General features: G+C 40.5%; 3 protein-coding genes and 1 non-coding gene across 4 annotated transcripts; 3 read left to right on the plus strand and 1 right to left on the minus strand.

The window, feature by feature from the left end:
• The first annotated feature begins 6509 nt into the window (after nucleotides 1-6509).
• Nucleotides 6510-15820, plus strand: LOC108922606 (guanylate-binding protein 1-like). The gene is made up of 10 exons (XM_029252833.1): nucleotides 6510-6699; nucleotides 6887-7014; nucleotides 7109-7218; nucleotides 7626-7819; nucleotides 10516-10755; nucleotides 10938-11218; nucleotides 11771-11971; nucleotides 14404-14506; nucleotides 15022-15215; nucleotides 15638-15820. Exons 1-10 carry the CDS (start codon nucleotides 6525-6527, stop codon nucleotides 15818-15820), a joined length of 1809 nt encoding a protein of 602 aa, XP_029108666.1. The 5' UTR covers nucleotides 6510-6524.
• Nucleotides 15821-23464: 7644 nt separating this feature from the next.
• On the plus strand, nucleotides 23465-23569 carry LOC114910782 (U6 spliceosomal RNA). The gene has a single exon (XR_003797787.1). It is a non-coding gene; the product is annotated as a U6 spliceosomal RNA (small nuclear RNA).
• A 7887-nt stretch (nucleotides 23570-31456) lies between these two features.
• LOC108922605 (guanylate-binding protein 1-like) lies at nucleotides 31457-42994 on the plus strand. Its single transcript, XM_029252834.1, has 11 exons — nucleotides 31457-31631; nucleotides 31757-31884; nucleotides 32053-32162; nucleotides 37589-37832; nucleotides 38737-38956; nucleotides 39160-39440; nucleotides 39648-39848; nucleotides 41662-41764; nucleotides 41897-42090; nucleotides 42466-42546; nucleotides 42965-42994. The coding sequence occupies exons 1-11, from the start codon at nucleotides 31457-31459 to the stop codon at nucleotides 42992-42994; spliced, it is 1767 nt and encodes a 588-aa protein (XP_029108667.1).
• A 2085-nt stretch (nucleotides 42995-45079) lies between these two features.
• On the minus strand, nucleotides 45080-49115 carry LOC114910743 (CD209 antigen-like). Its single transcript, XM_029253065.1, has 5 exons — nucleotides 49056-49115; nucleotides 47961-48953; nucleotides 47108-47250; nucleotides 45562-45662; nucleotides 45080-45257 (listed from the first exon to the last, which is right to left on the minus strand). The coding sequence occupies exons 1-5, from the start codon at nucleotides 49099-49101 to the stop codon at nucleotides 45116-45118; spliced, it is 1425 nt and encodes a 474-aa protein (XP_029108898.1). The 5' UTR covers nucleotides 49102-49115; the 3' UTR covers nucleotides 45080-45115.
• Between the last annotated feature and the right edge of the window lie 22974 nt (nucleotides 49116-72089).

Consider the following 72089-nt stretch of genomic DNA (forward strand, 5'->3'; position numbering starts at 1 on the left):
TGTGTTGCTGGGTTAGGCTCTGGTTCACCACAACCCTACTTGGGACAAGCAGTTTCAGACAGTGTGCGTATGTGTGTTCATTGCTGATTGCTCCAAGATTAGCAGGGAAGAAGTCTGGGTGTGAATGCAAAAAATGAATCTTAGGCAAAATGTTGCATTTGCTTTTATTCATTTCACTTAACTTACAATGTTAAGCTGCTTACAATTATTTACCCATTTATACAACCAAGTAATTTTTACTGGACCAGCTGGAGGTGAGAGTTAAACTTGTGACCTTTGGGTCTAAAAGCAGCAACTCTAGCCACTATGCTACCAGTTGCCCCCTTCATGGTTTTGTATGCTTGTAGCATGTTGTGACCCAGCTGGATGTAGCCTGGTGCTCTGTAGCACCAGACTCTTAATGCTGTCCAACTATTGTTGGACACTGAAATAAAAAACATCACACGTTTAGTACAAATGAAAATCAGGAGCAAAACATTTTATCTCAGCTTTATTAACGTGGTCTGTCAGCATCATTAAATGATTAAACATGCTAAATTCAATAATAATTGATTTCATGTTTCTCAAAATTCTGATGTGATACAGTCAAACTGAAGCTATAGTTGTGTTCAGCTAGAAGCTCTCTATCATAATCAACAACATTTTCCAGGAAGCAAAATGTTTGAAAAAAATAGTTGTCTAGTGTAATTAGTGACCAGATCTTTGTATTACTAAGACAACAAGACAAGCGTGGTGTAATAAGCACATGTGATGGCTGAAGGACAGGTAGAGCTCCACATCAATGTATGATGGGAAATTAATATTATTTCTTGGAAAAATACCCCCTAATGGTAGCAAAGATAGATATGAAATTTTAGTCAAGACTAAGTTTACATTTACATTTATTTAATTAGCAGATGCTTTTCTCCAAAGCGACTTCCAATGAACTCTATGTAGTGTTATCAGCCCACACACCTTTATTCACGTAGGTGACTTACACTGCTAGTGCTGTACACTGTTTACAATGGGTCATTCATCTATACATCGTTAATAGTCAATACGACCAAATAAGATCCAAACGACCTGAGGACAATACTGCAGTAGCCAAGCACATTTCCAACCTTGTAACAAGAATGCTACATTTGATGGTGTCAAAAGCTACAGTAGGATCCAGGAGGATGCAAAACACTGTACCGCCTACACCAGCTAAAAGGAGGATATCATTATTGACACTGATCAGAGCAGTTTCAAAATCCAGACTGAATTTTCTGCTAAAGATCATTTGTGGTTTAATACAAGAGCAGTGTTTATGAAACAATCCTTTCCTGGATTGGAGAAATAAATAGGAGTTTGTAACTGGATTGTAATTGCTTAGAACAGCGACATCCAGATGGGGCTTCTTAAGACATAGCTTCATAATTGAATTTTTAAATGAGTCTGGAACCATCCCAAAATGTCACGCTCACACCCGCACAACAAATGACTGCACCTGCGCCGAATTGGAGCAGCCTGGTATAAAAGAAGCTGGGCCTGCATACCTGGTTGTGGAACCTCATTGAGAAAATTGCTTCCTTTGCGACTGAGAAAAAGAACCTCACCTACCGTCTCATCTGTCCTAGACCCTCCTTGTCCTTTGCCCCTTGTTCCCTGATCTCCGCATCCACGGCTCTAGATCTCCTGCTTTGCTTAACCGACCTTAATTCTGACACATTTCAATTCTAGTCTCATCCCTAGGACAGCATCTGTGCCTCGATCGACCCATGCCTGTCCCTGACTACGACTTGCTTGTTCCCGTGTTTTGTTCACAGCACACAAACCTGCATTTGGGTCCTCACTCAATCCTCAGTCTCTGCCTCCATTCATGACACAAATGATAAAGAATTACTAATTATGCTGATTTGATACATCTCCTTTATACATCACTTGTAGAGGACCAGATCTTGGTTTTGGCTTTATTACACAGAAACATTGGAGTCTGAATCCCTCTCCAGGTGTACAGAGTTTGCAGGGGCTTCCTCCGTGTTAACAGTCCACAGATATGTGTCAGATCACCTAGTGGCTCTAAATTGCCTGCAATGTGTGCATTTGTGACAATAAACCTACTGTTTCATTTTTAGAGTTGCAGATTTCACTGGACAAGTTGAACCATAACATCATAGCATTTGTGAAAAAGTCATGGAGCAGTCAAAGACCTCCGAATGTCTCAACCAGGATGAGGTACTGAGAGCAATTTTATTGTCACAAATGTTATGTCTATGTGTTTTTTTTTATTTAATATTTGTGTAAAAGCACATGTTCAGATAAAAGTATATGTTTATGTTTTCAAATGTTTACTTAATAAAGGACTTTAACATAAAGGTCTATTGAATACAGTTTAGGCTGATTAAAATACTTAAGTTGACCTTCTTGTGGTGATATTTCATAAAAGAACTGTATAAGTATGAAATTGTAAGATATTTATAACAGAGAATATGGAACAAAATTAAATAATCGTATCATTTAAAGAAAGTCATTTTATCAGTAAATTCAGCATTGCCAAGTGTAAGAAGCTATGGAAAAATATTTGTGCATAAGTACTGTAACACACACAAATTTTCAGTTTGACACTTTGAAAAGGTGTTTTGTTAAAAGTATGCAATTGAAAAACCATTTCCTTTTAACTTTTTCTCTTTTGCATGTTTTCATAATGAACATACTTTCTAAATTGATGAATTCAATAATTGGTCATATTACATTATTTTATGGGGGTGTGGTGGCACAGTGGGTTGGACTGGGTCCTGCTCTCTGGTGGGTCTGGGGTTCAAGTCCCACTGGGGGTGCCTTGTGATGGACTGGCGTCCTATCATGGGTGTGTCCCCTCCCCCTCTAGTCTTACGCCATGTGTTGCTGGGTTAGGCTCTGGCTCCCTCCGATCCCGTATGAGACAAGCAGTTCAGACAATGTGACATTATTTTAGAATTACAGTTATGAATAGATTTTCAGATATTTTTATTGTATTTTCTTCATTAACCTATTTTGTGAAATTTCTATGCCAAGGAGCAAATGTGACCTGTGTTTCTGTGCCCACCAGCCAAAAAAATCAAAACAAAATATAAATGAGCAAAAGTCTAATTCAACTCACTCTCAGTGTTTACAGCTCATTCCTGGGATTCCAGAAAGTAGATGATCAATAACAAGATGATAAAAATTTCAGATTTTATACAAAGTGTTGAACAGTAGTTGGGACTGAAAAAGAATTCATGGAGACAATGTATTTTTATTTTCAACCATTTAAAATTAGTTTTAATTTTCACATATCTTTAAGTTAATAAAAATACTGCTTGTTGTGCATATAATAATGGAAGCTGAAATAGTCCTAAAGCTGAATAATGCTTCACATTGTTATTTGACAAATGAGCCTTCCTGGTTTAATAGGAAGTTGTGATGGTGATGTTTATTTTCAGGAATTTTAAGTAAGTTTTAGTATTATTAAAAGTTCATTAAAAACAATAAAGGTTATACAGGATACTTTTTTGCTTATTACAGCCTTTTCTGGAGTTTTCGTAGAAGCTAACCTGTTCATAAATCAAGGAACATCTGTATTATGTCACTTCAGTTGATTGTAACTTAGTGGTTAAAGTGAATTTGAATTTATGAGTACACACACACACACACACACACTTTCAGAACTGTTCGTCCCATACGGGGTCACGGGGAACCAGAGCCTCCCCGGTAACAGAGGGCGTAGGGCCGGAGACACACCCAGGATGGGACACCAGTCTGTCACAAGGCACCCCAACTGGGACTTGAACCCCAGACCCACCAGAGAGCAGGACTGCAGTCTAACCCACTGCACCACCGCCCCCCCTTGAATTTATGAGTAAAGTTACAAAAAACTTTCAGTTACAACTGTTTGTCAAATTACTGTTTGTATGTTTTGACTGACAGATGAGGAAGAGATTCTGTTTTATGGTCACAGTAGTGATTTAGTAGTGCAGATCCATGAGTTTTGCAGGCTTTTTAGTGCTTTTACTTGAAGTTCTCAGCATGAATCTTGTGTTCCAGGGAGGTGTAGTGAAGACACCCCACCCAGTTTGTCTAATTGAAAACACAAATGAGAATGGACTGAATCTCAACCGGCAGGCTATGGACATTCTGAGCTCTATCACAAAGCCTGTGGTGGTGGCAGAAGTTGTGGGAAAGTTTCCAACTGGGGATTCCTACCTGGCAAACAGACTGTTTGGGCAGTGCACTGGTATGCCTGTGGGTGAAATGGATGTTGACTTGAAGTAGGACATAGAAAAAAAAACAACATACAGTAGACTGGAAAGTGTTTTTTGTGTCAGAGATGTAACAACTTGTGAGATATTGGATGTTGCTTGGTACTTGATGGAGTTACATGCAGGCTTACTTTGGTTCTGGGGCCTACACCCCCTTGTTACACCTATGTTAAATGAGCATACACATACAGTGTGAATACTGTATAACATGCAACTGATCATTTCAAGTAACATAACTGTTAAATTCATGAGGTATGACTCTCACTCACTGCAGCTGACAGACACAACATAAATTAATGTTTGTCATGATCCTTTTCTTAGGCTGCCACAACCATTCTGAATCAAGTGACATCTGGATGTGGTGTGTTCCTTATCCCCATATTAAAGACTCCACTCTTGTCCTATTGGATAAAGGCAAGGTGAGATACTGCAGTTTAACTGCAATATAACCATCCTGAATGCAGAAAATTGACACTTTGCAGAATTCACAGCTATTGCATTATGCTCCGGACATTGCTTTCATTTTTTAATACACAGTATGTGCAAGGGGTAAATCTATGAAGTTTCCTTGAGTATGTGATATTGTATATTGTAACATTGTATAGAATAATAAAAAATCATTGAGTTGTTGCTAAGAGAAATATGAATATGCACAACCTGAGTTTTGTAAGCCCTTTCTAGAACTGTTTGAACAAGCTGACTGGAGATAATTATATTTGTGAAGAAACCATGGAGCAATCAGAGCGGTCTCAGAGTCATAACGAAACTGAGGTACTCAAAGCATTTTTTAAAATTATATTATGCTTTCAAGAATGTTTAAATGAATATGTAATAATTGAATGTTTTCTATAATATGAGTAAGTGTATTGATACGTGAAGTGTGAAAGTGTCTGAGTGAAACAATGAATAAATATTACATATATTTATTATATATACTTCAAAAAAATCTACAGGTAGATGAACTACAAGGTAATTATACCGATACCCCAGCAAAGTCTATAAAGAAAACACCCACAGCTTGCAGTGGTGTTCAGAAAGAAGAGGATGACAAAGAAGAAGATGAAGATGGTGACAAATGTATTATGTCCAAGGCCTTAGATTCGGAAATAGAATTTCAACATACTGATGACACAACTGAAACAATTAAAGGCAAGTTCGCTGAACCAGAGAAAACAAGACAGCATGAAATGGGACCCAGTAATCAAACTGAAGATAACAGACACAGAGAAAAAGTGATTGAGCAGAGCCTCACACAACAGGAGCAGCTCATTGAAGAACTTGAAGAGGAAGAAGACGTTAACAACCTGAAAACACCCCAGTCTGCCCAGGTATTGTGCAGACATAAAGATGCTCTGTTTGTCTTTGTGCTGCTAAACATTAGGTAGGGTGGATACAACTCATGTAATGGTTAGGGAGAGCTGGGAGTGTAGTGGTTTGAAGTGCTGCTTTTGGACCTGATAGTTGTAGGTTCAATTCCCATGTCTGGCTGTAATACTCTCAAACAAGGTATTTACCCTAAATTGCTCCAGTGAAAATGGTCTAGGTGGGGGAATAACTGTAAATTGCTTTGGCAAAAAGCATCAGTCAAATAAAGATATGGGCTTCTAATTCAAAGGAAAGGGGTTCTGTTCTTTACTATTGCTGTATTCTTGAACAAGTATTTGCATTTATGTAGAGGCAGCAGAGTGTTTACAGCTGCTGAATTTGGAAGTCACATCTTCAAATCCCTCAGATATACACAGTATATATTGACATCCGACACTGATAGTTAATTTGGACTGAAGTGTCAGTTAAGAAATAAAGTAATTTGGTGATTCATAGCAGTTCATTAATAAGTTACAACTCATCACTGAAGATAATTGTGAATGCTATCAGAACATCTTATACTGCACAGGTATCTCTTTCTTAAGAAATTCATTGCAGGCAAAGTTATACAAAAATAAAAAACTCTAGGAGCACAGCAAAGTTTTGACTGACATCTGAGTTAAATCTTTAAATGCATCTGTGTTATGGTCAAATTTGTACAATAAAACAAAGCAAATATTGTTTTTGTTTTTATTAGATTGTAAATATGTATACAAAGCAAATTTAATTTAGAAAGGTTTCTTGCAAAAATATATACATCTTTACAGACAGCGCTTCAAGTTCAGATGATTATTTTTGTGGAAATGCTTTAGAATAGAAGCTAGGTGCAACTGGTACTCATTGTGTAAGTTTTTGGAGTGCTTGTTTCATACCTTCTTCACTTCTAGCATGACTGCTGTGTTACAGGGAGATCCTGTGGTGATGGCCCACCCAGTCTGTCTGATTGAGAACATAGAGGAGAATAAAGTGAAAATCAACCAGGAAGCTCTGGCCATTTTGAGCTCCATTTCTCAGCCTGTGGTGGTAGTGTCCATTGTGGGCAAGTACCGCACTGGGAAGTCCTACCTGATGAACAGACTTGCTGGGAAGCGTACAGGTATGCTTATCAAGCTTCTGTAGATGACATATACAAATACGGATAAGTGTATGAGTATACACATCTCAGCAAATTTGTCCTTTAGATAAGTCATTTAATTTAGATTGGTAAGGTACATATTCAGTCATTTGTTGCAAATGCTTGAAAAATAGACCAGGTTTTTACAGTATGCTATCATTTGTTTCAGGATTCTCTCTGGGGTCCACTGTCCAGTCCAACACAAAAGGCATTTGGATGTGGTGTGTTCCTCACCCAAGAAGAGAAGGCCAAACTCTGGTCCTGCTGGATACTGAAGGTCTGGGGGATGTAGAGAAGGTGGGGAGTTCATGCTTAATCACAAGAAAATTTTAGGTGTAAAGCATATGATTAATGTTTACGCCAAAATTAAACTCCAGGACTTTTTTTGCAGGATGACCTGAGATATGACAGCTACGTATTTACTCTTGCCATCCTGTTGAGCAGTACCTTGGTCTACAATACCAAGGGCACTATCGACAATGAAGAACTTTTGAGACTGCAGTATCCTCTCATAACAGATTAAATATAACAGTACGGTAGAAGGTTACTTAATTTTTTTCAAAAGATAATGAAACTTGGTTATGAAATTTAGCTCCAAAATGTATTTATTTAAATTTAAAATTTACATGTATTTGTTTAAACAGGGAACAAACACTTATTTGTGTAGCTTTATTAGTCATTGGTTTTTCACTTTTTTCCCTTTTACACCTTTAGATAGTTGGATGTATTTTATGGAGCACATTTAGAATACGTTCTTGCTCAAGGGTGTTCTTAACTCCAAAGCTGGTACCCTCTGTGACATAATCCACTGGACTCTTCATAGTTGCAAACCCTCATATTGATGATTTCAGCCTGAAAATGCAGTCAAGTAGTATCAGTGTCTCTTCCTAAATTGTACTGTGTACCAGGTATATGACAGAACTTACAAAACTCATTCATGTGAGATCCACTACAGAAGACAAAAATAAGGCCTCCTCTGAATTTATCCGCTTCTTCCCCTCATTTGTGTGGGTTGTGAGAGACTTCACTCTGGAACTGGAGATAGATGGGAAGGAAGTCACAACTGACAGGTATCTGGAGAATGCTCTCAAACTAAAGCAGGGTAAGTAAGAAAAAAAATATCTTAATGAACCATTCCCATAACTTTTCAAACCACAGTTTGTTTAAGTTTACAAGCTTATTTTGATTAATTGTGCTACTGGAGGTAACTGGAGCACTTGGAGGTAACCCACACAGACACAGGGGGAACATACAAACTCCACACAGACTGAGGGAGGGATTGAACCCACATCCTGAATGTGTTGAACCCACATGCTTGAATGTGTTGTTACCATCAAAATATTATTATAAAAAAATATTGTGGTGTACAGCAACATGGGTTTGGACAGGGCAATGAAGGACATAAAGGAAGCATTCAACTTGAATGTTTAATTAAACACCAGCACCAAAGAAATAATGCTCTTGGTCCAACAACCTGTTTCCTCCAAGACCTACACTTCTAGTCAGCCTCCCCCCACTTACTTAGTGTCCCCAAGCTCTCCCCAACCACACTGGCAAACACAGTCACCCCATCATTTCCTCCAGAAGTGCCCTCACTGCTTGTACACCTACATTCCACATTTTTCCCATAATGCAACTATTTACAAACACATCTTCCCGCCTAAAGACAGTAACGTAGGTCGCTACAATATATTTTTTTTTAAATTGGCTCTATAAACAGCACAGGTTCACAATGGCATACAGATAGATAGTACATTTAGGGGCAGCACGGTGGTGCTGCTGTCTCACAGTGCCTGGGTGGGGTGAGAGGATGTGGGTTCAATCCCCCCTCAGTCTGTGTGGAGTTTTCATGTTCTCCCTGTGTCTGCGTGGGTTACCTCCAGGTGCTCCAGTTTCGTCCTGCAGTCCAAAGATATGCTGTTCAGGTTCCCCCATAGTGTGTGAGTGACAGAGAGAGTGTGTTCCACTAATGTATGTGTGAGTGACTAATTGTAAGTAGTGTAAGTCACTGTGGTGAATAATGTGTGTGGGCTGATAACACTACATAGTATCTGTTGGAAGTCGCTTTGGAGGAAAGTGTCTCTTAAATAAATAAATGTAAATAACTAGAAAATGCAAATATGTCCATACATAGAGCAAGGCCTTAGGGTCAAAAGTTTACAATATATCACAGATATGATCATGTAGCATTATCTAATGACTTGCAGAAAGGTATTCAGACATTGCAGAATTCATTAGTTGTCATGTAAATCAAATGTTACTTTATAAGTGGGAGAAATTTAAACAGTAGAGTCATCTACACATTTCGAGAAGGTACTTGCCATCAAATAATAATTACGTTTCTGTGATGCACACCATTACAGCCATGTAAAGTAACTTTGTGGCCCCCTTAGTACTCATTATCATAATTATATTTACTGAACTGGTCCAGATGTGTTTCAGCCTGCTTCTGTTTCTACAGACACAAACCGCAAATCATATATGGGAACCATTTGGTCACAATGCTTTAATGCAACCTTGTGAACATTTCAGTGTGGTTAGACATTCACAGCAGCACAATAGCACAATTTGACCATGAAGTACAAATTAATTTTAAGATTTATGTCTAATTTTTTAAATAAAAAGAAAGGTAATGTTACACCTGCAACAGAATTCTTTAGGAGCAATAGTCACATAACATATTTTCAAAAGTTAACATAAATTTACAGAAACACACACACGCATTATCTGAACTGCTTGTCCCATAGGGGGTTGCGGGGAACGGGAGCCTACCCGGCAACACAGGGCGTAAGGCTGGAGGGGGAGGGGACACACCCAGGACAGGATGCCAGTCCACTGCAAGGCACCCCAAGCGGGACTCAAACCCCAGCCCCACTGGAGAGCAGGACCCAGTCCAACCCACTGCGCCACTGCACCACCATGCCCCTGCTTTTACAGAAACATTCACATATAAATATACCTACAAACAAACATGTCCATGAAAGCTCTTGTTTGTGTTTCTAATAAAAGCTAACCCTTCTAGCTTTTGGTAAGTCCACTTTGTACCAGCTCATGACTGGTCACTCCCTGAGCCCTGCATGCCCTGTGCGCTATAAAATTTTAAAAGAATGTGTAATAACTTCTTACTATTGTCAATAAAGTACAACATATACAATAATCATGTTTCCTGATCAGGAGCCTATCCCAGAAACATTGCATTTATTCATTTAGCAGGCACTTTTCTCCAAAGCAACTTCCAATGTGAAGGTTACAGTTATTTACCCATTTAGACAGAGAGGTAATTTTACTGGAGCAATTTAGGGCAAGTGCCTTGGTCAAAGGTACTACAGGCAGAGATGGGATCAAACTTCTAATCTTCAGATCTAAAGGCAGTAGTTCGAACCACTACACTACAAGGTGTCCCAACATACAGAGGCTGATAGGGTTACACCCTGGATAGGATGCTGGTTTATGGCAGAGTAGCCACATACACTGTAACTAACCCATTCACTCTCTAAGGGCAAGTGTGTCACCAGTTCACACACTGCCAAGCGATGTGAGACAACTCACTATGCTCCTGTGCCTGCTATCTGGCCATTTAAATTACCCTTGCCTTTAAAATATTTTTCTCTGCATCTTTGTTACATGGAGTTCTGAAACTGAACTACTCTTACCTTTCCTGTTTTAAGTGATAAGGGATTACATGCCCATCTCATAAGATTAAAATAATGTTCAATATTGTGAATTGTAATGCTATGGAGTTTAACTTTTTTAATGCCAAGCATGTTTTTACTCTGAATGTTAATTTTTGCTTTGAAGGAAACTCTGAAGAGATTCGCCAGAGCAATATTCTACGCGAATGTATCAGGAATTACTTCCCCAGTCGGAAGTGCTTTGTGTTTTACCAGCCTACCAACAGAAACCATCATAATTTAGAGAAACTGAATGACACTGATTTGGATCCTGACTTTGTCAAGCAGACTAATGAATTCTGCAGTTACATTTTCGACAGTTCAAAGGAGAAAACAATACCAGGTGGAGTCAGAGTCAACGGAAGCAGTTAAGTTTGAAGATAACTGACAATTAAGTATTTTGTTAGTGCAATACAACATTAATGTAAATAAATGGGCTGTATAAATCACTGTTTGGTTCTTGATGTGTATGGCTTGTGACATATATAAAAAATTATCTTTTTTATTTCTGTCTCTATTGTTCCCTCCATTGTGTTTGTTTGGCTTCAGTGCTGGGACAACTGGCAGTGATGTATGTCGAGGCCATTCACAGTGGACAGGTCCCCTGTCTTGAGAATGCAGTGGATGTCCTGGCTCAGAGAGAAAACGCCTCTCTAGCTGACAAGTCATATGACCTTTATCAAAATCTTCTGGGAGAGCAAGTAGTTCTGCCCACTGAGACACAGCAGGAATTCTCGAGTGTTCATGAAGAGTGTATGAAGAAGGCCCTGAAGCTCTTTATGGAACACTCATTCAAGGATGAAGACCAGCGCTACCAAAATTTCCTCATGGTACTTAGACTAAGCAATTCAACATATTCATCTTAAAATTGGGGTGGCACAGTGTTTCCTCACAGCACCTGGGTGGTGTGAGATAACGTGGGTTTAATCTGTCTGAGTAGATTTTCCATGTTCTCCTCGTGTCTGCATGGATTTCCACCCAAAGACATGTAGATCAAGTGAGCTAGTGACTCTGAATTGCTCTTAGTGTGTGAATGGGTGAGTGACTATGTGTGTGTGACTTGCCTGCGTTAGACTGGCATTGTGTCCAGGGTGTACAGCTTTTTCCTCGTGATCTGGGTAGGCTCTAGACCACCACGACCCTGATTTGGACATGTGGTTATTGAAGATGGAGTGATAGAAGGATGAATTTTACAATAAGCATTCAGTTAGGAGCCTTCGGCCAAGCGCTCAGTGTCACTGCATTAGAAGAGTGCTCTATAAAAAATAAATTGAATTGAATTAAAATGAATGTGCTAATGTACAGTATCTGTCTCATGACCAGGAAAAAAAAAATAATTAAAAAAGTGTAAGTCTTCCTGCTCTGTCTTTCTCTGTCCTTAGACATGCATACAAAAGGAGTACGAGAGAAAATGTCAGGAGAATGAGCAGCTCTCATACAAACACTGCACTGATTTGCTGGAGAAATTATGGGGAAACATAGACCACAAGTCCTACATGAGACCAGGAGGATACTTGGACTACAGAGCTACGGTGGACAGTATCATTAAGAAATATAAAGCAACTCCACAGAAAGGATTAAAGGTGCTTATTAAAGGAGCATTTAATAATAGTATTAAAGTAAAAGGACTCAAAAGGAATATATATTACCTATAATACATTTTAAATATAAAATATTTGTCAACATATTAGTGCTGACTGTAGATTGATGTTCTTGGCAGTTGATATATTTGCATATGATCAAGACCGAGAAAGAGTGTTTAAAATCTTTTACATTCATCACGCATTAACCAGTCTTAACTTGTTCCTGAAACCTGAGTGAACATCAAAATCCTGGATAATGAAATTACTTATTCCATTATTTCTTTTGGGTAAAAACTCTCATTTTTTCCAAGCTTATCTTAAGTTTACCTCACGCTCACCCTAAATAATGGCTAATAACATGGGAAAAGAGTGTAACATGCTCAAAATTTACACAAATTTAGAAATTAATTTTCATTTTGTTGCTGGCGAGGTTTTTTAATTACACATCTCTTTTCTTTTTGACTGAAACACTTGGTTTGTTCTTTTTGTTCCAAATGACCCTTAGATCTCACATAACCTACTCCTTAGACTTTTGACAGACCTCAGTGGTGCATGAAAAGCTCAAAGAACATTTTCTGAAATGGTAACCACCCCTGTGTGTCATGAAAGTTGCCAGGTGTCTTGATTTCAGGGCCAACTCAACTTGTCAAAAAACCTTTTTGGACTTTGCAAAAGCTAATTTTCAGCAATTGTTATAATATATGACTGTTAGCATCTGACTACTGCTTTTCCAATTCCCCAAGGTCTATACACTCTTGCATCTGGTGCTTTTTAGGATATTATCAAAATATTTGATATCCATTCTTCCTTCACCTCTTCAATAATTCTATTACCTTACATTTTATTTAGTTCCTATAGTTCCAACAGCTGTTGATATTGGAAAGAGTACCTGTGTCAGACTTTCATCTACAGGTTGTACTTTCTCATCTACTGTAACCTTGTGGCAGTAACCACTGATCTCCACAAAACTTTTAAAGAATGATTTCTCTTCCTGAGCCAACCACCTACATACCTCTGAGGACATCTTGGTGCCATTGACAGTTTCTCCAAAATTCAGAATCTTTTCATTTTCCTGCCACTTCAGCTGAGGAATGATTTAAGGATAGATATAGAATGAATTATTAGTCTGCTTCAACAAACAAACACTTTCTTCAACAATTCTGAAGTTTCTTCCACTTTCATCATTTTGATATTTTGTCTATATAAATATCTTTTGGTGGCACAGTGGGTTGGACTGGGTCCTGCTCTCCGGTGGGTCTGGGGTTCGAGTCCTGCTTGGGGTGCCTTGTGACAGACTGGCATCCTGTCCTTGGTGTGTCCCCTCCCACTCCACCCTTACACCCTGTGTTGCCAGTTTAGGCTCTGGCTCCCCGTGACCCTGTATGGGACAAGTGGTTCAGAAAATGTATGTGTGTAAATATCTATCAGCCACTAACTTGAAAAGTTTATTTATTTTCATGGTAACCTGATGAAGAAGAAGGCTCTACTTAGAACAGGCTGTGATTTTTTTATCACGTTTTAAAGTTTCTTGTTCACTCGTTTGCGTTAACATTCTTTTCTTTTTGAGAGCTTTCTTTCCCGACACTCATCTATAACTTGCTGCTTTCTTATAGTGTGGTTATTTTGCTCTTTAAGCTCTGTATTCATCTGTCATTATTCCCTTGTTCTTCTTTGCCTGTTCCTTGACTATGTCATACTACTGTACTTTTTTCCCTTTTGTTTTCTTTCTATGTAAGTCCTGCATTTCTTGTGAAGCCAGTATGAATGCCTTTAGCTTTGTTATTATGTTGATGAAGAAATGTGTGATTCTGCTTAAACTGGTTCATAAGTTCAAGCAACTGTAAGAGCTTGTAAATTTAGCCCTTCTTGCAAAAGTTTATCATGGATTTTTCCATAAGTTGTTCTCTTAACAAATTAGCTTCCAATACTCAGAAATAACACATTTTACTATTTTTATTAATGTTTTTACAATATCATCAATAAATTCATATCGAGGTTGAGATCACTGTCTATGTTTATGCAATTTCAAAACCACAGTTCTCCAGGGTGTAAAGTAAGTGTCTACAGTTTGTTCATGTGTACCATATTCTTCCTGGAGGTTGGCAGAAATTCCTTGCACATGTGCTCCGATGTAGTGCAATAATCTGCCTTGTTGCATGACATCCGCAGCTTCTGGAGATCCACTGGCTATCTTAAAAAATTCTTACAACTCCATCCAAGTTTCTCAGTCCTGGCCTACTTTTTATTCTCAATTATAATGTTAATGTTAAACCAATATCTGCAAACAACTTTGCCAACATTAGCTATATCCAATAAAACATAAGATGTCAAATGCTATCATTTTTTAAACATTTGCTGAAGTAAGATTAAATTGCACATTAACAGTATTTCTCCATCACTGCTATTAAAAGTATATGTTCTGTTTGTTTCAGGCTGAAGAGGCTTTGCAGACCTTCTTGAAGCAGAAAGAAGACATGGAGTCATGTATTCTGAAGGCAGACCACAGTCTGACAGAGCAACAAAAGAAGTTAGAAGGTGAGAGAAGCATGAAAACTGGAGTAGTAACTGAACAGACTAGTGTGTTCCCTGAAACCATACTATGGGTGGAGGATATTCACAAAATAATTATATTGTTCATCTCCTTCTATCTCACTTTTCTGTCAGCTAATTTGCAATTATTGGAATTTTATAAAAAATACATTCTAGGAACAAAGTATTAGCACAAACTCCTGAACACACACAGGTCCCAATCATGTACAAACTATAAAAATACCCACTTTTATACATCTACATTCACTGTTTTCTGCAAATCCACCACCATCCCACCTGCACCTGTCTTTTGAGCAGTGGTGTCACAAATGGGGAACTGAATGGAAACTCAAAGATGGCAAGTTCACGCAATCCGGCAGACACTAAACACTGGAAAAGTACCCTAAGCATTTACCCAAGCACACAATCACAATCTGGTACTTCCATCTCCTGAATTATAAGATGTAACTTTGCAGTTGTATTTACCGTATGATATTTTAAAGTTTTAATTTCCATGCCAGAGGAGAAGGCCCATGCTGAAGTTGAAAAGTTTAAAGCAGAAGTGGCAAAGAAAAAAGAGGAAGCCTTGAACCAAAGAATCAAAGATATTGAAAAGGCATACAAAGAAAATGAACAACAATTAGTGGAGAAAATGGAAAAGGAACGAAACACAATGATTGAGGAAAACAAAAGAATTCTGGAAAAGAGGCTGCAGGTATCTATATTTCCATCATTACCTTACATCTTGGAAATACATGTGTAACATTTATACTCAGCAAATTAGTTTTTATGATCTTCAGAACAGTGTATTTAAAATAATCTAAACATTTTATTACCTGTACAAATTGCGGACTTAACCTAGAAACATCCAACATTCTGCAAAGCAACTTGCAACATTAAGCTACATACAATTTATTCATCATTTATACAGCTGGATTGTTTTTACTGGATCAATTCAAGGTAAGTACCACAAGGGTATCACAGCATGAGATGGAATAAGAAACCTGTACTCTTCAGGTCCAGTTACAGAAGCTCAAACCGCACACTACCTGCTGCCCCTGCTTTGGGGACAGATTCTGCATCAGCACATAGTTAGTGGAGTCCTATCTAATTTCTGCTGTTCCTTTATATCTGCAGGAGGAGAAAACCCTGACTGAGGAGGGCTTTAACCAAAAAGCAAAAGTGATATCTGCTATTATTGAGGAGTTACAGGAAGAACAAATGAAGTTGTTTTTTTCAGAGAACTACGGGCCTGAGCTAAAAGATCCTTCTTTCAGCTTTGCCAAAATCTCAAGAATCAATGAACAAAAGGAAAATTGAACTGGTGGATTTTGTCATTTATTCATTTATGAATATGAAATTCTTTGGTATGTTTGTAATGTCTTGTTATAATCAAGTTTACTCATAAGCTGTTGACATTAATAATCATAAAACATGCATTTCTTCATTATTGTTTCCAGGATCTGTGCAGTCTTTAGTGTGACTGGTTATGACTTTGGAAATGTGTAAGATTAAGTTGCTTATTCCTAGAACACCATGAGAATTCTACACATTCTACACGGGAACAGAGTGCTTTGATAGACCCAGAGAAAAACTTTTTTTAATTAAATGCCCTTTGTGGGGGAGAGACTAAAATAATGTGTTTCTGAAACATTGCAGGGGATGTAGATATGTTTTATTAATTTTGGTTAGCATCCAGTCTTTGAAAGACCACAAAAAGTCGATAGTGAATCCCCAATAATACAGAAAATGACACAACAGTAAAGTGGTCAAGTGTCTGAGTAAGAAATCATTTAATTAGTAAAAATTATTGGCTTTTATGCTAATTTATGAATTATCAAGTGTTGACATTGAGTTGATTGTCTGATACAGATTTTGTTCCTGAAGAAATTCTACAAAAGTGAATGCTGTTTTCCAAGAAATATGGTCATTTTCATGTGGGGTAGTATAATTAATTCATGAGTGAAAAACACCTTAATTGAAGGTGGACACTGTAGTGACTCTGCTGGTAATACTGTTGCCAAGGGTTGTTGGTTTGAATTTGCCTTTTGTCCATGAACTCCTCATTTTACAAAGACAGTTAGGACAATAGGTTGTAATTCTAAAGTAATAATAAAGTAATACTAAATGAAAGTCAATTAATACAGAAATAAGAGTCCTAAAAATACAGAAATACTTTGATTTTTTTCTGGTTGGGTTCTTTAGTAAGATGGATTAAGACTATAATAAATAAAATTACTGTGAAAACCTTTTTATTATTTTTTTTTGCTTTTTTTATATATCTTCTAGCTACAGTAAAATTACAGTTAATGTAACAGTACAAAAAACATTATCTACATAAACTCATGTTCAATCATGGTTTTGAATTGCATTCATTCGATTAGCTTAAGCATTATTGTTTATTTTCTTTCAACCTATTTTTATTTGCTTCTTTTACTGGTGCAGTTAGAATCACCAACCCCAGGAATGAACACCTGAAATGGGTTAGAAACATAAAGTGGAAATAAGCTGAATTAAGGTGATCCCATACTCCTGTTCTGTTTGAGTAAACATAGATCAAGTTCCCTCCATTGCACAGGTTACTCTCACACTAATTTTAGGGAAAAAAAATTCAATATAAAAATATATAAAATGTATGAAAATAAAGAAAGTCTGCAAACAATGTGTATATCTTTGAATTTTTGTTTTTAACCTGAGGAGTAAATGTGATAGACTGGTTTCCTGTCCCAAGTTTACACCTTTGTCTGTTTGCTAGAGCTTTTATAACATTGGCTGTATAAGCTATTCAGAAAATTAATGAACTGAAAACACAGTGTGGGGGCGCAGTGGGTTGGACCGCAGTCCTGCTCTCCCGTGGGTCTGGAGTTCGAGTCCCGCTTGGGGTGCCTTGTGACGGACTGGCGTCCCGTCCTGGGTGTGTCCCCTTCCCCTCCGCCCTTACGCCCTGAGTTGCCGGGTAGGCTCCGGTTCCCCGTGACCCCATAAGGGACAAGTGGTTCTGAAAATGTGTGTGTGTGTGTGTGAAAACACAGTATATTCCACCAAAACCAGTGAGGGCTGCATTTAAGAAATAGAGTTTGTTCATGGTGCATGGTATCTGTGAAATACATATAGACGTAAATGTCTGAAAATACATCTATACCCCCTGGAAAGTGTTGCACTTTTATATATTCAGACATGTACAGTATGCTCGATATTCATTTGGTTACAGTGGCCATATTTGACAAATAAAACTTTATATTTGTTTTTTTTTAAAAATTAAGTATTTTTTTCTACAAAATTCAACAGAAATGCAGTTTCCTGGGTTACGTTTAATAGAGAGTACCTTTAAGGCCCAAGGTTTGTGGAAAAAATTGCATACTTGAAAATATATTGGGCCAAAATCAATAGAGCTGTCAGAGGACCAAAGAGAAAAAAAGTCTGATGCCCATGTATTTGGAAAAGGACACAAATCCATTTGTGGTCAGTGTGGACGTGTATCCAGTAAACCACTTAGAGTCCATATTGATGTCTAGTCCATATATTTTGTACATTAGGATGGATGATGGTTTTAGTGGGAGGCAGCAGTCATAACATAGTCATAACAAGGATGAAAACAACTAAAGTGGAAAAACAAGCCAGCTTTACTGTAATAAAAAGAAAATCTATTCCAAATTTACAAGTGCCAACAAATTACAATCCAAAAAATTTCACAGACCTACATGTTTTGATACAGCATTTGTCTTTGCACTACTCAAGGTGCAGGCTTATTATATATAGAAATTGGAAAACTGAAAGTTTGCAAAAATGTAACTAAAGTTAACTATAAATAATACAGTATCTCCACTTGTCTCTCTCCACTGGCTGTTTTTAATTGTTTGTATCAAGTTCAACACTCAGATTACAGCCTACAAAACAATCAATGGATCTGCTTCCTAATATCTACAAGAGATGATTACTTGCTACGCTCCAGCCTGATGGTTACAGTTCTCTACCTCTTCCTAATTCCCTGTACAAGAGGTCCAAAATCAAAAGTACAAAGGTGCAAAGTTTTTTGGTTGACCTCCCGTGACCTCCCACTAGGACTCAGAATTGCTGAATCTCGCTCCACATCCAAGTATCATGACCACGCCCGCACCTCAACCAGCAGCACCTGGACCCGATTAAACACCTGGCGTTAATCGGAGCACTCTCCTATAAAAACACCTATCAGCCTCTTCTCAGTTGCAGAATCTCATTCAGATAACCAGCCTGTCTGCGACCTTGACTTGACTTGACTTGACAAATACTAGTCTCTGTCCTGTTCGCCGATTGACAAACTCTTTGCCTGTCCCTGATATTGACAACACATCTGATCCCTTGGTTCTGAATAAACGATCCTGCACTTGGGACCAGCCTCTCTTGTGTCCTCTGTTCCCCATGACACCAAGAAGAGTCTCAAAATAAATCTCTTTCAGATTTACTTTTCCCCTGATCTCCTGACTGGTCCCAGTGCTTTCACTACTTTATCTGCTTAAAAAAAGATATTGATAGAAATTTTCTCAATTTTATATGCAGCTATCTGTGTAATGTATAGTGTCAAATTGTGGTATTGAAGTAATACTTCAAAAATTACACATTTGCATTTGCATTATTGTTTTTCAGACCTTCATCTGACACTGTCAAGAATTTGGTATATCAGCTTTCACACTGTAATGTTAGGTAGTTTTTCCAGGAATCAATGAATGTCTGTATGACAGTAATCTAAGAGTAACTGAAGTTTTCCACTGTTTTGCTCAAGTCAGATATGGTAAGGCAATACGTGATGCAAATGCAGGGCCAGAACATGACCTGCAGAGAAACCCTTATCTCCCTGCATGATGTGTCTCAAGACACCTGTGCAAAACAGGTATTTGTGCTTCTGTTGAACTTTCTGTCTTGCCATTGATGAGACTGAATCTAAAGATTCTGGTGTAGATTTCCATGAAAGAAGCAGAAAAACATAAAATGACACCTAGGAAGAGAATCTGAATGTTTGAGTTTGTAATGGTTAGTGAATAAATGTGTTATGACTCACAGTGTCCTGTCTTGCAATGAAATTCAGAGCATTGGTGCATCAGTGATGTGAATCACTAGGGGCCCCAGTTGTAGACAAGTACTGCTCCAAATCTTTACTTTACTTTTTGTTTGGCAATATTTCAGCTATGAAGCTCTGCAGGGATATACAAAATGAAATGGTAAACTAGCATTTGCCAGAACTCATGCTTTGCTGCATTTTATTCAGTTCCCAACCAATGTCAGCAACTACTTGCTCTGAGCAGGGTCATATCAAGCCAGAGCCTATCCCAGAAACACAGGGTGCAAAGCTGAAGAAGGAGGGGACACACCCTGGACAGGATACCAGTTCATTGCAAGGCACCCCAAACAGGACTAGGTCCCCAAACCCACACACAGGGGCCACTGGCCAAACCCACTGTGCCACCACACCTCCCTTAGAACCAGCATACAAACAGGTGATACAATATTTGAAACTGAGATTCCCTTTGTAGTTTACTGTAATATTTTAATGTGATTAAATTTCAATTGTTTACTCTGTATAAGAAGAATATATTATTGTTGCAGTTAGCAAATGGATAATTCTTTTAAAAGCTTGCTTTAGAGTCAGACATTATCTTTGTACTGAAGGTGAAAGATTGTTTGCATATTACATGTTGTAGTAGACTGCATTTTAGATTCATTTAGCAGTATTTATTTGAAATTGTTCGTTTATTGGTTGTTCCTGTAATTTTTACTGTTTATTTCCAATTACTGATGAACAACTACCTGTATTGGACTAATGTTCATCTATATGGATATCATGCCTAGAGTCTTAGTAAGGGGGGGTATAGTGGCACAGTGGGTTTGGCTGGGTCCTGCTTGCTGATGGGTCTGGGGTTCAAGTCCTGCTTGGGGTGCCTTGTGATAGACTCATGTTCCATCCTGGGTGTGTCCCCTCTAGCCCTGCACCCTATGTTGCTGGGTTAGACTCCAGTTTGCCACAACCTCATTTGGGATAAGTGGTTTCAGTGAGAGTCCTAGTGAGATGTGGGCTGTATTAAATGCTTCAGTCTTTTTCGCTTGGAGAATTATATCTTGATATTACAAAGACTTTCAGATACTCCCTTGTATATACTACTCATCTTTTCAGGTGCCCTTTCACTGCACTACCATTCCTGACTTGTGTTCCCATACCATGAGAATCTAGGAAGAAGTTTTGCATATTTTCTTTTGATTCTGTAGTCCTGCTAGGAGACTTCAGTGCTCACAGTGGGAATGATGGTGAATTTGGACTGGTGTGACTCGGAGGAACAACTTTTGCCAAATCAGAACCCAACATAAAAAAAGTTATTGTACTTCTGTGTCTGTCACAGGTTGTGCTTAGCAAAAGCCATACCTGAACTGAAAGAGGCTCACCAGTGTGCCTGGTACCAAAGTACCTTGGTCTAAAAGTCAATGATCATTTTTCTGGTTGTTTTATGTGTCTTGAAGCCTTATGTTGCAGACAAGTGTAGAGAAGTATAGAGCTGTGAAATGATCACCATGTGCACCTATGATCATGATCTTCGGTTTAATGACTAAAAGAACTAAATTGCAAATGCAAACAGGCAAAATGAGATTTCTCTGCATGGCCCGTGGGCTCACCCTCCGTGGCAAAGGGATGAGTTGAGTTATCTGGAAGAGCCTTGGAGAGTTACTGCTCCTCCAGACCGAGAAGTCAGTAAGGGTAGTTTGTGCTTGTCATAAGTATTCACCAAAGTCGACTCCCAATGGAGATATACCAGTTATACTGTCCCATTGGGAGGTGACTCTGGAGAAGGCTCTGGACTCACTGGAGGGATCATATCTTATGGCTGGCTTGGAAACACCTGGGGATCTTTCAAGAGGAACCCATCTGACTTGAGTTTATCATATATTACCAGAGAAGACAACAGGATGAAGAAGAAGAACAGGTAGTGTTTCACAATTCCATTCCACTTTTAATCTGGATTATATATACACATTACTTGAGTTTTACTTATTGTTTCTTTTTACCAATCACTCACTGTGTCACTGCGTGAGAAGAGCATGCTATCAAAAAAAAATTGAATTGAGTTAATATAAGATAGTATTATTTGACAGATTGTAGTTACCTGTTAGTATGGCCTTGTAATTATATAGGTTATCCATGATTCCCTGGACCTCAGATGTTTAAAAAAAAATGTTAATTTCAATATCTGAAGTGATGTACTTGCATAAGCTTTTAATAACAACATTGTTTCATTATAAATGCAGATTTGATAAGACAATGCACCATCTTCCAGTACGGCATGGGGGTTTTATGGTCTTATGTTGTCGTATTATAATGTGTTTTATTGAAATAAAACCTTTTATTTACACATCATGCCAAAATGATTAACATTAATTTAGACAGTGTTGGGGGGGGGGGGGTTGAACCGGGTCCTGCTCTCTGGTGGGTCTGGGGTTCGAGTCCCGCTTGGAGTGGCTTGTGATGGACTGCCCTCCCATCCTGAGTGTGTCCCCTCCCCCTCCAGCCCTATGCTACTGAGTTAGGCTCCAGCTCCCCGCGACCCTGTAGGGGACAAGCGGTTCAGACAGTGTGTGTGTGTGTGTGTGTGTGTGTGTGTGTGTGTGTGTGTGTAGAGAGTGTTGATTCTACCAAACACTGAAACAGGTAAAGAAGTCTGAGGCTAGGTCTTCTTTAATCTTGTTAATTAGTGTCATGTAGTTGGTTTCTAAATGGCAACTGAGATCAGAAGCAACAAAGATACTTAGGTTTCTAAAACCAAAGTTTGCCCGTTTAAAGGGAAAACTCCAGGTAGATTCGAGAAGGGTATTCAGGTGTGCGCCCAGAAATTTAGAGAGATTAATTTTATAATCTAAAACTATACTATAGTAGGATATCACCTTTACTATTCCTGGTTCAGATCTTTGAGAGTGACTCAGGAGTAACAGTACATCATCAGAATATAGAGAAATGCGACAGTCCTCTTTATATACCCTAATACTGGATATGTCTTGATTGTTCTTAATTGTTTCTGCTAGAGGTTTGATCACAAGTGTGAATAGTAAGGAGACATAGAAACTGTCTCACAGAAAGCAATTTGTGTTAACTTGCACCAAAGGATTTCAACAGAAGAGCTTCCTTAGATTGGTAAAGTTGTTACTCATTTTAAGTCTTACCAAGATAGCGAATAAGAAACTCCATTCTACTCTGTCAAACGCCTTTTCAGCATCAAGAGAGATTATTAAAGTCAGTTCTTGCTTTCCAGCAATGAAGTAAAATTAAAGCCACAACATATGTTGTCGGAGATGAACCTGGTTTTAACAAATCCAGTTTGACCGGTTTAATGATGTTTTAGAAGACAGTCTGAAGTCAGCATTTAGGTGTGGTTAGCGCTGCTGCCTTTGAACCCAAAGGCTGCAGATTCAAGTCTCACGTCTAGCACTAATACCCTTGAACAAAGTACTTACCCTAAAGTTGCATGGGTAAATAGATTAATACTGTAGGTTGCTTTGGAGAAAAGCATAAGCTAAATTAAGTAATGGTGAATTTAGGAAAAAATGGTCCTGCTCTGAGACAACAGGCAGTGATAAACTTTCTATGCATGACTGTATTTTGGCTGTTTGCCCTGCTTTCTAACCTTTCACTGTGATTACATACCCTTCTGTTTCTTCTCTGCCACTGCTTAAAGACTTACTAGTTGTCATGCCTTCTAATTTACATTTAGTAATTTAGCTAACTTTTATTCAAAGCGACTTACAATTTTAATCTACCTACAATTATTTACCCATCTGTACAGCTGGGTAATTTTACTGGTGCAATTTAGGGTAAGTACCTTGCACAAAAGGTACTACAGCTGGAGGTTGGATTCAAGCCTGCAACTGTTGGGTCCAGAGGCAGCAGCTGAAACTAGTACTTGTCCCATTGTAATCATCTCTCCCTCTACTTTTTTCTTCATTAATATGGCTCCAGTAAGGAGCACATATACTAAAACTGGAACGATACAGAGAAGATTAGCATAGCCCCTGCACAAGGATGACATGCAAATTCCTGAAGCATTCCAGTGAGGCTGTATCTTTAGACAGTTTTTAGTGTCAAAAGGATTGTATAGACATGAATGTATGAAGGTATGTCAGAAAAAATTTTAAGATAAAATAATGGGCAGGAGTGGGGACCAAAACCGTGCTATAATGGCATCAGTTAATACAAGCATCATGATGTCATTTGCAGCACTACCTCATAAAGATTATACCTTTGGTGTGCATTTGAACCGTGACAGCAAAGTGAAGTGAAAGAAAAAGTACAATTCCTACATGTCAGAGAGCTTTAAAAAAATTTAAAGCACTACAAAAATGTGATAAACATTTGAAAAAAGAAATTCAAGTTCAGATGCAGAATGAAAAAGCTACCTTCTTGCATACCTGAATGTTCTTGATGTGCAAGATCATCACACCCTCAACATAAGCAGCCTTATGAAACTCTGAAATCCTGGGGTTTAATAACTTGGCACTGATCATGAATAATTATCAGATGCTACACCAAAAAATTAAATAAATGAACATAACGTACCACATGCCCAACATTAAAGTCCCAAAAAGTTTATGGTTTACTTCAATTAAATTTTACTGAACTGCTGAATGAAGAGCTGGGTTTTTGGAGAGCATACTGTAAAAACAGCACAAAACAATACACAGACACACACACACACTGACCGAAACCGTTTATCCCGAGCGGGGTCGCAAGCCGGAGACTAATCTGGCAACACAGCATGCAAGGCTGGATGGGGAGGGGACGCACCCAGGACAGGACGCCATTCCGTCGCAGGCACCCCAAGCGGGACTCAAACCCCAGACCTGGCAGAGAGCAGGCACAGGCCAAACCCATCGCACCCCCCCTAATAAAATAATAGAAACCAATTATTCCACTGCAAAAATAAATTAAAAGAAAATGTATTGATTTCTCCCTTCTTTAGGTACATATTGTCTCTACCTGTGTCACTAATTTTATCTCTGTTATGAAATTTACTATGTCTAATCTCCAATCCATAAAGTTCACTCAAATTTTACCAAAATATGAAAATCACACAGGGACTAAAGGTTTTTTTTTTTAAAAAAAAAAAAAAAAAAAAAAAAAAAAAATCACTGCTGCTCCACATAAAGTGAAATAGAATTTAAGCAATGAAAATTGTTAACAGGTTTCTTTTCATCATACCCTGCATTGAATTTTTATCCAAGCCTCATGTCCAGTGATTCTACAACAAGTTCCGGATCATTGCAACCCTGACAAAGACAAGCAGTTAGCGAAACTAAGTGAGAGATTGTGTGAGATTTATCATAATCACCACAACAAAGAAGTTCAGCTGAAAAATGCAAAACAAAATCTGATAACTATTTAACCTTTAGCCACAGCTCTCATCTTTCTAGATAATCACTGAAGTATGTAAGTTACGCAAATGATAATTGTGTGACAATTTGTTTGCACACTAGCTGAGTCAGTCACCTTCTGCAGGATTTGTGTTGATCCTGAGGCTGGCAACTTGGTCTTCAGTTGGGCAACAGATCTTCATCAAATGGGGCATGTCCTTAATTCTCAGTTCTAATTCAGTCTAATTAGTTCTAAAATTAAACTTAATACTTAGTTCTCTTTGGCAGCTTAAAATGTGAATTGCGGCACTAACCTGAAGCAAAATATTTTGTTTGTTTCAGTCATTTCAGTAAGTATTCATGCATACAGTACATTTCGGTGCCTTTCCTCTCTCTAACTTACTGTTATGCACAGTATTGACATTACAACTAATGTCAAGTGGTACCAGGGATAGCTGGTCTCAGGTCTGAATCCCAGGTGTAATACCCTTTAGCAAAGTACTTCCTCTAAACTGCTCCAGTAGAAGAAACTGCTTAGCTGCATGAATAGGTAAATCAGTACCACTTCCTTTGGAGCTACATGAATAAATGTAAGTGATGATTTAATAGCAATGTCATCATGAAATACCTAACTGAAGCAAAGAAGAATCTCTCAAAAACACACACACACACACACACACACACACACACACACACACTTTCTGAACTACTTGTCCCATACAGGGTCGCAGGGAACCAGAGCCTACCCAGCAACTCAGGGCGTAAGGCCGGAAGGGGAGGGGACACACCCAGGAGGTGCACAACCTGCAGCAGGTTGTTGAGACACAACAAACACTCAGTGATACTTTTCTGCCTCCTATCCAAAACATTACAATGAGGCAGTGTAAAATAAGACCACTCAAGACCCTGCCGTGGACCGTTTGCTCTTCTACCACCTGGTAGATGGTACCATACCATGTGGTCCAACACCACCAGGCACAGAAACAGTTTCTTTCCTCAGGTCATCAAATTACTGAACAACAAACACCACACTGCTCAGATAAATTTATATTGCTTTCTCACAGGGGGGGCGCGGTGGTGCAGTAGGTTGGACCGGGTCCTCCTCTCTGGTGGGTCTGGGGTTCGAGTCCCGCTTGGGGTGCCTTGGGGCGGACTGGCATCCCGTCCTGGGTGTTTCCCCTTCCCCCTCCGGCCTTACGCCCTGTGTTACCGAGTAGGCTCCGGTTCCCCGCGACCCTGTATGGGACAAGCGGTTCTGAAAATGTGTGTGTGTGTGTGTGTTAACTCTTGATTGGGAGGGCACAGCTTCATTATTTCCACTTTCCTCTGTTCAGTACTTGGCAGTAGCATACTAATACTATTGCTGCATTACACATGTACCGCATTGGATTCAAAACAGCACAAAAGAAACGTGCAGTAGTGATACAAACTCCAAACAGCAATGACTGCAGGTACTGTAACTATAAAACTTATGACTCTTGTTCAGTGGAGGAAATGAGACATGTGGACAGATTTGTTTGTGGTCAAAGGGGGCATGGTGGTGCAGTGGGTTGAACCAGGTCCTGCTCTCTAGTGGGTCTGGGGTTTGAGTCCCGCTTGGGGTGCCTTGGGGCGGACTGGCGTCTCGTCCTGGGTGTGTCCCCTTCCCTTCCGGCCTTATACCCTGTGCTGCCAGGTTAGGCTCTGACTCCCTGGGACAAGTGGTTCAGACAGTGTTTGGGGTCACCATATTTTGATTAAGGTTGCAGATAGAGAAAATGTCATTATCTGATACCTGACTTTTTATATGTTTGGCAAAATTTAGAAGGGTTTAATGTTTGGTAAATGCAAAATAATGCCATCAACCTACAAACTGAGGCTAAAACATAGAATAAACACAAAAACAACACATGGGCATGGATCTATAATGAAAATGAAGCCACTGGATCCAATTGTGACACGTGGTATAAAGATCTTGGAACATTAAACTTTTCTGTTCCACACCAAGATGCAGTTTCCATACAATGAACAGTTTAGGAAATATTTAAGCAAAGAGAACCAAATCAATATCAAAGACATGGATTAGGCAACGGTGGTGCCTCAGAGTATCTAGGCTGTGCAACTGGGCATGGGTTCAAACTGAGTTCGTTCTCAGAAAAACAGAAAACTGTTTTAATCATGCTATTATTAGGTTAGATATTCTTTATGTAATATTTATGATGGAGACAGCCCTTGTACCTCTATTTCAGACATGATGAGCTTAATAATGTTCTATAGTATTCACTCCCTAGTATAGTGGAGTCGCAATTTGCATTTGTGAACTGAGAAGGAGCAAAATATGTCGATGGGGGGCCCAGTAAAGCTGAGAGCTGCACCTGTTTATGAAGCTTTCAGCGTCCTCTATTGGCCATTCATTCCTGTACATGTGTTCATGGCATGAGGCGTGGCGGTTTCTACAGTTTGCTTTTCAAGGTTGGAGATGCTTTCTGTCAACTGCTGGAAGCTTATTCTAGTAACTGGGAACTGTTACTAATTGCTAGACTAAGCTAGATATAATAAAACATAGCTTTTATATCTATGTACAGGTAAATTTAATATCTATCTATGGATAGATTTATTTACTATATATGGTAAATAACACACACGTTTTTCAGTTGGGTGTTCATAAAGTGCTACAATAGCTTGTATTGCGTGATTATACATATATTATGGGTAGTGCCCCTTAGTCATTTTTGATGTTCTCAACTGAGTACTTCATAGACCTGGATATGAAACGAAGACAATAATAACGTGAAACAAAAGGGGCGTGTCAGGATATAAAAGGATGGCTCTGAAGAGAAATCTTTTAGTTCTGTGGTCTCTTAAGGTGGGTAATTTCTATATTTTTATGTAATGTTTGTAGGCTCTACGTTTTTAAATGTGTACTGTTGATTTCTTTTTGCTGGTACTTTTTACTTTGCTTCAGTGTGAGTATTGTTCTTGTAATTATTTCTTGCCGAGTATTATTTATGGATCTTATTAATTGTGGATCAGTCTTTAAACTATAAGCATGGGCTTAGTTTATGAATATTCTCCGACATATTGAAACCTCTAGGCAAATATTACATTCCATTTCTTCTGCATTTATTAATTTATCTGACGCATTTCTCCAAAGCGACTTAAACTGATTTACTTATTTATGCAGCTGGACATTTTTTATCGGACTAGTTCAAAGTGATTAGAGTCGCCAATAGTTTTAATCAGCAAAACTTACAAAAAGTCTTGATATTAAAAAAAAAAGGGGTAATACTTTCGAATACTATTTCATATAGGTAGTTATGCAAGAACTAATGCAGAACAAATAGTGCTACACTTCAGTTACTGTTGATAAGGAAGAGTGATTAATTAGTAGGTAATAACATACTGATGTTTGGGGTAACAATTAGATAATTAATAGTTACTAATAACTTAAATGTATGCCTCCTGCAGTACTACACGACGCTCATTTAAAATAACTATGAATTTACTACTCAGCAACAGTCACAATTACTTATGGCAATACGGTCCTGTTTATTATTCACAATACAATTTTCAGATTACTTTTACTTCAGGTGGTTTGGTCAGAGTATTTTGAACCCTATGTCCCATATCACCATACTGAAATAACTAAATCACTCATTAAGATCAAATTCTCCATACTGCCATCAATTAAATGAATCTGTTGCGCTCTTTAACTAACCGCGTTTTGTAGAAAATCACCAGTAGCTAATTTACCTTATAAAATTTATACAGATTCCATGTGTTCTACCTCCGTTTTCTTTGGGACGGCTCTCCTTATTACTCTTTGACTAAATTAGATAATGACTGAGGGCTAGGTTATTAAGAAAATCCTGGTAACCCCGTAGTAATGAATTAAGTGTTACCACACCGTTCTTCACGAATTACTTTTCTGGAACAGTATTTTGAAGTGAAAATCATGGTAAACCTTTAGGAACTACTTAGGTCTTACCACATCCACATAGTCTGCTGCCTCTGCGTCCTCCTTCGCCCTATCCCCATACGTGTGTTTCACTAATGTATGGATGAGTGACCCATTGTAAAGAGCGTATCTAACAGTGTAAGCCACCTTGTTGAAGGTGTGTAGGCTGATAACACATAGAATTTATTGGAAGTTGCTTCGAAGATAAGCGTCTACAAAATAAACAAAAATGTGTATTGTGACGCGCGGCGCTTTCGGTTCGGATGGGGCGAAAGAGAACGGCAGGAGCAGCGTTTATCTTAAACGTTTTATGGAACACCGTCACACAAAAGAATACTTTCCATCTCAGCACTCTATTTCTTCTGGGAGCTACGCTTCCAATCAGCCTGCTTAGCGACCCCAAACTGTCTGAACAGCGACAAACACAATCACCTCCTTAGTTTCCCCATAAACTGCCCTAGTGGTTGAACCCTGCATTTATAGTTTACCCAGAATACAACTATGTGTAATAAATAATTCTTCTCGCCTAAACATCAGTAACGTGTATCGTTATAGTATTAGTGTTTCCATTTTATTTCAATTACACTTTCCATAAAGTGAAACTGACTGCTGTAATGCTTAAAACACCATAATGTCCATTTCATTTAAATTCTGTACTGCTGCTTTAACGTCGTGGTCGCCAGTCCTCTGTCTAAACGTGATCCGTGCGATGGATAAGCCCCCCCCGACGCTCTGTCCGCGTGCAGAAGCAAACTGGGTCCTCCGGCATGCAGTGGCGAGTCTCGCGCACCTCTACTACAACCGCTAGTGTGGCAGCTCAGAAACCCCGGGAACAAATGAAAAGTCAGTCTCTCTCTCCTTTAGGCTTAGCGCGGGTGATAACTAACTAGCCTGAGGTCCACCGCGTGGTAGCGCTCGCGTAGTTGAGTAGAATAAGTGAAGATAGCACCAAACACAGCTCACGCTCCCGTTTTATAGAGTTACACATTATGAAACCCCTACCTCTGAATTTGATGAGCAACAGCAACGCATTGTGAGACTTCACAACCAGTACCTCGTGCCTCCCAGTCCTTTTTTTTTTTTTTTTTTTTTTTGTCCCCGCCAACCTCTCATTCTCCGTCTGCTCCTCCCCCCGACACTCGGTACGTTATTGCTCATCTCTGATTCACACTGATTGGCTAAGAACAAATTAACACCTGGCTACCCAGCCTGCTATTGATACTTATACCTAATTGATACCCCAAACATCAGTATGCTATTACCTACTTATTAGTTAATCACTCTTCCTTATTATTTATTAGCAGTAACTGCAGTGTTATGTATCACTGTTCTCCATCAGTTCCTGCATAGCTACCTATTAAGCATGAAACTAAATCTAAAGTATTACCAAAGAAAGAAAAAAACTGGGAACCAAGAGGTTCACTTTACATGAGAACACAGTGACTAGATGTTTGAAAATAAGATATTGTAACGACCCGCGTTACTGATTCAATGTAAATAGTTGCATTATGGGAAATAATGTTAAATGTGTGTAACCACTGGGGGCACTTAGGGGGAAAATGGTAGGGTGACCGTGGCTCTCCGTGTGTTAGGGGAAAGTGGAGGTGTGCTGGCTGTAAGCACAGGTCCAGGAGAAACAGACCGAGAGTATCATTTCTGTTGAGATAGTAACACAACTCACCATGCCACCCCTATGCTGTCTTCAGTTCCTGACTCTTTTCTGCTCTGTGAGCTCTATTAGATTTATATTTCAGTATTTCCTACAAATAAAGGATCCATGTCTGTATTTCAAAAACACCAGGAAATGTTACCTACGCTGCAATGCTATGCCGTGCTATGCTCAGGGACCATAGAGGACCCCTAAGAACAAAGAAGCCTGAGAGACCCCTACCATTGACCAGTACTACCTAAGATACCCTGGCTACATAGTCCAGGCTCTATATAATCTCAATATACTTGACAAGTATTACATCTTAAGGTCTATGCAAAGTTTGCTTCTGTTTTTAATTATGAATTGAATTATAAATTGCAGGGAAACCAAAGAAACTGGCTATTTGGGAGGATTCAATGGAGTGGTCAAAGAGGCAGCAGAAGAATGAAACAGGGGTATCAGTGGAAAAGGTAATGCAAATTAAAAATCGCTATGGTTGGGAAATCTGTTTGATAATCACTTAATTTGCTCTAGAGTTTCGAGAAAATACTATTTATTTTGGATGTACCTTAGCAAAGTCATTTTACTTATTACTGCATTACTTAGTATTTCTTATTGTAATCTTCTAATAATATTGCATAGTATAGAATAACCAGAAGGGTAATTCCTGGTTTTGTTGTTTCTCTATGTACTTGTTAAAGTAATAATTCTTTGTATTTTAGTTCTGTACTGGTTACAATGACTTTGTAAAGCCCCACATAACTCTTTCAGTTAGTGGACATGATGCTTGAAAGTTTGTCTAAGTAAATTTCTATTAAGTAATTAAAACAAATTCTTAATTTATTAATGGTAAAATGCGCTAATCCCATAAAGAAATAAAATGGAAATTTTACTAAGACATGAAAAAAACACTACTCTCATCAGGTTAGCCATACATGTACGGCAATTTACAGTCATAAATGAATCCTGCAGCATGAATGCTGTGTTACAGGGAGGTCCAGTGAAGATGGCCCATCCAATCTGTCTGATTGAGAACACAGAGGAGAATAAGCTGAAAACTAACCAGGAAGCTCTAGAGATTCTGAGCTCCATCACTCAGCCTGTTGTTGTGGTGTCCATTGTGGGCAAGTACCGCACTGGGAAGTCCTATTTGATGAACAGACTGGCTGAGAGTAATTCAGGTAAGCCTGGGTTGGACTTGGGATGGAGGTTACACATAAAAAAACATTCAACTGGAAACATTCTCATTTATTTAATTCTTTAAGTTTTATATAAAGCAGTGCATTGGTATTATCTTTGGTTTCAGGATTCCCTCTGGGCTCCACTGTCCAGTCCAAGACGAAGGGCATCTGGATGTGGTGTGTTCCTCACCCCTGCAGAAAAGGTCAAACTCTAGTCCTACTGGATACTGAGGGCCTGGGAGATGTTGAAAAGGTGTGGATCTTCTACTTAAATATTAGGAGAATAATTTCTAAATGTTAATACAAAACAACATCCATACAGTAGGTTTACATATGAAAAGCAAAACAAGTAATAGTTTTGCATGTAAACTAGACATTTTGAAACACCATAGTACAAGATGGTTTTTGAATCTGGTTACAGGGAGATCAGAAAAATGACCACTGGATCTTTGCTCTGGCCATCTTACTGAGCAGTACTTTGGTCTATAACAGCATTGGCATCATTGACAATGAAGCACTTCTAAGCTTGCAGTATCCTTCTATGTCAGATCATGTGCATTTAAGTTAATAAACTTTATTTAGTCTTTAGTTTATTTACTCATAGCTCGGAACTCTTTATAGCCAGTATATAGCATACTGAAATTGGTTGTGGTTTGGCACCAAACATGAAACACAATAAAGACTGATCAGCCACAACTTTAAAACCACTGACAGGTGAAGTGAATAACATTGATTATGACATTACAGTGGCACCTGTCAAGGGGTGGGATATATTAGGCATCAAGTGAACAGTCAGTTATTGAATTTGATGTGTTTGAAACAAGAAAAATGAGCATAAGGATGTGAGCGACTTTGACAAGGGCCAAATTGTGATGGCTACACAGTTGGGTCAGAGCATCTCAAAAATGGCAGGTCTTGTGGGGTGTTCCTGGTATGCAGAAGTTAGTACCTACCAAAAGTGGTCCAGGGAAGGACAACTGCTGAACTGGTGGCAGGGTCATAGGCACCCAAGGCTCACTGATGCGCATAGGGAGCAAAGGCTAGCCCATCTGGTCTGATCCCACAGAAGCAATACTGTAGCAAAGATTGCTGAAAACTTTAATACTGGCCATGATAGAAAGGTGTCGGAACACACAATGCATTGCAACTTTCTGCGTACGTGGCTGCATAGTTGCAGACCGGTCAAAGTACCCATGCTGACCTCTATCTGTAACCCTGTAAATATATTGCACAATATATTACACGATTAGCAGATTTCACATAAATTAAGGGAAATAACTTTATAATAGAGAGGAATTATTTTTATTTTTTCCTAATTTCTTAGAGTTGATTGACTGGGTCAATCATCCAGTAGGGTGAGAGCACAACTGGAAGTCCCGCCAAATATGATTGTTTCACTGGTCTGGTGTGTTAAACCCCAATTGTCAAACAAGTGTTAGCTTGGGTATGCCTAATAGTTATATTGGGGTGCACCCTTAGTCTAGCCCTTAGTTGCTACAATTTGTATCATGTATGTATGTATGTATGTATTGTGTGTAAGCAAATTATTATTTTTTTTTTCCTTGTTGCTTTAAGTTATCAGAGTTCAGTTTCATGTTATTTAAAGTAATGTTTTACCGAAAATAATGTATATGAGAAAACAAGAGAAGCACAGTTTTTGGTAAAGTTTAATAGTTAATTTTAATAATTGCCAAATCAAGTGGTCCTTTATTTACACCTCCACAGACGAACCTACTGGTCTTAGAACAAAACATTACACCACGTGTTACACGTGTGTTACATGTCCACCACCAAAAGTGCGTACAATGGGCACGTGAGCATCAGAACTGGACCATGGAGCAATGGAAGAAGGTGGTGTGGTTTGGTGAATCACGTTTTCTTTTAAATCATGTGGACAGCTGGGTGCGTTTGCATCATTTACCTGTGGAAGAGATGGCAGCAGGATGCACTGTGGGAAGAAGGCAAGCTGGCAGAGACAGTGTGATGCTCTGGCCAATGTTCTGCTGGGAAACCTTGGTTCCTGGGATTCATGAGGGTGTTACTCTGACATGTACCACCTACCTAAAGATTGTTGCAGACCACGTAAACCCCTTCATGCCAACGGTATTCTATGATGACAGTTGCCTTTTTCAGCTGGATAATACGCCCTGCCGCATTGCAAAAAATTATTCAGGAATGGTTTGAGGAATGTGACAAAGAGTTCAAGGTGTTGACTTGGCTTCTAAATTACCCAGATCTTAGTCTGATTGAGCATCTGTGGGATGTGCTGGAAATACAAGTCAAATCCACAGAGACCCCACCTCGAAACTTACAGGACTTAAAGGATCTGCTGCTAATGTCTTGGTGCCAGATATCACAGTACACCTTCAGAGGTCTTGTGGAGTCTATGCCTCAACGAGTCAGAGCTGTTTTGTTGGTATGAGGTGGACTGTACAACACTACCTGTGCTGTGGCATTATCAGCTGAAGACGATTGATAGCATGAGCTAGAAGACCACATTGAGTTACAGTAGTCCAGGGGAGATAGCACAATAGTGCTGTGTTAACTGTGTTGTGAAATAGGGGATAATTCTGTGAATTTTATGCAAGAGGTACCTGCAGGATCAGCTTATGGCTTCAATACATCAGGAGAAACAGATTTAAATAAAATGTAATGTCCCAAGTTAATGACTGATGAAGTGTATGAAATGAGCAAAAGGTCTAGTTCCACAGAGTTCCCAACAGATAGACAAATGGACCTACTGGGAGATGGAGGATCTTAGAAAGACTAGTTACAGATATGGTCAGTCATCAAAGCAAAGATGTCCAGGAGGCAAGCTGCAATATGAGTTGATAGATCTGTGTCACCTAGGTAAAAGAGAGGAATAGCTCAGAATCATCAGTGTACTAGTGAGATGCCACAACAGAGCCAAGGGAAGAGGTGTGGATGGAGAAAATTAATGGGCTCAGCACCAAATTCATGCAGCAGGTGGTAGGGAACAAACAAGGTTTGCTTAAGACTTTCATGTCTGCAGCTATGTCTCTTTCTCTCAATGTAATGCGTAAATTGTACTTTTGCTGAGATGTATGTCGCTTTGGACAAAAGCGTCTGCTAAATGAATAAATGTAAATTCCATTAAAAAAAACTGAGGATAGTTTGACAGCTCTGACTCACTGTAGAACTTCTGGCACTGGAAGGAGGGTGGTCTCAGTGGAATGACTCTCCCTGAATCCATCCATCTCCCTGAATCATCTGGGGCAAAGGTTACTATACTTATATTTATTCATTTAGCAGACACTTTTCTTCAAAGCGATGTGCATCTCATGGAAAATACAATATGTGCATTACATTAGGAGAAAGAAACATAGTTGCAGACGTATGATTCTTAAATAGTTAGTTTCTTTCTTTCCACCATATGCACCAATGTTCATCACGCGAGTAACTGCATAAAAATCGACGATTCCTGATCACCTTCTAACTAATTTTTTTTTTTTTTTTTGCGATACATCAAAACATTTATGTACGTTACAGGAATAGCTGTGTAAAGGCTTATCCAGGCATGATCTTAAAGTTATGGTGCATGAACATTTACACCTTACGTGAACTTAAAAGATCATGGGCGAAGTGAGTTTGGAAGAGATTAGTTTTCAGACCCTTTTTAAATGTGAACAGAGTTTCAGCGGTTCTGAGTGAGAGGGGGAGGTCATTCCACCACAATGGAGCCAGAACCAAGAAGCTCTGTACATTACCTTTCTTGTGCAGGACCACCAAGTTGGCAGATGTGGAAGAGCATAGCAGTCTGGTTGGGGTATGGTAGTTGATCAGTCAATGTGGATGGCTTGGAGCAGGTCTATTGATGCATTTGTAGGCTTTACCCAGGGTCTTAAATTTGATCCGAGCAGCTATAGAAAGCCAGTGTAGAGAAACGAGTAGAGGAGATATATGGGAATGCTTCAGCAAGTCAAACACAACTGAGGCAGCAGCATTCTGTATCAGCTGTAGAGGTTTGATGGCAGTAGTGGGAATGCCAGACAGGAGAGAGCTGCAGTAGTTCAGATGGGATGTCACCATGGCCTAGATAAGTAGTTGGGCAGAGTTGGTTGTGAGGTAAGGATGGATCCTGTGGATGTTATGCAGGATGTATCTGCAGGTCCGTGTCGTAGCTTTGATGTGCTGAAAGAAAGATAGACTTGAGTCAATAATCACTCAGACTCTTACCTGAGGAGGTGGTTGTAGCGTCCGGACGGGAGTCCGACACGGATGCGCGTTGCTATTACGTCCGAACATGGACGAAACGTAAAATGACCTCATGTGCAGGGTGATGTTAAAAGTGCACTGTGCGTACTGTAAGACACTCGGTGGAAGTGAAACAGGAAACATGAGACCAGGAAACACACACTGTGTTTTAACTACGGTGAACAGTGAAACGCTACTCTGTGAGTATGAGCGCAACCCCGAGACGTGATGAAATACCGGACTGGAACACTGGACCAGGACTGGAGAACAAGAGGCAGGAACTGACAGGACGGGCACTCGGGACTGGAACATGAACACCTAGGAAACAGACTGAGGGAACAAGAGACTACTAATTGCCAAGGGAGCACAATAGAACTGCTGATTAAGAATCCGCGAGTGGTTCTGCTCCGCTGGCTCCTTTTATACCTCCGTGTCCTATGAGACTGTGAGGTGATAGGTGAGTGTTACCTAGCGGCACTGAGTGGCGCCACCTCTGACCAGGAGGGGCAGTAACCCTGTGGGACGTGACAGTGGTAGGCAAAATGAGTGAGTTGTCCAGGTTTATCAAGAGACCATGACAGGAAGACAGGCCAGCTAGGAGATGTGGGATCTCTGTTTTGGAGAGGTTGAGCTGTAGGTAGAGATCAGACATCCATGCAGAGATGTCCGACAGGCAGGCAGTGAAGCGCTCGGAAATGTCTGATGCTCTGAATTTGGTATCATCAGCGTAGCAGTGGTATTTGAATCCATGGGAGGCAATGACAGGGCAGAGGAAGGAGGTGTAGATCGAAAAGAGCAGAAAACTTTTGCAGTCGTTTTTCTGCAGGCTGAAGTTTGGGTACTGGTTGTAAACTGCACGTACCAAGATTTTAGAAAGAGAAGAGACAGCCTGTAATTCTGGACTGAGTTTGTGTCCAAAAAAGGTTTTTTTTAAACAGCAGCAAGACGTGAGCAGTTTTAAAGGCACATGAGAAGCAATGAGAGGAGAGTGAGGAATTAAAGATGAAAGAAATAAAAGGAGTGAGTTGTGGGGAAATGGACTACATGATAAGGGAAAGGATGGGATCACGGGAGCAGGTGGTGAGAGCAGAACATTGGAGATTTCACTTTCAAAAATGAGTTGAAATGCAAGGAATGTGGCTTTGCTGGAAGTCCTTGCATGGGTAAGGCAGGTTAATGTTAAGAACTTGTAGGTGATGGAATTGACTTTGACTATGAAAAGCCAGGCAAAATGTCACCAGTTTGGAAGGAGAAAGATGGAATAGAAGGATGAGAATGCAATTAAAGGTCTGTGGGGATTGCTGGATGTTGACTTAAGTTGAGGAAAGCACATAGTGAAAAGAAGCAAGGAGTTACATTAAAAGCTCCTAAATTTGTAAGACTTTCGGATTTCTACTATTTCAGTTCAGCAGCATGGGATATGGTTCTGACTGAAGAGAATATGCTTGATAACGATGATTTCGCCTGGCTTCTCAGAGACGAAATCATTTGACCACTGCAGCACTGTATTGTTTGAGCAGTTACTGAAAATCAATGGAGGAATATAAGGAGACTATACAAAGTAGATCACACTTTGCATAAATAATAAATGTAAATAAATTAAAACTTATGGACCTGTTAGTTATCCACTGCACCCCCAAATTAAACATTTCTGAGAACTATTTTATCATTATAGTTTTTTTTTTTTCTTTTTCGCAAGTCTGATATCTTCCATGTTTTTCCTTAATGACAATGTGTGTCAGCTTTGTAACAGAGATCAGTGAATTCATCAGGGTGAAATCCAGTAAGGAGGATAAGGAAAAGGCATCAAATGAATTTATGCGCTTCTTCCCATCATTTGTGTGGGCTGTAAGAGACTTCAGTCTGGAACTGGATATAGATGGGAAGAAGGTCACACCTGATGGGTATCTGGAGAACTCTCTCAAACTGAGAAAGGGTAAGAATAACATTATTTCAGAGAATTCTTCTGCCTTCTCTATTGAACTGGTGTGAATGTGTGAGTGGCCAGCAAAGTGGTACTGTAGACATAATGTACCTTGACCATATTTTCAGAGCTGGATATGGATGCAGACGAATCTAACTGGATAAGTAATTTCCAAGAACAGATGAATATTTTAATCATTTTAAACACAGAAACAGTTGTCTATAAGTATAGTAATTATGTTACATATAAAACATTGTTACGCTTACATTTATAGAAGTAGTAAAAATAACTAAAGCAGAAATAGCTAAACATTTACCAGTAAAGGACATGAACTTGTAACTTACAAAGTTGCTTTTAAAAATGTATCTCCCTACAACTGCTGCAGTACCTTTGATCAAGGTATTTGCACTGAATTTCTTTAGTAAATGATACATTTATTAATTTACTTCACTTCAATTTACTATACTTTTCTCAAAAGCAACTTACAATGCTGAGGTTACAATTATTACAGTTACAAGTTTAAAATTATTTACCCATTTACACAGCTGGGTAATTTTACTGGAGCAATTTAGGGTTAGTACCTTGCTCAAGGGTACTACAGCTAGAGGGGGTTTGAACCTGTGACCTTTGAATCCAAAAGCTTGCAGTAACTGTAACCACTACAAGCTGTACCCCCTGTATATAAAGGGAGCAAATGCTGTCAGTTGTTGTTGATTTAAGTCCCAGCTAAGCAATTAATGGTGGTAATAATAATAATAATAATGTATGATATATTTTAGGATAAAGTTATATGGTCTATGTCTGTGTTTGGATTTTCTGATAGCTTTACATTTAAACCAAATTATCAATTATCATCATAATTTTGAATTTGTAAAAAAATTCCTGCTTTGAAAAATAAGAAAATTATAGAAAAAACTTTTCCAATCTGTTTCTTAGTTTTTAAAATGTTCTCCAGAAACTCCCCAGGGCAATACTCCTCGTGAATGTATCAGGAATTACTTCCCCAGCCGGAAGTGCTTTGTTTTTTACCAGCCTGGCAACAGAAGTCAACTGAAGGAATTAGAGAAACTGAGAGACAGTGATTTGGATCCTGACTTTGTCAAACAGACTAATGACTTTTGCAGTTACATTTTCAACTGTTCAAAGGAGAAAATTATTGTGGGGGATGTCACAGTCACTGGAAATAGTAAGTCTTAGCTGGTAAGCTTGTAGTATAACAACAGAAAATATTGTTATAATGTTACTACTAAGCTAATGGCTGCTTAAATAATTGTTGGTTTAATATTTTGTTTATCGTACATCACCTCATAGCTAAAAGAATAAAAATAATCTGCATTTTTCTTCCTTTTTTTCTGTATTCTTTCTTCCACTGTGATTCCGTGGCCTCAGTGCTTGGCACCCTGGTATTGACGTATGTGGACGCCATTCGAAGCGGAGAGGTCCCCTGCTTGGAGAATGCAGTGGATGTCCTGGCTCATATAGAAAACTCTGCTGCAGTGGAAATTTCTCACAACCTCTACAGAAATCTGTTGGATGAGCGGGTAGTTCTGCCCACTAATACTCAGCAGGAGGTCTCCGGTGTTCATGACGAGTGTATGAAGGAGGCCCTGAAGCTCTTCATGGAGCGCTCATTCAAGGATACAGACCAACTCTACCAGAAAGCTCTCATGGTACTTTCAGTTAAACTTTCTTCAGACTACACCATTTTAGATCCATCTTAATTTGCTTTTGCCAGCATGTAGGAAATGTTCACTAGTCAGGTAATCCATTAAAATCAGTGTCTTAGTAATGTCTCTGTCTGTGATGTGCAGGAGAGAAAAAAATCATTTCATTAAACATGTCAATCTGAGAAGGTTGTCCTCTTCCTTTAACATCAGGAGAACATAAAGAAGGAGTATGACAGAAAATGTAAGGAGAATGAGGAACTCTCCTACAAGTTCTGTAATGATCTGCTGGAGGAGCTGTGGAGAGACATTTTCCAGGAGTTCTACATGAGACCAGGAGGATACACTGATTTTAGGATCGAGGTGGACAGCATCATTCAGAAATACAGAGACAGGCCCGGTAAAGGCACAAAGGTATTGCATTAAAAAAAGTTTTTTTTTTTTTTTTTTTTTTTAAATAATCATTTGGTGATCCACTATGAGAAATTAACATTTTATTACTTCTTTTATTTACTTGCATTATTATTAGCATTCCAGAGAAAATTGAGTTTGTAAGTTACTTTAGCAGTTACTTTAGCTTGTTTGTAATTCAAGCTGTTATAGTCACAAGACATAGCATACGGCACACTTATGTTATACAAACTTAAGCTGCAAATTTTTAAAGGTATAGTTCAAGGAATATTTTCTAGGCTTTTAAATTGATTTTCTTGCCTTATCCATTTTCTGAAGTTTCTGTGTTTGTGGAGCAAAAGTGAAATGCATTTCCTTGACTTGACATTAACTGGCTGTAAAGGGCATCAGAACAGGAATGTGGGTCTGGGTTGATGCAACTCACTTTCAATGTTTACATCTTCTGCTTAGTGTTTGAAAGTGCTGCATGCTGTGAACAATCAGTATTAAATAGGAATTTGTGGAGGCAATATGTTTTTTAATTTGTATTATTCCCAGTAATGTTAAACTAGTTTCAACTTCAAAGGTAATAAAAATTTAAAAATGAAGAGTCTACATTTATATATGATACATCTATCTGAGACTTTTACAGAACCCGAGGAAATAATAGACCAAGGAATGTTTCTATTGTTAACCTTTTCAGCATGTAGATTAACAAAAAAAAAAAGTTGAAGGAGGCTGGAACATGATAGCACATGCTTATGAAATGAATCTGTGAAGTGTCAGAGTTGATTACTAGGACAACAGATTTTTTTACAGCAGTTGTAAAGTTAATGTTTGAAGTTAATAAAAATGATATTTGTCTTCCATATTTTTTTTTTTAAATATAGTTTTATCCTGAGTTTTTACAAAAGTTATCTGGCAAATATATTATGGGACACCTGTGGTACTATCATGCAAGAATAAACACATTCCAGGACTGATGGTGGACTCAGGTGCAGAGTATGATGAAAACACTGAAATACTGACTGTTCTCAAAGCTAGGCATGCCAGGAACTTCTCAACATACACTGGATCAATAACATTAAATAAAATAGCCATATCAAGAGGCAGAAAAACTAATGCACACTTTGTAAAATCCGCAATACAAGCCAGCAAATAGTCTCCTTTTATGAGAAGCAAACAATGATGCCAGATGCAGACAGAGATGAATCTCCTTCAAAACCATTTTGATGTCAGACATGACTTTTTTTGCATCTCCTGGGTAATTGCAGATGTCAGAAATGAAACGTGTCAGTGGAGGCGAAAGGGATTTATATCCACAGCTCAGGCTCCATGACAGCTGCTAAACTTTTATTGATTGTGAACTAGTGGTAAAAGTAACTATGGATCTATGGGCAAATCAAGTTTCAAATGGTCTTCACTTACGGTCACTTGGAATAATTTATTTCCTATATCATTTATTTACCTATTTTCTACAATTAAATGTTTAAATTAAATTAAATGTGTTCTTCTCAGCATTACTGCCTCACAGCACCTAGGCTGTTTGGCTGTAGGTTTGATCTGTTTGGAGTTTGTTTGTGGGGGTTTCCTCTGGGTTCCTTTGCGAATGTGTCTGTAGCAACCCTGAGATAGATTGGCATCTCATCCAGGGTGTACCTTACTTACACTTTGGCCTTGAGCTTTCTGTATAGGCACAGGACTACTGAGACTCTGAATTGAACAAGCAGTTAATGATAGTGGAGTGAGTGATTCTCATTCAGTTACTTTCTTGTTCAGACACACATGGTGGCACTGATTGTATACTTACATGCTAATATTTAAACTATTTTTCCAGGCTGAAGAGACTTTGCAGACCTTCATGAAACAGAAGAAAGAAATGGAGTCATGTATTCTTGTGGCAGACAAAAATTTGACGAAACAGGAAAAGAAACTAGCAGGTTAGAGGATTACTATTAAATATATTATAAAACTGTGAGATATCATCTATTTCAATATTTAACCATTTGGTTAATTCTTTGGACAACTGCAATGTTTTTCAGTTAAATAATTTGATCTTGTGGGGTTTTTAGAGGAGAAAGCGCGTGCTGAGCTGGAGAAGTTTAAAGCAGAGGCAGCCAAGAAAAAACAAGAAATCCTTGACCAAAGACTCTTAGACGTACAAAAGGCACACAAGGAAAATATACAGCAATTAGAGGAAAAAATGGAGAAGGAACGCAAGGCAATGATTGAAGAAAATGAAAGGATTCTTGAAAGGAGACTTGTGGTATTTATATATTTTCATTATTGTTTCTATACCAGTAATAGATGGCACTGTAACTTCCAAAATTCTAAAACTAACCTAAAATCTAATTAACTGCAGTTTGTTCCCCTATAGATAAGAATATGTTAACCTCTAGATTTGAGGTGTTGCAGGATAAATTTCTCCTCCATTGATATAATGCACTTCTTGTATTGTTATTTGATATGTACATCGTTTTGGAGAAAAGTGTTAGCTAAATGAATAAATGTAAATGTAAATCCTGAAAATTATAGTAATGAATACTACTCTCTTGTGACAGACTGTGTAATTGTAAGGCACATTTATCTATTTTTTTAAGGTAAACATGTAGTGTAAATGTCTCCCTCTTTCTTTCTGTAGGAACAGAAAGCTTTACTCGAGGAGGGGTTTGAAAAGGAGGCCAATTTGTTGAATGCTGCTATTGAGGATTTAAAGAATAAGGTCACATTTCTGAAGTATTTTTTCATAAAACATACTCCTCCAAAGCAAGACACCACCAAAGCAAAGGATATATCAGGGTTTACAGAGAAAACTGATGAAAAAGGTTGTATCTTATTGTGAAGCCTGTTTGAACAGGTGTCAGATATTTGATTTAAGTATTACCATAATCACTAAGGTTGTGGTTCTATATAAAATTATACCAAGATGATCTGCAAAATACAAAGCTAATCTATTTTGGCAAAGATAATATAATACACAATTATTAGAATCTTGAAGTAGACTTGAGAATCCATGGAAAATATTTTTTTTATACAGTTTCTTCTTCTGTCAGTTAGTGTTTCTACAAAATTAATAAAGAAATGACATATCCTTTGAAAGCATTTAAGTGTGTTTTTGTTTTTAAGACATATTTTTCCAGAAACTGGAGGAGGAGAAAAGCCATGTATGAACCTGACATTTAGAATCAGAATCAGAATGAGCTTTATTCCCAAGTATGTTCACACATACAAGGAATTTGTCTTGGTGACAGAAACTTCCACAGCACAGACAGAATGACAGTGACAAGACACAGATAAGAAGATAGAATGTGTGAATAAAGGATAAAAAACATATAAAAATATAAAGTACACAATATACAAAAAATAGTCACTAGACATATGTAGGTACAGGTATGTTCTATACAAATGCAAGAGAATGTGAGTAAGACATATGATGTGATAAATAGATATAATTCTAAATTTAAATAGCGTTGTGTATTGCACTGGTTTACTTTCCAGGGAGGATTTAGCTGTTCATGAGGTAGATGGCCTGAGGAAAGAAACTTTTCTTGTGCTTGGCTGTCCTGGTGCTCAGTGCTCTGTAGCGCCGGCCAGATGGCAAAGGTTCGAAGAGGAAGTGGCCTGGATGTGAGGGGTCTACAATGATTTTTCTAGCCCTTTTACTGACTTTGGATGAGTTCAGTTCTTGGAGAGACAGGATGGAATTGCCTAGAGTGTGAGATATCAGCTTATTCTGTAAATTTTACACGGGTATCTACAAGATGATGTTATGGCTGAGACTTTCTAAAAAATGGTTTTGAACACATGTTAGCAAGTGCAGTATGCATGTGTGGCATAGTTTGCAAGAACCCATGAAGACTGAACATCCACCAGGCAAGGTGAAGTGTTTGATGTCAGAGCGTGTGTCATACCAACACATGTATCACACCTAGTGAAACACAGTGGGGCTAGGCAATGAGCCAACCTATAGCATCTGAAAATGTCTTGTACTTTATAAGCAGTCACTGAGTGTTGAGCAGAGTTCAGCAGTTGCTGAATATGTGTTGGGTTGCCAGTGAAGAGATGGAAGAATTGAAATAATATGGCAGTACTTCTGAGAGCTCGACTTTTGGCAGAAATATTTTAGACAAGTTGAAGAGGGTGGTGATGTAAGCAGAGCAGCAAAAGAAATTCTTTACCCTACCTTTAGTTACATACTCAGAAATGACAATATGATGAGATTTTTATTTAGCCACTACTCTGGCATTGTATTTGCTTATTTGTGTATTTTATAATATTAAAAAAAAGAAAAAAAAAATTGGTAGGAGGGTATCAGTATTTGGGGGAGGTGCGATGGCGCAGTGGGTTGGACTGGGTCCTGCTCTCCAGTGGGTCTGAGGTTCAAATCCCGCTTGGGGTGCCTTGCAACGGACTGGCGTCCTGTCCTGGGTTTGTCCCCTCCCCGCCCAGCCTTACGCCCTGAGTTGCCGGGTTAGGCTCTGGTTCCCCGCAACCCCGTATGGGACAAGCGGTTCAGAAAATGTGTGTGTGTGTGTGTGTGTGTGTGTCAGGATTTGTATATCCTGTGTTTTATGCACCTACTTGAACGATGAACCTCAGTGCAGTAAGTGGTAACTAACAAACTAGGTTTACTTGAGACTCACATGTCTGCAGCTATGCCGCTTTCTCTTCATGTAATGCATAAATTGTACTTTTGCTGAGATGTACGTCACTTTGGACAAAAGTGTCTGCTAAATGAATTAATGTAAATGAGACATAGTACAAAATGATGACACAGGAATCTTTTTTGTATCGACCCTCATCTGATATATATTTTTTGTAAAAATGTTCCACAGTCTACATCCACTTTTGCATTGAAGAAAATGAAGGATTGGAATGCCATCAGTACTAGTTGATTGAAGCGGCATTGTTTCCAGGTCCATGATTCTGCTCTCACTGGCTTCATGCCACACCCTTTGCAATTTTTATGCAATCTGAAGATCACAACTTTTACACCTGTGCACAGATCACTCACTTTTTATATCATCAACGTGATGGCTGAAAACTGTTTTATGTGAAACTGTCTTTTTTACTTTTAAACAGATGTTACATATAATACAGTATTAAGCAGTCTAATCCAAATAAAGCATTTGTTTTTACAATAAATAAAATCACATGATCGAATAAAAATCATTTAATATATATTTTTTGCATGACATGATTTCATAACAGCAACTATCAGCAGTATGCTAGCGTATGAATCTTCTGATGATGGTACTAATGTGGCATTGTGTGTTTGCACTCAATCAGTGTCAAGCTTCCTTTTTACACACCCAGTGGTACTTTTGGTTGCACGGCAGGTCATTCCAGTTAAGTGGCGCACCAAAGTTTATGTTGAGTTCAGCACAGTCCTCCTGTTGATGATGATCGTTCGGCTCCCCTTTTGCCCAATAGCTGAGGACAACAATGCAACAATTAGATAAATACAAAGAACAATATGTGATATGAGCTCTTCCTATATGTACGGGAACATATGTCCCATTTAGCATAGCGTGAAACTGTACACAAAATATTTATAACAATTATTAAGTGGCTTCAGGATTCGTTTCCTTTTTCATTTTAACATTTCAATCCAAGTATATCAGAAAGAGGTCCTATAATTTAATAATGTTTTTGAGGTGCTTTATGTTTTAATATTTCACATGAACAATTCACAAAGCCCAGGTGTGGAATGAGTTGATTATATCAGCTCCCTCACCTTGTGGTCAGCTGTGTCCCATCCACCCATTTCCAGTTTCCTTCATGTTCCTTGTCTGACAGACCAATCCAGATTCTTTTGTTGTGTGTAAAGAGAAAATTCTGAAAAGTGGTACAAAGAACACAGTAAAAACTTAAAACCAGCAGTAGGTGGATCAGCTGACAGCACCTGCAGATCACAGCTATAGCCTTATAGGTGTGACTCAAACCATACTGCAGGTCTTTATGGTGAGGTTGCCAAAAAGGAAAGTCTCATTTCAGTTTCAACAAAAGAGTCAATTAATTTTAAAATAACAATTAAAATGTCACGAGTCTGTTTTTACCATGAGTCACTTACACTATGGATAAATTGAAAGGTTGTAAATACACCCATCCCTGACAGAATGTGGCTTGTGAAAACATATACCATTTTCTCATGCAACAGGTTAATAATTTGCTATACTGCCATTTCTGTCCATTAGACTGTGATTTACATCATATATATTTCCCACTTCTGACAAATAACAGCACACAGTACAACTACACTGTACGTTCACTTTTGGCGATCCATTAGCATGTCCTCGCTGTCTCTTTTGTTCCTCCCTTCCCTAGAAAACCATTTGAGTGGTTACCAACAGTTGATTCTGGCCCTGGCTGTACTTCCATACACACACCCATACAGCCTATACAGCCATGTATTTATACTGGAGCGGTTCAGAATAAAAGCATTATACAAAGGTAATACAGCAGTGACTAGAGTGGGGTTTCAGCAGAGAACCTTTAGGTTACCAGTCTGTATTCCTACCAGTAGCATTATTGACTCTTCCATGACTGTGAAATATTGCATTATATGTGTTACCTGCATACAGGCTGTGCATTAAGACCATAAAGGGTTCAAGTTTCTGTTTGGTAAGGCAGATCAGAGGTTAGTTTATAGTTTCATACACCTGGATTGACCTGGTTCATTCAAGGGTGGGGGAAGTGAAATTTGTTTATCTCATATTCAAATATTTTATTAGACAATTGTTTTGGAACTGAATTGTTTGATTATTTGACTTTTGCTCCTATTTTGTTAATTTAAAAGTGGAATTTGTTAAAAGAAATAGCATTTGCATGTGTCAAACATTTTAACACTAAGTTTATGTTTGAGGATAATTGTAAAAAATTGTATGTTAAAACAGTTTTCACTAATTATCTACCATAATTATCTGCAGCATACAACTCCTATTTAATTGTGACATCTGTGGGTAACTATTTGGATATAGGTAAATACTGGTGTCATAATAGTTAGAGCTGCTGCCTTTACACCCGAAAGGTCACAGGTTTGATTCCTACCTATAGCTGTAGTATCCTTGCGCAAGGTACCTATCCAAATTGTTCCAGTAAAAATTACCCAGGTGTATAAATGGAAAAATTGTTGTAAGTAGCTTAACATTGTAAGTCATTTTGGAGAAAAGCACCAATTAAATGAATACATATTAATTTAAGGATTGTAAATCTTAAAAAAAGAAAAAAAAACACTCCAACAACGAATGGGCTAAATCTCACAGTTAGTTCCCTGGATTCACCTGTTCTTGTAGGCTTTTAATGATCACCAGGTTTGCTCCTCTGGCGATACAGTCACTTCGGCTGTCATCCCAACTCTTTTTCTCAGTGGAAATATAGTAGCATTTTGAGTTGAAATCCACCCAGCCCATAGGACATTCTTTCTCTGCAGATGAAAGGAACAGTTTGTCCAGCATATTTATGGCTTATATTATGGTATTCCCTAAATCACAGAAGTGTCTTGTTTACCAACATGCAGAATTACTTGATAATCATCTCAGTGTATGTACACATTTCAGTAAAAACAGTACCATTACAATGAAAAGTTAATAGAACTGTAAGGCCTATATTGGTAAAACATGTCTCAAGGTAAAATGCAGATTTATGGCATTATCATATACACAAACACAAACATTGTCTAAAATTGCTTGTCCCATACGGGGGTCGCAGGGAGCCAGATCCTAACCCGGCAGCACGGGGTGTAAGGCTGGAGGGGGAGGGGACACAGCCAGGACGGGATGCCAGTTCGTCGCAAGGCACCCCAAGCAGGACTTGAGCCCCAGACCCACCGGAGAGCAGGACCTGGTCCAACCCACTGCGCCACCACACCCCCCCCCCATTAGCATATACACACACACACACACATTTTCAGAACCGCTTGTCCCATACAGGGTCGCGGGGAACCGGAGCCTACCCGGCAACACAGGGCGTAAGGCCGGAGGGGGAGGGGACACACCCAGGACAGGACGTCAGTCCGCCGCAAGGCACCCCAAGTGGGACACGAATCCTAGACCCACCAGAGAGCAGGACCCGGTCCAACCCACTGCGCCACCGCGCCCTCCTCTGTTATATAAATAGAATAAGTAAATTACTCACTCTTTAGCTGTTTTATCATTTCAGAGAAGTTTTGGTAAAGTATCTGTAACTGGCTTTCTTGTGCTTTCAGTGTGTTGTAGTTGGTTTTTAACTGGTCATTGTTGGCTTTTAGTGTGTTGTAGCTGGTTTGTAAGCGGTCATTTTCTGCTTTCAGTGTGTTGTAGCTGATCTGTAAGCGATTTCCTTCAGCTTTCAGAGTGTTGTAGTTGGTCTGTAACTGGTCTCCTCCAGTTTTCAGTGTGTTATAGCTGGTCTTTAGCTGGTCTCCCTCTGCTTTCAGTGTATTGTAACCACTTTTCAACTGATCTCCCTCTGTCTTCAGTGTGTTGTAGCTCGTCTTCAACTCATCTCCTCCTACCTTTAGGGTATTGTAGCTGGTCTTCAGCTGGCCTACTTCTGCTTTCAGTGTGTTGTAGCTGGTTTTCAACTGATCTCCCCCTGTTTTCATTGTGTTGTAATTGCTCTTCAATTGATCTCCCTCTGCCTTTAGTGTGTTGTAGCTGGTCTTTAACTCATCTCCCTGTGTTTTCATTGTGTTGTAATTGGTCTTCAGTTGATTGCCCTCTGCCTTTAGTGTGTTATAGTTGGTCTTTAGCTGATCTCCCTCTGTTTTCAGTGTGTTGTAACTGGTCTTCAGCTGGTCTCCTTCTGCTTTCAGTGAGTTGTAGCTGGTCTTCAGCTGGTCTCCCTCTGCTTTCAGAGAGTTGTAGCTGGTCTTCAACTGGTCTTTTTCCGCTTTCATTGTGTTGTAACTGGTCTTCAGCTGGTCTTCCTCTGCTTTGAATGTGTTGTAGCTGGTTTTCAGCTGATCTCCTTCTGTTTTCAACATGTTGTAGCTGGTTTTCAACTGATCTAATTGTTCTTTCAGTGTCTTGTAGCTGGTCTCTACCTGATCTCCTCCTGCTTTCAGTTTGCTATAGCTAGAATGCAGTTGGTCTCCTTCTGCTTTAAGGGTGTTTTTCTTTGTTTCAATATCGTAAAGAACATTTTTATCTATGAGAAACAGGAAATGTAAATTTACTCAGCCTTACATAATGAATCTGTGACTTTTCTTGCCTAGATGTAAGAAATAGTAACCAGGCAAAGAATACTCACAATAAAAACACAATGCTGTGAGGGCAGCCAGAAGAAAAACACACATCAGCCCAAGGGATATTGCACCAACACTGTAGAGTCGTTTTCGTGTAGGCAGGGATCCTGCAAATTTCAAGCATTGAAGGAAAGACTGAATGGGTGTTCACTTGTTGAGTAAGTATTAATTAGCATTTCACTGAACAACTTTGATTTCTTAAGTAGTATATTTAAGTAGAGTTACGGACATCATGTTGGATACTCTATTAACATAATTAACATATGGAGCATCTCATCAAGATCATCACAGAAGAAAACAATTTTTTACAGATACTGAAAATTTTATACCACAGTAAGGCCAGATCTAACCCCCCTGCAGGTTCCTGAGGAACCTCTTTGGTTTTGCAACGCTGAACTGGCTGTCAGTAACATTTATGCAAAACAAACAGATTTTAATGTAAATTTTCAGAATACACTGGCTCCTCAGGTTACAAACACTGGAATATACACCAGAGATGAACATATATCTTTCTTCACTTATCAAGAAGTATCTTGTCACACAGGTTATGTTGGCTGAGCTGAATTGACACATGGCATAATGGCACCCAATCAGTTTGTGAAAATATCAGAATTTATTTTTAGACATCTTACATTTTAAAGTATACACACACACACACACACACACAGTCAGAAACCGCTGGTCCTGAGCGGGGTTGCGGTGAACTGGAGCCTAACCCAGCAACACAAGGCACAAGGCTGAAGGGGGAGGGGACACACCCAGGACAGGATGCCAGTCTGCCACAAGGCACCCCAAGCAGGATTTGAACCCCAGACCTTCCAGAAAGCAGGCCTCGGCCTAACCCGTTGCACCCCCCTGCCATCCTAAAGTAATACATTTTAATTATTAACAAAGTTAACAAATAACACACACACACACACACACACACTGGCTGAAACCACTTGTCGTCATGGCAAACCAGAGCCTAACCTGGCAGTGCAGGGTGTAGGGCCAGAGGGGAAGGGGACACACCCAGGATGGGACACCAGTCCATCACAAGGAACCCCAAATGGGACTTGAACCCCAGACCTGCCACAAAGCAGGCCTCGGCCAAACTCGCTGCACCACTGCGTCCCCCCAGTGAATAATAATAATAATGACAAAAGTTTTTCAGAGTCATTCAAAATGAGTTATGAATAGTCCTCTGGTTCCTGTTGAATTGCTAAGGTGTGGAGAAAGTGTATAATAATACCTGGGGTAGTAGGTGTGATAATAGTTTAAAAGATGTTCATGTAACCTGAAGGATGCGGCATCATTCCTACCCTCTGCTCTTGCTGTAGATACTTTGAAAAGTTACTTATGCAGAATTCCTCTAGTAAACGCAAATAGCTGTATGAATGGGTGAATTAATACAAATTACTTTTTATTTAGAAATGATTATTATTATTATTATTTTTATTTTTTATAGAGCGCTCTTCTCACGTAGTGACACAGAGCGCTTTAACACAGGCATACAGCAAAACAACTGAACAACACATTGTAGCAGTGACGGGGGAGATGTGGTTCTCTGACAATGCATTGCTATTCTGCATGTGTTCTAAATAGTTTAAAGGGTATTCATGGAACTGTGTTGTTGTTGACCCCCGTATTATTCTGTGTGTTTTTGAAATTTGGCTGACATTTGTGTGCAGCCCATTAGTGTAGGTTTTGAGTCATGCTGAGGTGCTATAAAGCCTTTGTTTCTGGAACCCTGTCTCCCACGCCCTTATTTTGTAATCCTACTGAGAGCAGAGTTGAGGGAGGATGTTACACTGGTGTCAGAAGTGAAATAAAGAAGAAGTTGACTCCAGTAACTTCTCTAAAGATTACTAGATACTGGCAGAGGTAAAGAGCAGGTATTTATATACATGGATAACCAGATATGTTAGTTAGAAGTGTATGACCTTCGCTGGGCATTATATGTCTATTTGAACTCGAATCATAACAACTGACATGATCTGCTGCCATGGATATTGACACAGATTTGAGTGCTGACAAATGAATAGTACAAATGTTTCTTATAGCCTGACATTAAATGTAAGGCACTAACTGTAAAGAATTCCTGTGCCAGTAATGGCAATGCCTACAATGGTACTGTAACAATTAAAACAAATGGAAAACTATACTTTTTATATAGAGTTAAATAGACTGTGATAGCAAGAGACAACTTTCAAAGGCAAACCTTAATCAATCAAAAGCATTGTTGACAGTGCCAATGACATATTTCTATGCAATGGTTTGTACTAAATCCCACAAATATTTTAATAAAGAACTTTTTAGTAATCAATGGTTATTTCTGAGTGTGATGTTTCATAGGATGGCTAACTTAGTGTAGGCCCACTTCACAATAGTTGATGTATAAATAAACTTTTTTTCTGAAAAAGTGAGGCACAAGAGACCTGTTTGACATCTAAAAATAAAAGATATAGGTTGAAATGAAGAATATCAGAAGTGAATTGAAGATTTACCTGATATTAGACATCCTGAGCTGTCTTTAAGAGTCTGGCTGTCTGCTCTGAGATCATTAGTCCAGTTTTCATAAGAGTTGCCTGAATTAACACTGTGTAATTCCATCACTGTAACTACTTGACTGTTGGATTATCTGCCAAGTTGTGCTTCTTCACTAAGTAAATCGTGCCACTTCGTGGATCTAAGTTATATTGTGATTTATGGAGGAGGTGGGGTCAGAAAAATGTGAGCTGACATCAATTGACCTCGGGCAGGAAATAAACCCAAGAGTTACAGAAAAACTGATGAAGTGTTACTTGTTATCTAAGAAACATATAAAATATAAATAATGATTAATAAACATTTCTAAATTTGGACAGATAAGGAGGAGACTGAAACTGAAGAAAGCTTGTCGTTTTAGGCTTGGTGGTTTTGAATATGTTCAAAATGTGGAACAAAATTTTGTATAGTACTTAATGAAAATTTTAAATTTCAATATTGTATTTGACTTTTCCATTAGACATATTTTACACTCCAGCCTTAATTTAGTTTTTGAAAAATGTTTTTTGGTGAAAACATGAATATGGTCAATAGTTTTGAAAAAGCTATGAATAAATATGTTAAGTTACTGGAAATGAAAAACGTACGGTTTTCAAGATGTTTACGCATATAAAAGAGTATTATGATGCAATTTAGTAAATTTTCTTTGAAGAATTGTACTTATTTTGTTCTAAACTGGAAAACAGAAGTCACATTACATAACTTTAGAGGTAACTTTAGTTTTTCATGAAACTTCCGTCAGTTTTTTGACTTTCGTTTCTGTTTAAATCCATTAATCAGCAGTTCTTTCCTCGTAAAATGGCTAATTTAAGATTCTGGCTGTACGCAAGATTTTCCAAGAACAGTTGTGAATTCTACTTTAAGTCCCTAAACTCTACACGGTTTTCAGTGTGCTGGAAGACAATATTGCATAGGAATATGGATCCAAACAATGTATATGTGTGTGTCAGTAACAGATTTCACAATAAATACACACCTTCTTAAGAAAAAGAAAATTTTATGCTCCATCTGGTTGCCTGAATGTTTCACATTTATGTTTATTAATTTTGCAGACCCCTTTTTCTAGAGTGACAATTTGTAGTATGCAAAGTGTATTTCCCACTAGAGGAAGACCATTAGACACTAAGACGCAAATATTGCAGAAAATAATCCTGTTCCTCAGTTTTGCTCCTGTAGAATAGAAAATTAAACAAAAACACAAAGAAGTTCATAACAAAAGGTGACTAACTTATGTAGATAGGTGATCAGGAAATAAATGTGTTTGAAAGAGACGGGTTTGAGATCATTGAAAGTGGGCAGGGATTCAGTAGCTCTGATGGACAGAGGGAATTTCTTCCACCAACTCAGAATGAAAAGTGAGAACCTACTGAAGAGAGACAAGGAAGGCAGGGGGTTTTCACCTTTCCTTGTTTCCAAGGCCACTTTCTTTTCTGATAGACAGAAACTACAATAACTACATCACTATATATTCCATAAGAAAAACAATTTCTGACAGCATAGACCGCAGTGACCTGCTGTAATCACGGGACAGTTTATCACAAGTTCTCAGAGAAAATTATTAACCTGCAAGTTAATGTACTTTTTCCAGAGAACTAGAACTGCTTGCTTCGCAGTTTCACCAGCGATAGGATGAACTTGTGAAGGCGGAACCACCATGGCTGAAGGGAAGTGTGGTCACTGTGGTCATGCCAGCACTGCTCCTACAACCTGATCATTCTTAAGTATCTCACGCCTATCGCCATTGTTCTCCAGTCTGTAGTGAAGAAGGAGGACTTCGTAAGACTTATTGTTCCCTACCCATTGGTCTTCACCTTTCAGGACTGGACTACTATTCAAAGCCCAATTCAGCCCAGAAGCACTGAAGCCATCCATTGCGAGAATAAATTCCTATATGATTTTAATGTCCTTGTTTGCAGTTTCACAACTTTCTGTGTGTGAGATGAAAGCAGCTGATTCCACACTTCTCGATGATATTTTTATTCTTTCCCACCACTGAACTTGAACTCACTGATTCCAAAGTCACTTTGGTTCAAAGATTCAGCAAAAATCATAAATGTTTATATTCCTTAGAAAACTGCATTACACACACACACACACATTGTCTGAAATCACTTGTCCCAAGCGGGGTCACGGTGAACCGGAGCCTAAGCTGGCAACACAGGGCGCAAGGCTGGAGGGGGAAGGGAGGACAGGACAGGGCACCCTAAGCAGGACTCGCACCCCAGACCCACCAGAGAGCGGGACCCGGCAAAGCCCCAACTGCATTACAGTTTTATAGAATTGACTTTTAACTGGGAAATCAGCATAAGATTTCCTTTATACTTTGTGTACTAATATGCACAAGTTAAAATGATTGCTAAAATGTGCTATTGCCAACTGACAAAATTACAAAAATATGTAGATACAGATTCTAAATTTTTTCACCTCTTTTCAAATACTCCTCTGCTCTGCAGTAGGTGCACTGTTGCCATCTCAGCAGCAGGGGGCAGCTTAGCCTTCTTCACACTACTCAAGCAAGATTAATGAGAGCATGAAGATTGCCAGCTTCCTGGAAGGGAGGAGACTCAGGAACAGCTCTGGCTCCATAAAAGTTGAGATCTGTGTGCTCAAAACCCTGGAGGGTTAGGAACAGATCTTGGATACAACTGGGAATAAGTACAGTCCAGGGTCAACTGGGTACAGGGAGAGACAGTCACACACTCAGCAGGATGTCAGAGCAAGGTCCCACAAGGCTTCTATATTTAATCAATGGGGTTTTGATGAAAAAGGATAAGTAGGTTTTCTGTTCTAAGAAGAATGAACATTGCAAGTAAACCACAACATATGGGAGCTGGAGCCTGCAGGGGTTTCTCTATGTGCTCCTAATACTCCCTTACATTTACATTTATTCACTTAGCAGACACTTTTCTCCAAAGTGACTTACAATGGATACTATGTAGTGTTATCAGCCCACACACCGTATTCACCAAGGTGATTTACACCACTAGATACACTACTTACAATGGGTCACTCATACATACATACATCCATACCCTTCCACCCTCAGCCTCGTTCCAGCAGCTCTCAGAGAAGCATTCCACCCCAGTCTTAATGAAATTACAGAAGGCCAACATGCAGCAACCAGCCAGATGGTTAAAGGATGTTTTGTCAGTGCTTCATCATGGTGATCACAACAGCAATTAGCAGCACCAGTGCAAGAAGTAGAGCTCCCCTGAACGCCTTGCGATATTACAACGTAATACAATTTGTTCTTATATAGCCCTCTATCCTGAAGACAAGCTTGGTTCTTTTGTATGAGTGGAGATAAAGCAAATGAGAAACTTCATATATAACACATATTTGCAAAAAACATTATGCATTAAAGTTAGAAGGACAACTAAGATAACAAACATAAATGCAAAAAAATTGAATTAAATTAATTACTAATTAGGGGATGCGGTGGCACAGTGGGTTGGACCACAGTCCTGCTCTCCGGTGGGTCTGGGGTTCGAGTCCCGCTTGGGGTGCCTTGCGACGGACTGGCGTCCCGTCCTGGGTGTGTCCCCTCCCCCTCTGGCCTTACGCCCTGTGTTGCCGGGTAGGCTCCGGTTCCCCGCAACCCCGTATGGGATGAGCGGTTCAGGAAATGTGTGTGTGTGTGTGTGTGTGTGTGTGTGTGTGTGAGTGATTAAATAAAGAAACATACAGCAGGGGAAGAAAAGGAAGATGGGGAGAAGTACAGCAGCACAGAGCAAACTCAGAGTAACTCAGTCTTGGTACTTCATATTCAACATCCACTTCATATTTTCAGTAAATGTAGGAATTAGAGTCATCAACAGTGTACTTTATGATGATGAAGCGAGAATGAAACTTTCTGATGTCAGAAAAAGTTTATTAATCAGTTTGTTGACCTTGCAGAGAAACTTTAGTTAGGAGAAGTAGCAGGTAATAAGCAGATAAATCATGTCTCCACTGAGTGCAGCACAGCATGTGGCAACAGGAGACAACAGAGACACCAGAGAAGGGGGCATTGTGGGAAAGAGGAGTTGACCGACAGGTGAAACAGGTAAGGCCGCATTCCAAGGTCCTGCCAATGTGCCTTCGGATTTTCCGGCCCCTTCTTGCCAATACGCTGTCATTGCCGACAGGGAAGATGCCAGTGACTTCCATGAAAATGACTGAGTAGCTGAAACACACTGTGCTTGTGCGGATGTTCTCTAGAGAATCTGAGGTGAGGCCATACTTCAGCAACACCTGGTGAAGATCCTCTCCTACTAGCAAGTTTCTCTCCTAAAAGTTGCTATCAACGATAGTTACATGTGAATTGTGACTGCTAGGCCTTGCAGCAGGTTGTTGAGACACAACAAATACTCAATGATACTTTTCTGCCTCCTATCCAAAACATTACAATGAGGCAGTGTAAAATAAGACCACTCAAGACCCTGCTGTGGACTGTTTGCTCTTCTACCACCTGGTAGATGGTACCATACCATGTGGTCCAACACCACCAGGCACAGAAACAGTTTCTTTCCTCAGGTCATCAAATTACTGAACAACAAACACCACACTGCTCAGATAAATTTATATTGCTTTCTCACAGGGAGGGTGTGGTGGCGCGGTGGTGCGGTGGTGCGGTGGGTTGGACCGAGTCCTGCTCTCCAGTGGGTCTGGGGTTCGAGTCCTGCTTGGGGTGTCTTGCGGCAGACTGGCGTCCTGTCCTGGGCGTGTCCCTTGCGCCCTGTGTTGACGGGTAGGCTCTGGTTCCCCGCAACCCTGTATGGGACAAGCGGTTCAGGAAATGTGTGTGTGCTTTCTCATAAACAGCATGATTTTACTCATATCTGATCCTTTGTACTAAAATCACATTGATTAGTATCACCATAATATATCTATGAACCACTACATTCACATTTATTTATTAATCTGAAGCTTTTCTTACAGTAACTAGCAGTGTTCATCTGCTTACACTGATTTATCTTATCCATTGTACAGCTTGGGTCATTTTTTATTGACATAATTCATGGTAAGTATCTCTCTCAGGCATATGACAGCAGGAAGTGGTATTTGTACCTGCCAATTCTGAGTCCAGAGGCAGTTCTCATTCCTACACTACCTTAGTAATTGCACTGATACTTGTTTATACAACAAATCTGCTAACCACTTCACATATGCACTTTATCCTATGGATAACTGAAGCTACCTCTCCCTCACAGATCAGTGGCCGACATTATATTATTTGTATTTATTATGATCTTTGTATCATACTGTACATTTGTAATATGTCTGTGTTTCTATTTCTATGTGTGGTTTATATCTGCTATGTGGTGTGACAGTTGGCCAATTTATGTTACACCTGCCTCTGTATAGTTAAATGATGATAATAAACACACACACACACACACACACACACACACACACACACACACACACATTGTCTGAAACCGCTTATCCCGAGCGGGGTTGCAGCGAACCGGAGCCTAACCCAGTAAAACGGGGCGCAGGGCTGGAGTGGTGGGGATGCCAGTCTGTCGTAAAGCACCCGAAGCAGGACTCAAGCCCCAGAGCCACCAGAGAGTAGGACCCAGCCAAACCCGCTGTATAACCACACACACACACTTCCTGAACCGCTTGTCCCATAAGGGGTTGCGTGGAACCAGAGCCTAACCCGACAACTCAGGGCATAAGGCTGGAGGGGGAGGGGACACACTCAGGACGGGACGCCAGTCCATCGCAAGGCACCCCAAGTGGGACTCGAACCCCAGACCCACCGGAGAGCAGGACCCAGTCCAACCCACAGCGCCACCACGCCCCTCTCTGTATCACCACGCCCCTCCCCAACAATTAAATAATTAATAAACATTACAATTGCATGCATTTACTGTATTTGCATTTGTGCCTGAATATTTTTGAACTGAAGACTTTATTGTCATTGTATTATGACATTGTACAATAGAACGAAATTATAGTGGTACTCCCAGAGTACTTCAGACAACAATATAAAACACAAACACTTAAGTGTAAAAATAGGAAATTATACAGTTTAAACAGATAATACAGTAAATAAATTGATAAATAAATAATACATATATTTTGTGGAATCATGCAAGTATGTGAACAGTATATGAAAAGTGAATCATACGACTTCAGGAGCCTGGGTCTATCGTGTGCCACCTACACGAGGTCAGCTGGAAGACTTGAGGTATATAGGTGTTTTTGAGGACCGAGGCACCACAAATGTCAATAACGCTTCTCCTTCTGTGTGTTCCCATAGTCCTCCAAGCCATCTGACCTGGAATACACCAGTACTCTCCACACAGTATTGTTACATCTCTATCTCCTCTCCCTTTGCCCATGTAGGGTTTGAATGTGTGTGTTTCACAAGGAACAGCTGGTTTTTCTGACCGTACAGGAAAAGCAGGTCATGCAGGACCCTGTCACTATGAATTGTGCTCAACACAGCACCAGCCTGTTCCCATTTCTGTTTGTTTATCCCTGTGTCTCGAGTTGTCATGGTTCTGATCCGAGCTGACTGTGGTCGTCATCGATAGTCCATCTGCTTCCAGAGTTTCCCCACTGGACCTCACTGGAGAGGCATTTTGTTTCCGCTGTAGCGTTATTAAAAAATCATTTCAAAAAGATTCAAAGATGAAAGGTTTTCAAGGAGATTCCATCACAGATCTGACAGTTAGAAATTGTACACAGAGCTCTAATTTTTTAGTTGCTAGGGAAAGATAGATACAAGGATAAACTGTCCCCAAATACTTTTCATATTAAAGATTGAAAATGCGGTGGCAGTAAACCATACTAAGTGGTTCCGTCCTACAGTGAACTAAGAGAGGCCTTTGGGAGTCCTTTAAACCAGCAGCCATCACCCTCCAGAATGCCACTGAAGGGCCTGTTTTATTTCTCAACACCGTGAAGCAGGGAAGTGCCCTATGACCTTAAAGTTTTACACTTGTTTTATTGTATTCTGTAATAGTGATTTATACAAGTCAATTTTGGGGGTGCTGTGGTGTGGTGGGTTGAACCAGGTCCTGCTCTCTGGTGAGTCTAGGGTTTGAGTCCCGCTTGGGGTGCCCTGTGATGGACTGGCGTCCTGTCCTGGGTGTGTCTCCTCCCCCTCCAGTCTTTCGCCCTGTATTGCCGGGTTAGGCTCCGGCTCCCCACGACCCTGTATGGGACAAGTGGTTTCAGATGATGTGTGATAAGTCAATTTTGTGCTGTATTTGTAGTTTTTTTGTCATTTATTATGTTGTCAGATATAATTGTGCAGCTTGTTGTTATGTGTCATGTTAAGCAGCTCTGTATCTGGATTTCTCTGCAGGGAATTATAAATCCTGTCCTATCCCATCCCATCCCATCCCATCCCATAGGCCGACAGTGATACCTCAACAGGGAGCATTCTAAATAAGCCTCCCATGGTACAACTCCAAACAAGTACTTTCACTGCAGAAGAACATTGTACACTGGCAATTTGTGTTGGGAATGGCCAAGGTAGTGATTTTCAAGAATACAAACATTTTCGAAATCATGTATTTATTTTGATTGCATGTTTTCATCACTTATCTGCTTTCTAAAATTATTGTTTGTAAGGATGTAGAATTTCATGTCTGTTTATCTGCGATGAGAAGCCCTGCTGTGATGGCCTTGAGTTTCAAACGCAAGTTTGAAACCTGAGTGGTTCCCACAAAATACAATACAGTGTACCTCAGTGTACATTATGACTGTTTAAGAAAAGACAAAGCTGTTCACTAGGGTTATATTGTGCACATACTGCATGTAGGTGGGTGACTGGGGCTCTGATGTCTCCCTGACGTCACCAGGGCCTTGTTTCCGTGACTCAACAGCTTCATCTACGGCATAGTATTGTGTTGAGTCCCAGAGCAAAGAGTGAGGGAGGGACCAGGTTTGGCAATGCAGCTGCTGTCATCTCCCCACCCATTACAAATCATCCCATCCTATGATGGGGGAGGTTTTACCCCCATCTCCCCAACCAAAGAGAGTCAGATTCTCTGGAATGAACCCCAGTACCACATTGGCATCACCTGTTTGGCCTATTTTCTCCACTTCAGTTTGTTTAGAAGAGCCCCCGAGGTGCTCCAGGATCTTGTTACCGTCACTGTCCAGCTGAGGGGCCATCTGTGCTTGGCTTGTGGAGCAGGTGCATCAGGGGCCTGTTTTTAGGGTGTGAAAGCGTGCTGTGGGCGCTTTGCCCCGACTTGCACCCGAGCACTGCAACTCATGCACCCTCTTGCTCCTCCATCTGGTATAACGGGTGGGGCAAGAGTACTTCACCACCATGTTTTTTAATTTTTGAGACCTTATGCTCTTCTTATCAGTTTTTTAAAGTGAAATCTAAAATTGATGCGGAATTTTTACATTAGCAACTATTCACTGCCATTGTATATATATTGTGTTATTCCATACAGAGTTCTCAGCCTGAATTATTCTTAATATTTCTACATTGTTATAAACTTAATTTTTTTTTTTTTTAAATTTTAAAAGCAGAGCAAGGTGCAACACAGTTCTACATTTAATCATTTTTAATTAAATGATTAAATGTCAACTTTGTTTGATTTTTATGTGCTTATTCATTTTATTCATTTTATATGAGCAATTATTTATTGCCGTAGCTATTTTTACTCAGTGCTGAGTCCTCCGCATGAATTATTCTTGATTTCTAAAGTGAACCTAAGACTTTTAACAATCTTCAAAAACATGCAAAATCCAGAGCAAGGTCTACAGATGTTTACACAGCTCTACATTTCATCATAGTTTTCAAGTGCCCTTTTGCTCCTCCACTTGATCCCTCTTTAAATTTAGAGTGGAAAAAAGTTTTATTTTCAGCAGGACTATTAACGGATGCATCCCAATGCAGCTACAGACTGAGTGCCTTTTTGCCTAACTGAACTAAATAAGCTGATTACTTCACTTATTCAAGCCCCTCTGACATTGTTGTTAAACTCTGCAGACCTGTATACATGGACAATGTGGAATCTAACTAAACTAAATCTAACTGAACAAGTGAATTTATTACATTTATCCATTTAATATATGCTTTAAATCCATCAGCTCTTTCTGGAGAACATACATACCTCCATGACCAGCTCTGCCCCCTCCTGGCATTGATGTCCCTGCATGCCATAAGCCAAACCTCCCTCTGTAGTGAGGAGCTCAGAGTGACACAAAGTAAGTTTGTTGAAGACAATGGAGTTGGCACCATCACTGAAAACTAGATCATGTGCGTCTTGCTCATCCAAGCGGTCAAGTGGCTCATCTACACACGCAGCAGCTGCTGTCACCAGGGCTCAGAATGGAAGCAGCCAAGGCACGCTTAGCATACGTAGATGAGAAAATGAGAATAAAGCTGCAAAAAGTCAAATTGGAGGCAAAAATGGACAGAATGGCATTAGAAAGAGAAACTGCTGAAACAGTAGCCGAAGCTGAAGCATTAGAGGCAGCTCATGACATGAGTGAGCAACGCAGCCATGAGCTTCACTGGGAGGCAACCCCTCTTGATCCTATGAAGTGGACAAAAGAGTACGTAGACCAGTCTAATGCATACAAGATCACACAATCAGCACCAGACATAGATCCATCTACTCTAGATGAATCTATACAGCCTCACAGAGAGCTACAAGCATCAAGCCCTGTTCCCGCTTCACGTCTCAAAACAGAGAATGGTCCAGACGATGCTGATCTTCACAATACAGTGCACACTAATAGATCATCCCAACCACCACAGTTCACTTCAGATGTGCCTCAACCCCCAAGTAATGAGCAAAAGGACCATTGCAAACATCAGACAAAATTTAAGCAATGTAGCCCTCTTCCTTTTTCAATGCCCCGATCTCAGTTTCCCCAGCACGATATAATTCAAACATTACAGACTTTGTCAGATACCTTGCTTGCTGTAAACTAGTCAACGCTGGCCTGATCTAGTTTAATGACCAACTAGAAAGCTACAGAGCCTGGCAATGTTCTTTTCACAATGCAGTCATTGGCTTGAACTTGACACCTAGAGAGGAAATGGACCTGCTTGTCAAATGGCTGGGGAAAGAGTCAACTGAACATGCTAAACGCATGAGGTCAGTATATATTAACCAGCCTCATAAGGGTCTCAGAATGATATGGGACAGACTGGAAAGAGTGTTATGGTGCTCCAGAAGTAACTGAAAGTGCACTGTTTAGATATGTCAAGAGTTTTCCTAAGATTTCAAGTAGGGATTACTCTAAGCTCTGTGAATTGGTTGACCCCCTTATGGAAGTGAAGTCAGCTAAAGCAGATGGAAACCTTCCAGGACTGTCATACCTGGATACAGCCTGGGGCATCAACCCTATTGTCCAAAAATTACCATACAATTTACAAGAAAAGTGGCTATTATATGGTTCCAGCTATAAAGAGACATATCGTGTCCCTTTCCCCTCTCCTTCAGCTTTAGTTGGCTTCATCTGTCAGCAAGCTAGAATAAGAAATGGCCCAGGGTTCAAACTCTCAGCACAAGGTGAGCCACCTTCTAAAGCAGACAAAGGCATTTGGAAAACAAGTAGACAGAAAGAAATCTCAGTTTACAAGACGGACTTGTCTCCTGCTCCTGACAGCAAAGAAAGACATGAAAACAGAACTGATGATACTGAAAGACTATGTCCTATTCACAAGAGGCCCCACTTGCTCCGAAATGACATGCCTTCCATGAGAAGCCCTTGGAAGAACGCATAGCAAATTTGAAGGAAAAAGGTATCTATTTCAAGTGCTGCTTAGACACATCACACACAGCTAAGGTCTGTAAATATAATGTCACATCCTCAGAGTGTGGAAGTGAGAGATACATTTCTGCACTACATCCAGGCCCACCACCAAAAACTCAGGAACCAAACCCTTCACCAAAGCATGGGGGGGAGGAAGACCCCATGTTAACATCAGAAGTGACAGCTCATTGCACTGAAGTTTGTGGAGGTGATCTCGGCAATAGATCTTACTCAAAAATCTGTTTAGTTAAGATCTTTCCCAATGGCCATCGTGACAAAGCACTTAAGGTCTATGTGGTCCTTCACGAGCAAAGCAACAAGTCATTAGCTCGCTCTGAGTTTTTTGACATGTTCAAGGAAAAGGGCCCAGTTTCTTCATATACCCTCAGAACTTGTTCTGGAGTGACAAAGATAATTGGAAGAAAAGCTTTTGGCTACTAAATCGAGTTAATAGATGGAAAAGTGAGAATCCCTTTTCCAAGTCTACTAGAGTGCAACAACATCCCTAACAACAGAGCAGAAATTCCCACACCTAATGCTGTTTGCTACTACTCTCACCTCAGACCCTTGGCAGACCTCATCCCAGAGTTAGTGCCAGAGGCACCTGTCATGATTCTTCTGGGTTGTGACATTATGCAAGTGCATAAGATCCACAAGTAAGTGAATGGACCTCATGATGCCCCTTATGCCCAAAAGCTTGACCTAGGATGGGTGATAGTCGGTGATGTCTATCTGAATGGCATTCATAAGTCCACAACTGTGAGTATGTTCTGCACCAACGTGCTAGAACAGCGATGGCCTTCCATCTTTTAACCCTGTCTGTATGTCTTTCATGTTAAAGAGAATCCTAGACACTATCAGTACATTGATAATGATAGGGTTTGTTCCACAGACAAGCTTATCAACAGTCACAGACAGGAACAGCTTGGCCATGCAGTGTTCAGGAGAACATCCGATGATGACAAGGTGGCTCCATCTATTAACGACATGAAATTCCTTCACATAATGGAACAAGGGCTGGAGAAAGATGAAAGTAACAGCTGGGTGGCTCCATTACCTTTAAAAGTCCCAAGGAGCCGACTTCCCGACAAGAGGACCATGAAACGACTGCTATCGTTTAGGGGCAACTTTGAGAGGAATCCAGAATTGAGACAGCACTTCGTCACCTTTATGGAGAAGGCCTTTCGTAACAACCACACTGTGGTGGCACCCCTCTCAAAGAAAGTGAAGAGTACATACTACTCTTTGGTGTGCATCATTCAAAGAAATTGGGCAACATCAGGGTGGTCTTTGACTCCAGTGCCTGTTACAACGGTGTCTTGCTCAATGATGTTCTTCTGTGTGGACCAGATTTGAATAACAGCCTTCTCAGAGTGCTTATACGTTTCCGCAAGGAAGCTGTGGCCATAACAGCAGACATTGAACAGATGTTCTACTGTTTCCTTGTAAGAGAAGATGATCACAATTTCCTGAGGTTCTTGTGGTTCCCTAACAATGGCCTATCTGAAGATATTATTGAATACAGTATGAGGGTTCACGTGTTTGGGAACAGTCCCTCTCCTGCCATGGCCATCTACTGTCTCCGCCAGTCTGTTCAAGATGGGGATGCTGAGGTCAAGCACTTCGTTAATCGTGACTTCTATGTCAATGATGGCCTAAGGTCTCTCCCCACAGTTGAGGCTGCAGTTGATCTCCTCAGAAAGACACAAAAGGCCCTTTCTGGTTTCAACTTACGGCTCTACAAGATTGCCTCTAAAAGCAGAGAGGTTCTAGAGGCTTTTCCATCCCAAGACTATGCCAGTGACCTCAAAGACCTTGATCTTGGATCTGACATGCTGCCCACACAACGTAGTCTAGGTATAAATTGGAATTTGAGATCGGACACTTTCACCTTTGAAATAGCCGATGAAGCAAAACCCTTCACTCACCGTGGCATGTTATCCACAATCAATAGCATCTTCGATCTTCTTGGCTTTCTCGCCCCAGTAACAGTTCAGGGCAAGGCTATCCTCTAGGAGCTCACCAGCCATAATGGTGATTGGGACTCGCCACTTCCCAAAGAGATGGAAGATGTGTGGAACAGATGGCGACTTTCACTTGGAGGTTTAAGTAGCCTTCATATTCCAAGACACTACACAGACATATCACCTTCAACAGCTGCCCGAAGGGAACTATGCATCTTCTCAGATGTGTCAACTAAGGCGAAAGCTGCTGTTGCCTATCTTAAGCTAACAGACTCCAGTGGAACCAATAATGTTGGCTTCATCATGGGCAAAGTCAAGCTCAGTCCACGCCCTGAACACACAGTCCCAAAGCTTGAACTGTGTGCAGCGGTCCTAGCAGTTGAATTCCTAGCTTGCGGAATTCATTGCTGAAGAAGTAGATATGCACTTTGATGCTACCACTTACTATACAGATAGTAAGGTGGTACTAGGCTACCTCCATAATGAAGCCAGGCGCTTCTATGTCTTTGTCACAAACCGAGTCCTGAAGATACATTGCTTCTCACAACCAAACCAGTGGTGCCATGTGTGCTCAGGAGAAAATCCAGCAGACGTTGCTACCAGGTCTGTCAATGCTGCTCATCTCTCAGATACCAGTTGGCTTTATGGACCAAGATTTCTGCAAGAGCTCTCTCAGAGCCCACTGAAAGAGAGCACATATGAACTTGTGGATCCTTCAGCTAATCCCGATATACGGCCTCAAATATCTACAATGAGCACCATTAAGTTGAAAAAACAGCTTGGATCACAGTTCTTCTCCAAATTTTCCAGTTGGAAATCACTGACACATGCAGTTGCACATCTTGTCCATATGTCTTGTCAGTTTTCCAAAACCCAAACAACACCAGCACCAAGTTGCAGGGGTTGGCATTACTGCTCCCTAGCATTATCAGTTGAAGAGCTCTTCCATGCTGAAAAGATCATCATTCAAGCTGTTCAAAGAGAAGAATATGCCCAAGAATACTTGTGTTGGAGAGAAAAGAGAAGCTCCCTAAAACCAGCCCTCTTAAGGGCTTAGACCCCTCATAGATGAAGATGCCCTTCTGAGAGTCGCTGGTCGCTGAAGGAGACCTCAAATCAAGTGAAAAAATCACTTCTTATTCCTGGTAAACACCGCATTGAAACCCTATTAGTCAGATATCATCATGAGAAAGTACAGCACCAGGGACGACTATTCACTGAGGGTGCCATATGTGCTGCTGGCTTTTGGATAGTAGGTGGCAAAAGGTGTGCCTGTCGCGTCATTCATGAGTGTGTCACATGCCATAAACTTTGTGGGAAGCTACAAACCCAAAAGATGGCTGACCTCCCAGTAGATCGTGTCTCCACTGACCCCTCATTCACAAATGTCGGCTTAGACGTTTTCGGCCCATGGACAGTGTCAGCACAGTACTAGAGGTGGCCATGCACGTAGTAAGAGGTGGGTTGTGATAGTTTACCTGCATGAGTGTGAGAGCTGTGTACATTGAGCTTATTGAGTCCTTAGACACGTCCTGCTTCATTAATGCTCTCAGACGTTTCCTGGCCATCAGAGGCCCTGTAAAGCTCATTCGTTCGGACAGAGGGATGAATTTTGTCAGTGCTTGTAAAGAGCTCAACATTTCTTCCAACATTGATAATAATTACATCAAGAAATTCCTCTCAGACCAAAGGTGCATCTGGCAGTTTAACCCTCCCCATGCCTCTCACATGGGTGGTTCATGGGAAAGGATGATTGGCATTGCTATAAGGATCCTAGACACAATGTTTAGACAGCTTGGACCTTCAGAGCTGACACAAAAGGCACTCTCCACTCTGATGGTGGAGGTAGCTGCAATAATCAATGCTCGACCTCTTATCCATGTGTCAACTGACCCAGACGACCCATTCATACTTACATCCAATACACTTCTCACACAGAAAGTGGCAACTCCTACTGCTCCAGTTGGAGATTGGGTCAAAAACCTCCACAAACAACAGTGGCGTCAGGTTCAACACCTATACCAAATCTTCTGGGACAAATGGAAAAAACAATACTTGACCCTTTTACAGCCTATTGATTGTAGTTCTTTTTGGGTTTGAAGTTCGAGCAAGTGTCAAACGTAAATTGTTTTTCATTTCTTAATAGTTGAAATGTGAGTTGGTGCCATCTACTGGTGAGTTCTTGTATATTTTACGTAATACTGCGACTTTTACGCTTCATCTCTCACAGGAAGTAGGAAGTAGTTCTGTTATTATCGTCAGTGCAAATGGTGAACTCCTCTCCTAATCTCTCGGAATCTTTTCCATCCTCAGCCCTGCAACAGCATCGCCTGTATGTTTCAATTCAGTTTCACTTTATTAATGTTCCCTTCCTTGAACCGCCACCTTACCGTGGTGGAGGGGTTTGAGTGCTTGAATGATTTCAGGAGCTATGTTGCCTGGGGCTATATGCCCCTGGTAGGGCAACAGGTCCTGGATGACAGATGAGACAAAGTGCGGTTCAAAAGCCCCTTATGATGACAGTTAAACCAAGGCTTTCGTTTACCCCGCCCGGTATGGGGCCACCGGGGCCCCACCCTGGAGCCAGGCCTGGGGGGGGCTCGCATGCCAGCGCCTGGTGGCCAGGTCTATGCCCACGGGGCCTGACTGGGCTCAGCCCGAAGCCATGACGTGGAGCCGCTCTTCGGTGGGCTCACCACCTGCCGGAGAGACCATAAGGGACTGGTGCGTTGTGATTTGGGCGGTGGTGGGGGCCGAGTGCCCAGCCGACCCAAACCTCAGGCGCCAACTCTGGTTTTTGGGACTTGGAATGTCACCTCACTGGCGGGGAAGGAGCCTGAGCTGGTGCGGGAGGTTGAAAGATACCATCTAGATATAGGCGGGCTCACTTCCACACACAGCTTGGGTTCTGGAACCACTTTTCTCGACCAGGGGTGGACTCTCCACTATTCTGGCGTTGCCCAGGGTGACAGACGGCGGGCCGGTGTGGGATTGTTAATAGCCCCCCCAGTTTAGCCGCCATGTGTTGGAGTCTACCCCGGTGAATGAGAGGGTCGTCTCCTTGCGCCTTTGGGTCAGGAAACAGTCTCTCACTGTCGTTTGTGTTTATGCGCCTAGTGGCAGTGTAGAGTACCTGGCCTTTTTGGAGTCCCTGGGGGGCGTGCTGGAAAGCGCTCCCACTGGGGACTGGGGGACTTTAACGCTCACGTGGGCAGTGACAGTGACACCTGGAGGGGAGTGACTGGGAGGAACGGCCTCCCTGATCTGAAACCGAGTGGTGAGTTGTTATTGGATTTCTGTGCTAGTCACGGTTTGTCCATAACAAACACCATGTTCATGCATAAGGGTGTCCATCAGTGCACTTGGCACCAGGACACCCTAGGTCGGAGGTCAATGATCGACTTTGTAGTCGTTTCTTCTGATCTTCGGCTATATGTCTTGGACACTCGGGTGAAGAGAGGGGCTGAGCTGTCAACTGATCACCACCCGGTGATGAGTTGGATTCGATAGCGGGGGAAAAAGCTGGACAGACCTGGCAGGCCCAAACGCATAGTGAGGGTCTGTTGGGAACGTTTGGCGGAGGCCCCTGTCAGAGAGGTCTTCAACTCCCACCTCCGACAGAGCTTCAACCAGGTCCCGAGGGAGACTGGGGACATTGAGTCCGAATGGACTATGCTCCACACCTCCATTGTTGGGGCGGCGGTTCGGAGTTGCAACCATAAAGTCTCCGGCGCCTGTCACGGCGGCAATTCCCGAACACGGTGGTGGACAGCAGAGGTAAGGGATGCCGTCAGCCTGAAGAAGGAGTTCTATCAGGCCTGGCTGGCTCATGGGACTCCTGAAGCAGCTGACGGGTACTGGCGGGCCAGACGGAACGTGGCTCTGACAGTCGCCGCGGCAAAAACTCGGGCCTGGGAGGAGTTCAGTGAGGCCATGGAGGAAGACTTTCGGTCAGCCTCAAAGAGATTCTGGCAAACCGTCTGGCGACTCGGAAAGGGGAAGCAGTGTTCCGCCAACACTGTTTACAGTGGAAGTGGTGTGCTGCTGACCTCAGCTGAGGATGTCTTTGGGCAGTGGAAGGAGTACTTTGAGGATCTCCTCAATCCCTCCAACACGCCTTCCGTAGAGGAAGCTGAGGCTGGGGACTCGGAGGGGGACTCGTCCATTACCCTGGCTGAAGTTGCTGAGGTAGTCAAAAAACTCGGTGGCAAGGCTTCGGGGGTGGATGAGATCCGCCCTGAGTTTCTCAAGTCTCTGGATGTTGTGGGGCTGTTTTAGCTGACACGCCTCTGCAGCATTGCGTGGAGCTTGGGAGCGGTGCCTCTGGACTGGCAGACCGGGGTGGTGGTCCCTCTTTTTAAGAAGGGGGACTGGTGATTGTGTTCCAACTATAGGGGGATCACACTCCTTAGCCTCCCTGGAAAAGTCTATGCTGGGGTACTGGAGAGGAGAATCCGACCGATAGTCTAACCTCGGATTCAGAAGGAGCAACGCGGTTTTTGCCCTGGCCGTGGAACACTGGACCAGCTCTATACCCTCACTAGGGTGTTGGAGGGTTCATGGGAGTTTGCCCAACCAGTCCATATGTGTTTTGTGGACCTGGAGAAGGCATTCGACCGTGTCCCTCGTGGCATCCTGTGGGAGGTACTTTGGGATTATGGGGTTCGGGGCTCACTGCTACGGGCTGTTCGTTCCCTGTATGACCGGAGCAGGAGCTTGGTTCACATTGCCGGCAGTAAGTCGGACCTGTTCCCGGTGCATGTTGGACTCCGCCAGGGCTGCCCTTTGTCACCGATTCTGTTCATTATCTTCATGGACAGAATTTCTAGGCGCAGTCAGGGAATGGAGGGTGTCTGTTTTGGTGGCCGCGAGATCTCGTCTCTGCTTTTTGCGGACGATGTGGTCCTGTTGGCTTCATCAAGTCAAGACTTGCAGCGTGCACTGGGGAGGTTTGCAGCCGAGTGCGAAACGGCGGGGATGAGAATCAGCACCTCCAAATCCGAGGCCATGGTTCTCAGTCGGAAAAAGCTGGATTGCCCCCTCCGGGTTAGGGGAGAGTTGCTCCCTCAAGTGAAGGAATTTAAGTATCTCGGGGTCTTGTTCACGAGTGAAGGAAAAATGGAGCGGCAGGTTGACGGATGGATTGGTGCGGCATCCGCAGTAATGTGGTCATTGTACCGGTCTGTTGTGGTGAAGAAGGAGCTGAGTCGTAAGGCGAAGTTCTCAATTTACCGGTCGGTCTACGTTCCTACCCTCACCTATGGTCATGAACTCTGGATCATGACCGAAAGAATGAGATTGCGGATACAAGCGGTAGAAATGAGTTTCCTCTGCAGAGTGGCTGGGCGCACCCTTAGGGATAGGGTGAGATTCTGGCAAACCGCTGCTCCTCCGCATCGAGAGGAGCCAGTTGAGGTGGCTCGGGCACCTGTTCCAGATGCCTCCTGCACGCCTCCCTGGTGAGGTGTTCCGGGTATGTCCCACTGGGAGGAGGCCTCGGGGCAGACCCAGGACGCGTTGGAGAGACTATGTCTCCCAGCTGGCCGGGAACACCTTGGGGTTTCCCCAGAGGAACTGGAGGAGGTGTGCGGGGAGAGGGAAGTCTGGAAGACTCTACTTGGACTGCTGCCCCGCGACCCAGCCCCGGATAAGCGGAGGAAGATGGATGGAGATGGATGGATTTATTAATGTTATAGTCTTTATTTTGTCACGAGATGTTTTAATTTGGATAGTTATCTTAACTCACTGATGGTGTTACCTTCTGGAAGTACGGTACTGTTTAGAAATTCTCTGAGAATGTTTCATAAATCAGGGCGAATCTGTAAGGATTAATTTAAGTAATGCATATTTACTTTTGTACAGTAGTATTGTACAGTGGTTGTATATTCACTTGGATATGGGTTATTGATATACTATGTGTTCATTTCTTTGTCTCTAGTTTCACCCTTGCCTAAAACCATTAAACCTGTGGACAAAAGAAACACTTGTCTTCAGAGCCGTGTGAAGGCTGGGAGTTTGACTGTCAAACCACTAAGGCTGTGTAGAGGACAGTACGGTATCTCCAAGCTCCTGTAAAAATGTCATTTGTGGTTTTTCAACTGAAATCATAAGTCAAAGGTACAGTATGTATATACAGTACTGTACATATTTACAGGACATGTACAGTACTGGACATATAGTTTGAATTTGAAATTTTCATATGGGGGACATGGAGAGTTCCATGTGAAACTCTCTTTTGATTTCAGAACAGTATGAATTCAGTAGCTGGACTCATCCCAGAGGGTTCTTGGTTTATTTTGGCTTGACAGCTTCATAAAGTTTCTGTAGATTTTTTGGTAGCACATTCATTCTGTTAACATTGTGCTCCATTTCTTCGTAGAGTTGAGGTCTATGCAGGTCATTGGAGTAAAGGCACTTTCTTTGTGGAACCATCCTGAGGTGATTTGTGCTTTGCGACATGACACATTACCCTGCTGGAAATATCAATCTGATAAAGGATAGACTGGCCATGAAAAGATGTATCTGGTCAGCAATAAAATTCTGGTACTTTGTGGCATTCAAACAATGCTCTCAGCTGATACTAAAAACCTAATATGTGCCAAGTAAGTATTCTCCACAGCATTACACCACCACCACCAGTTTTTACCAGCCATGAGTACCTAATAAAGTGGTTGGTTTGAAGAAAATGTTTGAAGAAACACCCTGCTAAACCAGAGTTAAAAACTAACCATCTAAAGCCATTCTCTCTAAAGCCAGGAAAGAGAAGTTTCCTGAAGTGCAGACACTTCTTTAGAAATTGCTATATAAAAGGAAAGGATCAATAAGATTCAAAAGATTGAAGTTTACCTCCCTCCTCCACAAATGCTGTATGACAGTGTGTCCTGTACCAGGATACAACCTGCAGAGCCTCATAGTCAAGAAATTTGTCACTCTGCCCAGTCATGGTAGCTGGCAGCAGCCTAACAGTTATAGAACCATATTTGTAACCAAAGGGGTGTTGATTCTGCCATTGGGGAAAGACAATAATGTGAAGAGCTTTGTATATTAAAGACATAAATATCCATGTTATGGTGGTTTCTGAAAACCATACAAAATCTACAGCACAGTTTTGAAGAGGCCTTTTAAGGCAACTGTATTCCTGTTACTGTACATTTAGCAGCAGCAGAGAAATCACCTTTGTATTTGGCCCATGTTGAAAATTTGCTTATCGAATAATAGTCACCCTTTGTAAACATCTGCAGTCATTTCAGAAGTCACGCCTAGATTATGTCAGAAATTTAAAAGTGAGATATCAACTTGTCGGAGAAGAATCATGACCTTGCCTGATCTTGTCATCAATCTAAGCTACATGTATGAGGCAAAGTATACATTGTGTAGAGGCACCCAAATCATGCATTTTGAATTCATCTTAGGAAATGATTGCACAGTACCTTCAGCTGCATTTGAACTGAACTGTAGCTTGTTTGGCTTTATGGGAGTGGCACATGATTAGTACCTGTAAGCAAAAAGAATGTTTGAATAAATGTAGGTGTGCAACTCTGAGAGAATGATTTCCCATATGGCATGCTTTGTTTGTCCTGTTCTGTCATTTTATGTATTGTGTTTTTATAAATAGATTATTTATTAGCTCTTGACCTTGTTTTTGGACCCTGCAACAGAAATTCCACACAAGCCTTTTCCAAAAGAATTAGAATTTTAAAGGTCCTTAGAATTGGAGGGGAAACCATTCAACTGACAATTAACCTCCTGAGCTACCTGTTCATGGTTTTTTTTTTCTTGCAGATTGCCATATCAGCTAGTTAAGATATTACATTCCTGTAA

This window comes from Scleropages formosus, chromosome 6, assembly GCF_900964775.1.
Source record: "Scleropages formosus chromosome 6, fSclFor1.1, whole genome shotgun sequence".
Taxonomy (NCBI): Eukaryota; Metazoa; Chordata; class Actinopteri; order Osteoglossiformes; family Osteoglossidae; genus Scleropages; species Scleropages formosus.

Coding starts and splice junctions, on each gene's coding strand:
- LOC108922606 (XM_029252833.1), top strand. CDS start 6,525: ATGGCCCACCCAGTCTGTCTGATTGAGAACATAGAGGAGAATAAAGTG. Junction 10,756..10,937: donor AGTCAGAGTCAACGGAAGCA/GTTAAGTTTGAA, acceptor GTTTGGCTTCAG/TGCTGGGACAACTGGCAGTG. Junction 11,972..14,403: donor CTCCACAGAAAGGATTAAAG/GTGCTTATTAAA, acceptor TGTTTGTTTCAG/GCTGAAGAGGCTTTGCAGAC.
- LOC108922605 (XM_029252834.1), top strand. CDS start 31,457: ATGGCCCATCCAATCTGTCTGATTGAGAACACAGAGGAGAATAAGCTG. Junction 32,163..37,588: donor GAAGCACTTCTAAGCTTGCA/GTATCCTTCTAT, acceptor AATGTGTGTCAG/CTTTGTAACAGAGATCAGTG. Junction 41,765..41,896: donor ACAGGAAAAGAAACTAGCAG/GTTAGAGGATTA, acceptor TGGGGTTTTTAG/AGGAGAAAGCGCGTGCTGAG.
- LOC114910743 (XM_029253065.1), bottom strand. CDS start 49,101: ATGTGTGTTTTTCTTCTGGCTGCCCTCACAGCATTGTGTTTTTATT. Junction 48,954..49,055: donor CACAGCATTGTGTTTTTATT/GTGAGTATTCTT, acceptor TGTTTCTCATAG/ATAAAAATGTTCTTTACGAT. Junction 45,663..47,107: donor TTAAAAGCCTACAAGAACAG/GTGAATCCAGGG, acceptor ACCACTTTTCAG/AATTTTCTCTTTACACACAA.